Raw genomic sequence first — 72,089 nt, forward strand, 5'->3', positions numbered from 1 at the left:
CTGATGTTAAAAAAAAAATGTTTCTGAAACTGTATGCAGCTTAATAAATTGTTACTCTCCTTAACATTGTGTTCAGGAGACCATCTAGTATAGGGGTAGGCAACCTATGGCACGGGTGCCAAAGGTGGCATGCAAGCTGGTTTTCAGTGGCATTCACACTGCCTGGGTCCTGGCCACCAGTCCGGGGGGCTCTGCATTTTAATTTAATTTTAAATGAAGCTTCTTAAACATTTTAAAAGCCTTATTTACTTTACATACAACAATAGTTTAGTTATATATCATAAACATATAGAAAGAGACCGAAAAATGGTAAAATGTATTACTGGCACGTGAAACCTTAAATTAGAGTGAATAAATGAAGATTTGGCACAGCGCTTCTGAAAGGTTGCCGACCCCTGATCTAGTATCTTTAGGGCTCTAAAGGTACGTATATTGCATAGGAATCATAAATATGTTGCTCAGAATTGGAGGTTTCATTTTGTGACATTGGGAAAAGGGTGTATTTTAAAGGGTCATGTCCAAAAATACAGAAGATCTGATGCAGATGAGGCTCTGAAGTTCTGGAGTCTTTTGTTAACTTGTAGACTTCACTACTTCTTCAGTTTTGTCTGAGCTGTTTGTTGCTTTACAAGTCTTCACATCAAAATTCCTGTTATGGTACTACATACAAAAAGTGAAAATGTACTTTCATTCAGCATCACCTTTATTTCAGATCAAGAGACAAACTAATCAAGAAAGAACAAAAGTAAAGCCTCCGTACAAGAGTACATAGCTTGTGGGTGTATGTTGTTATGTTCTTCACTGAACTATGAGAACAAAAATGGCTGCCAAACTCTGCACACAAGATTGTGTGCTATGAAATATAAGGGTATAATCTACAAAAAATAAATAATGATTACACTTCCATAACTATAGTACATTCGTTATGATTCTGATCTAACGCCAGTGTAAGATATGGCCACAGAGTACTAGCAGTAGTCCAAAGGGTAGCTACCATTATTCAACATGGCCACAACTCCCCACTCCTAGCACATGGATGGAGTGTGACTCCGCATTGGAAACAGTGGCTAAGCATGCACACCGCTCCTTGGGGGACAGAGAAGGACAGGTAACCATGAGATGGAGAATTCCCATCCTCTTCCACCAGGCAATTGAATTAGGAGGGGAAATTAGGTGAAGGAAACATGCTGAATGAACAGCACGTTGAGGATCTGATCCTGATTCCTCTCCCCTGCAGCAAGTCCACAGGAGTTTCAACAACAAACTCTTCAATACTAATCCCCTGCCACTCAGTGTTACCACATCATCCACGCAGCAGTCATGCTACTGCTCTGCATCTTTCCCAACCTGACGGGGTTTGGCTCAATCAGTGTGCAGCCACATAGATGCTCCTAACCCTTGCATAATCGTGAGCCAGAATTTGTCTTAAGGCATGAGAAAGTTTTACAAAATAAATACTATCCCTCTCCCAGTTCTAACGTTCACCCCACGTGTTGATGAAAATGTAGTAAATGAATGCTTCCAGAACAGGTGCTCCTCCCTAAATCAAGCAGTGTCCTTTTGCACAGATTTCCACTGTTGCAGCATGAAGATAAGGTTAATTCACAGCAGCAGCAGCAGCCATTTCCTCAACAGTGAACAGCAGTGAACTTCTCGTATGGGTGGATTCTTTTCTGCCTGTCTGCAGTGTTAGCAAGGAGCGTGCTGCATCTCTGCTCTTTTTTCCTCTTTATTTTTAACAACAAAATATCTTATGCTGTTGTCAGGAAAGCTGAAATAAAGAATCACTTGCATTCTATGCAGATAATAGTGACCATTACTGCCAGAAATGGTTTCAGTATATACGTAAACTCCACTCCTCCCTCCCCCATCCCTAACAACAATAAGCCTGGATCTTGATTTATGCACTTTCTTCTGAGTTTAAAGTCATTTTGTGCATAGCAGTAATAAAAGTGATGTTCAACATGGAAGTCATGCTGCGTCTGAATGAAGCTTATCCATTGCAAGATTTTCAAAGGAGAAAATCAGTCTTCCTTTATGTGTGCACAGAAAATCTTTCCATAATTGAAGTAAAAGAATAGTGGGCAACAAACCTCTGCATAATTTCCTGCGCACCCATATGTAACTCTTCCATTCACAGCTGACGAAGATTCTTTGTATTATACATTAAGGTTATTAGTTTTATTTGATATACTGCCAATGTAGCAAATGCCTCACTATGTTCAACAAACATCAGAAAGGAACCAATCTGATTCAAAATTATCATGTCTTTTGCATTATAAATCCATTCTGATTTACAGGGTAAATGCTTATATATAGATCCAGATACAGATAGTAACTTGGATTTTACATATTTTGGTTCATTTCTTCCTCTGATCATCAGTATGAATTTAAATGTATAAATTCAATTTTCTCTCTTAAACCTTAAAAAAAGCAGATGTATTTTATCTGTTTTGTCTTCAACAGCAATATGCAAATGTAGTCTTCCCAGCAAAATCAGAAGTGGACACCTAATCTACAGTATAATGGTATTTTAATTTAGAATGGACCTTTTGGCTTAACTCACATATACCTTATGCATTTAAAAGGAAAATCATTTACAGAGGAGGACAATAGTCCCTGGAGACACAACATCTCATTTTCAATTCAGTTGGCAAGAATACTAATTACATTATCACATATTAAGTTATTTATTTATTCATCCTTAAGACCCAGGATGCCTACCAGGTCAGTTCCAATAAGCACTACTTTGAAAATCTCAGCCAATGGTATACAAAGATAATTAGATATAGAGCTGTGTGAAAAATCTCACACACAAAAGCTAAACCTCAGAGATTTGCCTCTTTGCTAGGTTCATGACTGAGTGAAAAAAATATATGTTGCCATAAGCAAAACAGTTTCCATGAGAATAAGAAAGAAAGAAATACTTTTTGGTCTATATATGTTAAAGTTTACGATCATAAAGGAAATGAGGCACTTGTAAGTCACCACTTCAAAAGAAAAGGCTGCATCCCACAATCTCATTCTGAATCATGTACGTGATCAACTTTACTTATTCCACCTCAGCTGTCTCTGAGGCAGAACAAAGAAATAACAGAGTAATCCTATTTACAGTTCTTAAAGGATTTTTATTTCTCAGGATGTTTGACTATAGATTAGAGCTATGAGATATTGGGAAATACGGGGAAAGAAAGAAGGTAAAAATAAAGGTCTGGACTGGCATTTTATAGTCTGGCCTGGGAGGCAGTGGATAGTTTCAGTGCCCTGGGAGTGGGGCTGGGACAAACCTAGGGATCTGAGATTCAGGGTTTATCTTCACTATGGTGTTAGCTCAAATTGTCTACACTTGAGTTAACTCTGCTCAAGTTAGCCTGGTTTGAGTGAGAACAGTCACACTGCAAAACAACACTAGAGTAGCACGGAGAGTTTATATTAGCAGCATGGAGTAGCAAAGTTCCCACTGCTTTAGTAGCTCCAGCATTAACAACACTTGAGCTTCAATGCATACCCTGTAATGGGCCAGCTAGCTTGTGTTCAAAGCACCACTCAATTTGAGCTGGAGATTTTTGCATGTCCTGGGATTAGGGTTATGGGCCAAACTCGAGTTATGCCTCAATCTAACCCGGCAGTGAAGACAAGCATCAATCAGAGTTTGTACCCTGTTTCCTTCTTGCTCCATAGAGGAAATAACCTTCTCCTGGTGCATTTTATTTCCTAGTGCATTGTGGGAGGGGGGATGAAACAAAGGCCACATGCACTCTGTGCCAGTGCCTGTCTACTCTGTATCCACCAGCACAGGACAGGTAGTAGCAGCAGGTGATGGCTGCTCTTCTTTCCATGCACTATCTGGCAATACAAGTAGTTTAGACAGGTGACTCTACATGTTTCATCACCTCCCCACCTTCAGAGTAGGCATTCAGGTAGGCTCACAGCAGAACCCTAAGGTAGCAAGGGGGTGGGAGGCAAACAACAGAAAGTAATCCAGGAGAAGAGATTAAAATAGATCTCTAGCGAGAAGAAAAAAAACCCACAATTTTAATTGTGCAATAGATCTTCTCTCTAATGGACCTTCTTCAAAGAAACTCTGAGTAAAATGACTGTGACCTGTTCTGCAGATGCATTGGAAGCGTGGGGTTTCCAATATGTCTTTATTGTGCTATTGATAACAACCACATATAATCCGGCCATCCAAATTTGGCCAGGTTACAAGCCTTTGAAAAATCATGACTTGTACATGCTTTAGTGGAGACTTAGATTTTTGCAGTGAAATGCCATGAAAAACAGTATGAGATCATGTAATTAGAGACTATATCATCATGTCTATACATGAGGGGGGTGAATTAAGGTTACACAAGCAATCATAACTTTGACATTTCCTTACTTTTGAATATTTTATCTCTGCAATCTTAATGGTGTTCTTTTAATGTAATTTTGTTCTGGGCACTATAAAAAGAACTTGCCATCTAGTGACATTAGTTCTTCTTTACGAACTTAACCTTGCTTTGTACTCCCAATTTTAATCTGTCTTTAAATCATACACAGATTCCAGGGGGCAGATCCTTAGCGGGTATAGGCCCACTGGGGCTCACAAGGCTAAATAAGTCTTCTTGCATGAAGTGGGAGGATCTCACATAGGCACCGAGTTTCTAATCTGATGAGGAATGCTCCCCCCCAGCTCTGCCCAGACCCTGCCCCCACTCCACTCCTTCCACCAAGGCCCCAACCCCAGCCTGCCTCTTCCCGTCTCCGCCCCCCACCTTCCCCACCTCTTCTCATCTTTTTCTGCCCCTTCCCTCCTCAATTCCACCCCACTCCCAAGCACACTGTGCCCTCACTCCTACCCTCTTCCCCCCAGCACCTCCTGATGCCGTGGAACAGCTGATAGAAGCAGGTGGTAGGCAAAGGGAGAGAGGGAGAGGTTCTTGTAGGGGGGCTGCCAGTGGACGCTCAGCACCCACCATTTTTTTCTCTTGGGTGCTCCAGCCCCAGAGCACCCATGGAGGCAGTGCCTATGCATTCTCATATTTGGATCTCATTTCTCCTGTTCTCTTACGAAGCTCCTTTAATCTCCATTAGTCTGCCAGCTCCCCAGTACCCATTTCCTGCTCATTCTGTGCTCTTCTGCCAATCCATTCTTCTCCCAACCCACTTCTGAAGAAGATGACCATAGTGAAGAGATTAGGACTAATCAGAAGAATGTTCTGATAACAGGTAGGTATTCCCCTGATTGGCACTGAGCTGCCCTCCTCTGACCTTGTGTTTAGGGTAGAGCAGGGAAGGTTTGTGCCTGGAATTAAAGATTATTCGTGCCCCAGTGAACTCAAAGTAAGTTTAACCATTAACTTCAAAGAATGCACAGGGTGAGGGCTTTACATTCATAGATATTAAGATCTTAAGGGTCCCTTATAATCATCTAGTCTGACTTCCTACATAACACAGGTGATAGAACTTCAACCAATAATTTCTGCATTAAACCCATAACTTCTGTTTGAACTAGAGAATATCTTTAAGAAAGACATCCAGTCTTGATTTAAACACTGCTAATACTGGAGAATCCAACTGGCCCTAGGTAAATTGTTCCATTGATTAATTACCCTCACTATTTGTTCATTATTTCTGGTCTGAATTTGTCTAGCTTCAGCTTCTAGCTATTGGATATTGTTATGCTGTTCGTTGCTGGACCTGTCTACTATCAGTAATCTCTTCCCCATGTAGGTACTTACCATGATCAAGTCACATCATAACCTTCTCTTCAATAAACTAAATAGATTGATCCCTTGCAGTCTGTCACTATAAAGCATGTTTTCCAGACCTTGAATTACTCTTGTAGCTCTTTTCTGAATCTTTTCCATTCTTCAATATCCTTTTTGAAGTGTGGACACCAGAACTGGATAGTATTCAAGTAATTGTCTCACTCACTATATATACAGGTAATACTGCCTCCTCCTAATATTTCTAATATTATGCATTCGAGGATCATGTTAGCCCTTTCAGCTACAGCATCAAAATGGAAGCTTGAGGTCTATTGGTTATCTACGAGGACCCTTAAATCCTTTTCAGTGTCATTGCATTCCAGGATACTGTCTCCCATCTTTTACATTTGACCTTCATTATTTGTTTCTAGATATATTACCTTGCATTTGGCTGTACACAAATTCATGTTGTTCAAATGAGCCCACCTTGCCAAGAGATCCTGATTAGTCTATATAATAGACCTGTCCCCATCATTATTTACCATTCTATCAATTTTTGTATCATCCAGAAATGGCTTCAGATTCTCTTCCAAATCACTGATAAGAATATTAAATAGTATTGAGTCAAGAACATTACCTCATAGGACCCAACAAGTAACACCCCTTTTGGATGACAACTTATCATTTAACCCACTTTAATTCATTTAATATGGGCTTCATTGACTTTGTATAATATGTGGCAAATTGCCGGTACTGTTCTGCTGGGTCTCGCGCTTTCTCTTCTCTGGGGTAGGTTCAGGGCGCTATTGCTTGCCTCTGAACCAGTTCTTAATCATTCCCCTAGTGTCCTTGGAGGAGGGGAGTGGAGAGGGAGGGACCTGGGCCCGCCCTCTACTCCAGGTCCCAACCCAGGGGCCCTGGGGTTGTGGTGAACCACTTGACTAGCGGTTTCTTCCCCTGGGTTACTTCCCTCTCATACCCGTCAGCTTGTGAAGGGCTTCTCGCCTCTCTTCTATACAAGCCTGGTGCCCCTTACCTAGGGTTTCTGTTGGGCTTCCCAATCCACCGCAGCACTCCTCCAAACCTTCTATTTCTCTCTGGACAAACTCTTCTCTTCTGCAATCTGCACTCTGCTCCAATCCAACCTTTCTCCTTCAACTACCACACCCTGTCTGACTGAAGCAGGGGTTTATATCCCATGACTGGAGTCAGGTGCTCTAACTGGAGTCAGGTGCTCTAATTGGCCACAGCTGTTCTAGTTAATCTAAAGCAAACCTTCCTCCCTTGGCAGGGAATAAGGCCCCCTGCTAACACTCTTATGCTGCCTTCTGGCCATGCTGTATCACATATACTAATATTTTTCTATCAGAATGTCATGCAGGACTAAGTCAAATTCCTTACACATCAACACATATTATGTCAGCCTAGTTACCTTTATGAAATACATTTGTTATCTCCTAAAAAATTATATTATATTTGTTTGACCAGATCTAGTTTCTATAAAACCATGTTGATCGGCATTAATTATGCTACCAGATTTTTTTTACTGACTGCATCCCATACTGACTTTTGCATAATTTTGCTCAGGATTTTTGTTAGGTTAATCAGACTATAGCAACTTAGATCACCACATTTAATCTTTTGTAAATATTGAGGGAAAAGAGCTGTCTGAAGAGTTTATCAATGAATTGAACATGGGGGTACTAGAAAGAAAGTGGTACATGGCAAGTTGGTTTATAAGTTCAAATGAAATAATATATAACCTAAAGTTTCACCCCAAAGATCAACTGAACTTAAATATTTGAGTTCAATTTGCAATTTCTTTTTGGTTATCATTTTATATGTTCACATATCGTGGCAATTCCTGGCTTTTGGGTACAATAGGTAATGGAAATTCTGCAGTGGATGCAATCCTAGTAGCATTTCTGACCTGGCCCTAAGTATTATTGTTATTTCTATAGCACCAGAAACACCCCTGAAATGTGGAAGTGGTGATGTCCGGAATCTGAACCTGGAGATCAATTCAATCCAGTTTTTCCCTGCAGTATCTCTACAACAGGCCAGACCAAAACCTTGGATATGAATACCAATGGACTTTGCGATGTTTGAGGATTGGCTACAAATCTGTTGCCCTAGCTTCCCTATATTCTGAATATGACCATAACACAGTGATCGCTTTAAATATTGCCTTATTGTCTCAACAGTTCTTTCATCTCCCAGACTTAGTTCAGTCTGAATTGTCTAAAAAAAATGGTAGGATCTTTTATCTATGCAATTTTTAAAAGCATAAATTAAATATTATCATTAGTGGCCTTCATGGCAATACAGTCTAAGCTAAAGCTGTTAAACAGAAAAGGACTCATTTTCTAAACAGGCCCCCATGGGGATTCTGTGTCTTTATAACTGATGACTGATTAAATTAAATGAACCAGAGCTTAATACAAGTACTGTGTTTTAGCCTTGTTGTACAGTACTGATAAGAATATGCTTTAGCAGAATGGAGCAAATAGTTCACTGCGTTTCAGCTACTGTTAGCTTCTGCTCAGTGAGAGTAATGGTGGCAGAATCAGACCCACAGCAATTTATTTGAAGATTTTTTTTCCCTGTTTTTCTTTCCTCAAACTAATTTTTTTGGAATTACTCAGAATGTTTTTGGCCATTTTTTTTGTCTCAATATTGTTCACGATCATTACACTGTAAGTATTCTGGGTTTATAATTCCAGCTGTGTGAGTTAGTTTTCATTGTACTCATAGTTCATGTGACAGGTTTCTGCTTCCTGATTGGCTTGAGTAACTCTTCAAATGTTACATTTGCAAAATTAAAATTCACTTTCTCTGGCTATTTCTCAGCATTTCCTTATTCACTGTTTCCCTGAATATTCCTGCCAGCAAATTAACTGTATAGAAGAACACTTATAGAAATCAAACCCAGAAGTGATTGGAACACGTTCTAAACAGGTACTTACAGTAAATCTCGTTGTTTTCTCTTGTAACTGAGCCTGTTTCCATAGTATATGATCGTGATTTACTGTGAGGATAAGAACATTCACTGGCTTCCAGCTGTTCATGCCTGTAGTGAAGTGAACTAGTTTCTTGATTGTCATTCTAGACAGTGGGTTTGTTTGTCAAATCCAACAGCTTAAACTTCCCTTAGGAATCAATTGCTAGCCAGTGAAGGTGGTAAAGCAGTGATTTAATGTGTTTTTTGAGGAAAGCAATGCTAAATAAGTGGGAAGATTAATTCTACATTTGCTACAATTTCCCAATGCTTTTAAGTATAGGCCCATGCAGAGTGTACTACAGTAATCTAAACTCAAAGTGACAAAAACATGAAGAGCAAAAGTTGTCTTGGTAACAGTTGCAGCCTGGGTAGTCAGGAGTAGCTGGGGATCCAACAAGGCAACAGAGATTACAAAACCTTCAAAGAAGTGGTTGGCAAACCTCTCAGATATGCAACCTCCAACAGTTGTCCTGGTTGCTTCCTCCATCACATAAGTATTATCTTCATTTTATATGGGTTGAATCTCAGCCAAAATAGCTTTCATCCCGGCCCCAGTTTCTGACAGGCACCTAATCAGTTGTTCCACTGTTACTGAGATTGAAATATAGAGCATGTTGACATCAGCATACTGAAGACCTCACAGTGAATGTTTCTTCATTAACACTGCTAACAGCACTAGAAGCATGGTAAGTAGGAGTGCGAAAAGATGCAGCCCTGTCAAGCTCTGTTTTACAGGAGCCTCTGTTTTGATGAGCAATGAGCCAGTACTAACAGCTGCGTTTCCCTGAAACAAAATAATCGAGCCAATTCAGAATGCCTCTCCAACCATACTCCACCAGCCTGTCACCCACACCTCATGGTCGAGTGTATTGAGCTGTAAGAGAATCAGCATGGACTTCTGACCATATTCCATCGCCAAGAAGAGAATATTGACGAACATCCTTAGTACATTTTCCATATTATACTCAGGCCTAAAACAAAAATCAACAGTGGTCAAAGAGACTTGTGATTGTGTAATGTCTCCATCCAAGGAAGTGTTACAGTTTTGATGTGCTCTCCCCTTCTGATTACATCCTGCCATATACCGCATGCATAGGACTCATTTGCCAAACATAATGACTCTCAAATAGCATCTTGGAGATGGGACATTAGCTGGTAGGTGGGTGCAAGCCTAAGACCAACTGTACAATTTATTCAGATAATTCTTATCTAGATTAGAGACATCAGCTAGGCTTATCAGTTTCATACAAAACTATAAATCAGGCATCCAGACGTTACTATCACAATATATTTTTCCTAGCAGGATGTGTATTAAAATATTTCATCCATCTAGTTGCATATTGCTACTCTACAGCTGAATCTCCTGAATTTGTGGAAGTGCAGAGAGCTGTCATGTTGTTATCCCACTTCCCCTTCTTACAAGAGTGAGGTAAGGAGTGTTATCATCATCAGCATTGCCAAATGGTACTCCTCAGTGTAGCTCAAAGTATAATAGTACTATGATGCAGTGTGGAGGAGGCAGCAGAAACTTAGTCTCTATACACATGGTTAGCAGCAGTTGAAGCACCTCTGTAAATAGTTGTCTTAATAAAGAGCCAGTTCAGTTTTACAAGCATGGAATCATTTCATGTTATTTATTATCCAGCACATGGTACATGGAACATACAGGAAATCATAAGAGAGAGCTTGATTATGCAATATTTCCAGGCAAATTTCTAAACTAAGAACCTTACGGTCTGAATGCTTTCCCACAACAAACTGAACCTCAGAACCTTTGGAGCAGGTCAGAAAATTTAAACAAAAACAAACTTTTGAAGGAAAACAGCATTTACAAAATATTCACAAATTGTTTCCTTTTGTTTTCTTACTAGTTGTTCTTTTGAGGTTCCCCCTTATTAGTGACATAGTATGCTCTGCCATTTAAGACAAAACAGATAACTAAGCAGGGTAATAAAAAGTGCTGAAGTTGATAATTGTGAATGGATCTTAAGAAGGGCCATACATTTAGTAGAGGTAGATTTGAACCAAAACTTCCCTGAACTTTGACAGTGTTCGATCCAGATGTGAAACCAAACATTGGAGCATAGACCTTTCTCTGATGTTTGCTTGGAGCAGGAAACCTGTAAGTAACATAACTGAACTTATATGTTCGATATGTTTGAGTAACTAAAAGCCTTCAGCTTCTTTGGCATTCTGGTTGTCTTCTCTTGTGCTCTCTGCAGTTTGACAGTATATTCTTTGATTAAAGAAAAAGCAGCCAGGACTGAAGTATTCTTAAAACATCCATCTGCCTCTTCTTTTTGTACCACGTTGGAATAATGCCCTTTAAATTATATTTTCTCTCTTTATAGTGGCAGAGCTCATGAATTTCATACATCAAAAGTTCTTAGCAGCTTCCCTTGAGACTTTGTTATAGACTGTGGCATTCGAGGCCCATATTTCCATGGGAAATAATGGCCCTAACTATGGTAAAATATTTTATCAGTGTAGCATTATCTCGAGTTAATGGTACTATTAATGCTTATCACCACTGTATGTTTCCCATAATTTGGCTTGTTGTTTTTTTTTACTGCTGTTCAGCAGAGTACTGAAAGCTTAAGAGTTTTATCACGCACACACAGCCCCAGATCTGGTTCCAAGATTTTTAATGCATGAAGCATCCAGGTTGTCAGTACCTCACAGTCATACTTATTTTTGTTACTTTTTTCTAATCTCCTTACCAAAGACATACCTCTACATAAAACTGCATAATATCTCTTTGTCTAGCCATTTTTCTGGTTTATTCAAGTAATTGGAACTGTACTGAATTAAAATCAATTATATTCTATAGTTATCTGTTCTCTCTAACTAAACTTTTTCGGTAGTACGTATACTTTAGCCTGACCTTCCATTATGGCTCCTTTGTGCTGCTCAGTTGGGGCAAAGATACCATAATGCAGGCCAGCTGAGAATTGCCTTGGCATGAGGGGAATATTGTAACAATAGCCAGTGGAAGAGAACGTGGTCAGGTTATCTTTGTGCACCCTTCCCCATCTGCCACTCCAGCCTTGTAGGGGTTGTTACCAGCTGGTGTGACTGAAAGCAGCCTTAGGGTTGCTCTGAATTGCAGTAGCAGCCTCTAGCTGACCCAAGGATCAGGGAAGCTCACAGATGGTATAACACTCTCCTGCCCCAGATCTTGCATTGAAAACAGCTCATATGGAAACTAGAACTGGGGCCAATGTCTATTATAATTACCTTTTATTTTGCATTATGTTTTTTTAAACAGCATAATACCATGGGCCAGTTCCTCAGCTGCTGTGTATTGGTTTTGCACCAACAGAAGATCAGGCCTATGCGTATTTTACATTTATGAAAATGTTTTGCATTTATCTCTGATATTTTCATCACAACATAAAGAAGTGTAACTAAAAGAAATTATGCAGCCGCATGGAGGTGTTAGACTCTTATGGTGAAAAAAAAAAGGATGTTAAAGGAAACTAAAAGGGAAAAGTTCAGATGAAGAACACAGGCCAAGAGTTAATGAAAATCAGATTGTAGAGTCTGGTTTCAATCAACTATAGACAAAATTGGCAAGATATTGTAGTAAGTGGTGATGTAATTGCTATGAGTAAAAAATATCATCTATGTAATTAGTGTTATCCCTGTGCCGTACTCTGCCATTTCATATATTTCAGCCTCCTCCTCTTCCTCAAGAGCAAAATAAATAGTTTTCCTGTTGCTAACTGATATGAAGTCCTAACTCCTTTCTTTTAGATCATCCCACTCACTAAAATACAGACATGAATTGCAGCCATCTCTGGGGTGAAATCTCGCAAATGATTAAGTGTGTATGGCAACTCTTCTCAGAAATTTGAGACAGGAAGTGAGGAACATTCCAACTAAACTAAATAGGACATATTAGGGAGAAATAACTAAAAGAAGGTCTCCCTGAAAAGAAGATGGCAACCTTGGGCAGGTTTCCTATTGTGCATAGACCTAAAAATATGATCATGTAAGGGGAGCCTTTAAAAGTCACTGTAACCCTGGTCTTCCCTTCCCCATTCATCCTTTTGCTTATTACACTTGCTGTTTAAAATAGAGTGTAAGAGCTTCAGAGTAGGGACAAAGACTTCACACATGACTGAACACAATGGGGCCCTGATGGGGCCCTGATCCTGGTCACTGCTGCAATCACAAATCATTTATTACAGTAATAAAGGCTCTGAGTCCCAACATAGAAATCATGCTCAGCTGGCTTATTTCTGTGAGAATGCCTACGGCATGATGTACAGGACCTGGGACAGAGATTTCTCAGGGAAGGGTCCAGCTTACATTAGACTGTAGGCTTCATCTGAGTCTTACCATATTATGAAAATGTTGCAAGACTCACCTTCTCATGAAGGTGTTTTCCTAATCAATAATCTATTTTTAATTATGGTTCACGAACCAACGTATAAATGTAACCTTGATTCACAGTAGAATGCTCATTGCTGTCACATTAGGAGGTTCGCCCAAAGATCAAGGGAAGTGACTAAGAAACTAATCATTTAATTAATTTTTATTACTTATTCAGTGCGCTTAGACTGCACTCAGTATCACTCAGTGAGAAATATGCTGACTGTTAGACCACTGCTATTTCTGCTCTGCCCTTTGTTTCTTCTCCTCCTCATCCTCCTTTCCCTGTTTCCTTTGCCTTTCACAGTCCTTGTGAGTTTCCTCTGCTTCTCCCTCTGCATTTCCTTCTCTGCAGCTCCCCTACTCCTCAGTGGGGCTTCTCCCACCCCATTCCACAGTCCAGCTGTTAAAATGTTCAACAAGCGCATAGAAAATATTGACAATGAAGTGTCTATCACATTTCAGTGAGATTCATAGGGATCACTGTTTGAGGCTACCTACAAATGCAGGCCAACATCTTTACATTTGGTTCACATTGGAAGATTTTCTTCACAACCATTATTATTCTTTTTAAACAAAATGGCCCATCCGAATATATCCAATGGGCTGGCTGGAACTAGGCTGTGAGTCATACATGTGAAATCTATGTCCCAATGAATGTGAGACTTCCCCAACTCTGCTTAGATTCTGGACATTCTACTCTGTAGTTCTGTAGGATGAGAAGTGTGGGGGAGCTACTTTCCCATTGGAAGCAGTCCTTGTTCTAGAAAAAAGGGGTTCTGCAATGAAGGGTGCTTTAGGAATGTGAGCAATAAATAATACTAATAGTTAACTGATTTCATAAGGAAGTAATTGGAAACTTGTATTGCAATCTCAGTGGGTTATTTTTCTGGGGACCAGTAAGGAAATGTGAATATAGATTTAGTAATGGAAATGTTACTCAGTTAGATGTAACTCATTCTGGCTGAATAACACCATGAACTTGTCATGTGATCAGGTTGAGGGACATATATGCTCAATTGCTTTTTAAAAAAATTCTTCTATAATGAGTTCTGAGTTTTAGATAGTTGAACCTCCTGCATGTAGTCTTAGCTCAGGAGGGATGTATTTCTATATTCTAATTTTGTAAATCTCAAAGCATGCATTCCTCACTTTTTCCAAGTAAAGCAGGAAAAAGTCCAGTGGGAACAGACAGATAAATTTTGATTTGTTTGTTTTCCATTTCACCAGTTGCCATTAGACACAAGGACCAAGAAATTTAGCACCACTGTAGCAGTCAAATGCCTTTCCAGTTAGGCCTTCATAAAGTTGTTCCAGATGCACTTTTTTGGGAGGGGAAAGACATGGAGTGAATTAAACACTTTAAATTCTTCATCAGTCTTTTTCTAAAATAAATTATACTGGTAAAACAGAAGAGAAGAGGGTAAAATAACCAAAATCCAGGGAACATAATATTTCAAATATGCAAACCATTTTAAGTCTGTAGAAAAGCTAGTTATCAGAGAGAAAAAGTAATATGTTGGAATAAATAAGCATGTATATTACAAGAGCTTTTTGACTTGCATTCCTTCATGTACCTTGCAGGCATGTTAAGAAAACAACTATAAATCATAAATAAGATATTAAATGAACTTGGGGGCAATCTCCTAATTCTCTGTTACTGTGTTCCAGGCTGGTAATCATTTCTTTTTCTTTCAAGTACATTTCCACAGACAATCTAAAATAAAAAGTCACAGCGTGCATGAAATGTATTTAAGGTACATGAAAGTAGTTGCACAGGATTAAATACAGAAAAGGGAAAATTAATTCCCATCTCCCTCTACCAAGGCAGGTGTGTCTCTAAATAATCGTTTAGTCCCACTATGATACCCAGTCAAAGAGATTTTCAAATTGAGTAAAAGATTCCTGTGCTATATAGTCTAGAGTAAATGATGTCTTATACCTTAACTTTAGATCTTCTTTAGACTCCTTTCTATTTGATGTCTTAGTTTTACTTATCCTTAGATAAAGGTCTCTGTAGAAAGGCAGTTTCTTCATAACTTTGCCTTAGATCTTATGAAGAGGTACAACTTTATAACACATGCCTCTAAATCGTACATTAGCATATTTTCATCAATGATAAGAGTAATGATACTTTTAAACATTTATTTTACTGTCTCTATCATGATGAGCCTTATCATCTGCGATCAAGAGGATACTGCATTACGAAAATGCTACATTAATGTCCTAGAATAGTCTTCCTTTGTAAAAAACATAAATAGTTCTCCAAACTGCAGACTAATATTTGCATGGAATCCCCCTTGAAAATTATTTTTGTGAGGCAGTATGTGGGGAAGTCAGAGAACTAAAAAGCATTTGTTTCTGATGCAAGCACCGAAGATGGTACATTTTTGTCTTAGTCTGATCAGCTACCTTGTTGGGTAAGTTTTCCCTTGTATACATTTTATGCTATGCACTAGTCAGAGGATGACAGTGGAAGCTATGTACGTGGTCACTGGATGGGATTATTCCAATTATTCACTCTTGTGTAGTATGTCAAATGAAAATATAGTCTATGGTGGCTGAAAGGATCAATACCACAAGTCCTAAACCCTGTAGTGTCAATCTACCTTTGTCCTCCTCTGCTGCTCACCAACTAATTCCCACTTATCTTAATGGTGTTTCTTACTTTGCTCACCATTTCGTCCTTTGAAACTCACACTATCAGTACATTTGGACAAATGGAGCAGGTTTGTTGTTTCCAAGTCAAGAAACCAGTCCTGTCCTCAAGGATTTTTTTATTATATTTTCTGTAAGTTTCATCTCCATTTCCTCCACATTAAACATGGGAGCTTATATAGAACAAAACTCTGCAAACCAGGCAGCAAACAATGTAGATTTATAGGACCACACCATAACTCCCATGTTTTCCAGTTTTGCTTTTCGTCTCTGCTCAGCTGACAGACACTGTACTTTAAATCATTTCACACTATCCTTCCCAATGAATCCTGTGCCCAAGCTCAGAACTCCACTGTAATCTTACAACATCTCATGGTGAAGGTGGAGGTGATGGTATTCACCAGGTTAGCTTGTGTCTCTATGTCTCCCACTTTAGTGAAAAGTTGATAAATCTATTACCTTCTCCAAGGGTTAGATCAGCTGACTACTGGATTTCCCATACTGTACCAACACAGTGTGATCTCAATCACAGTTCCATTCACCACTGGCCTGGCCTACACTACGTGTTTAAACCGATTTTAGCAGCATTAAACCGATTTAACGCTGTACCTGTCCACACTACAAGGCCCTTTATATCGATATAAAGGGCTCTTTAAATCGGTTTCTGAACTCCTCCCCGATGAGAGGAGTAGTGCTAAAATCGGTTTTACCATTCAGTCGGGTTTAGTGTGGCCGGCAATTGCCGGTGGTTTGGCCTCTTGGGCGAATCCCCGTGCCCACTGTGACTGGCATCTGGACAGCATCTGAATTGGATGCAGTGGACCAGGCGTAAACAGGAAAAAGCCCTGCGAATATTTGTTTTTCATTTCCTGTTTGCTCAGCGTGGCAGTTCATGATCAGCACGGGTGCAATGCAGTCCAAATCCAAAGAGCTCCAGCATGGACCGTATGGAGATACCGATCTGATCGCTGTATGGGGAAACAATCTGTTCTATCACAGCTCCGTGTACAGAAGACGAAATGCCAAAGTGTTTAAAAAAAAATCTCCAGGCTACACATTGCTGCGTGACCGCGTAACGGGAGCCAGAGACTCAAATGTGCTCATGGAGGAGGGGGTACTGAGGATTCAGCTATCCTACAGTCCCAGCAGTCTCCGAAAAGTATTGCATTCTTGGCTGGCTCCCAATGCCTGTAGGTTCAACACGTTGTCCGGTGTGGTTCAGGAATAGTCGCCTCAATTTCCCCACCGTGAAAGAAAAGGTGAAAGAATGTTTCTGACTTCTTTCATGCTTCCTGTCTACTGGATGCTGCTGGCTAGAGACGAGGCTGCCGCCGTGACGCAGATTTGCTCCTCTCCCTCCCTGGGTGCGCCGATTATTGGTCTGGCATCGCGGGGCATGGTCCCGTCCTTGCTTCTCAACACGTGGAGTGGTACCTAGGCTGGCTTCGGTTGGATTTTCTTCGTACAGTCATAGAGATGGTGGCATTGTTGTTTGACTGTGCGCTGTTTCTGTGTGCAAGTTGATCCGGCTGACGGGGTGCTGGGTCCAACATGAGTGGATGACTCCCGGTATTCCCCCGGGAGTCGTGTCCAGACGGCTGGTCTCCTGTCATTCATTTCATAGCCACTGTAGGTGGGACTTGAACGTTCCTCCCCCTCGCCACCGGCTCTTCCTTTTCCTGTATGTAAGAAGTTCTTTTGTCGATTGCCATGACTGGGTCTAGCAGCGGCATGCTGCGTGGGCTTCTCTCCCCCGGGTACCGCTTACATGTCCTGCCCTCGGTCACTGTCACTTAGCCGGTAAGGCTGCCTCCCCCTACATGGTTTCTCACTAAAACTCGAGTGTTTCTGATTCCGTATCTTTATTACTTTCATTGCACAAACATTGGGGGCGCACTGCCACGGAGGCATAGCTTCCCCCAGGGAGTTTCGGGGATGGAGAGAGCATGGGTGGCAGGGCTGTGTTCAGGGGCCCCCCCGTGAATGGCCGTCGCTCATCCTCTTTCTGGGGGGAATTGACACAGATGAACTCCTATGCTCTCTGATACATGGTTCTCTAGTACCCTTGCCCCATTTCTGGTCTGGCTAGGCTGCTCTATTTTAGAACCCATAAGGAAGGATTTGACTCGCGGGTAGTCTTATTCCCGTTTTTGCTTTGCGTGGCCTCCGGTCTCACTATAGACGATCTTCGCCAGCTTGGAGCTACCATGAAAGCAGCAGATCGTACAGAGGGACTGATATACTCATTGCTCGATTTCCCAGCTAGCAGGACTCGGTACAGGAGGACTGTAACCATCTTGCTTATCCTGCATAGCAAGTTGGATGCCTGCTGTAGTAGCACTGGTGTAGTATCGTCTCTGTCTGTTGGCATCTCACACTCATTTGGTGTACATGTAACAAAGCTCTGGGATTGGGCCTCCTATGATTAGCGTGCTATGGCGTCTGACCAGGCGGCAACCTCCAGGAAAAGGCGCTCAATGATGATCGCTGCGCTCCAAGTTTCTTTCCCAGAGAAGACTGACTGACGGAGGCAATGTGTACCCAGAACCAGCAACAATTGATTTTCTGCGCCCAGTTCAGCCTCACGTGGGGCTCTCAACAGATTCTAGAGGCGGGGGATGAAGGGACTATGGGATAGCTCTATGGAATAGCTACCCACAGTGCAACGCTCTGGAAATCGATGCTAGCCTCGGACCATGGACGCACACCGCCGAATTAATGTGCTTAGTGTGACCGCGTGCACTCGACTTTATACAATCTGTTTTAAAAAACCGACTTATGTAAAATCGGAATAATCCCGTAGTGTAGACGTACCCACTGTCAGATGGGCCATGCACAACAAGTCCTAGTACTTCTTGTACACCTTGAAGGCAGGGAAATTTACTATACTTACCTTTTGTTTACCCATTTTTTTCTATTTAGACCTAGCTAATGCTCCTATGCTGATAATAATAAGAATTTAATGCCTGTTCAAGGAATTCACCTTTTCCTTTGCCTAATCTTCAGATGAGAGATGAAAGGCATTTCTTTGAAACTACAAGAAAGAGAACATCATATTCAATGTGTAAAGATTAGAGAAGTAAGCTACTACAATTTTGGGGGAAAAAAGGTAATTTGACTGCTCTAGTTTGTATTTGTGTCTACACAATTATCCAAACAATCGGTAACTTTATAAATAGAACATCTTTTCACAATACTTTAATTTAGCAAAATCATTATTTTCATAGGAGAACTGCATTTTGTGGTTTAAAATAAGTAAAGGTTTTAATACAGACCTCTGCTTTGAAACTGGATTGCTATGTAGCTGGGTTGAACAAAAATGTAATAGATCTATGTAATTTGCTCTGCCCTTGGAAAACTCACCCTCTGCTGGAGGCAGAAACTATTAAGTCTTTAATCTCATACAGTCCTCACCATTTTTCATCAATAGCCAGCATATGTGCAGCACAATACAGGAGGCTAGTGCCATGAACTATCATTGTGAATTGCTAACTTTGCTACTGAGTCCATCAATATTATTATGCATCAAAAACACGATGACTTTGAAAACATTTTGGTCTCACTACAATGGAACAAAGATTCATATTTCATCTTTTGAAAAATATGTGCAGTTTCCATAAAGATTTTTTTAGGTGTTATCTATTCTGAAAGATGTTTTTTTCTAAAAGAGGTGAATGATACAGTTCTTTCTATCAATTTTCCATGTTATCTTTCAAGATTAAGCAGTCTCCTTTTAAATCAACAAATATCAGTTCAAAAAGCCAGTTAAAATTGCGTATATATCTAATACTGATAGTGTAGCAGCAGTACCCAAGTAAAGATTGCTGACTTCCTTGTAGTCTTTGTATTCATGAAATAAATATTAGAACAACATCATGTAGATAAAGTGTGGGAAGGGGAAACTTCCTGTAATGTATAAACCTGTAGCAGTCAGCATGGTGCAATGGGAGTTAAACAAAAAAAAATTGCAAAACTAGTGTGTCAAGATCCGTAGTAGCCCAAGTTAGATGCAGTATAGTACAAGCCATATGTAAAGGGGTAGCAGCAAAGCAGTTCTGTATATCACTCATGAGGCAAAGGCAGTATAGGCTTTTCCTTTACAGTCATAGTGCCTCTGATGCAGGTACAGTCAGCTTCTAGTGAATACCCTGGGTAGCCAATCCATACATTCAGGGGACAATTTGGCTGCTAGTGATTCATTTACAGAGATGGAGATGCAATTGGCATCCTCAAGAAGCAACTTTCAGTGCTGTTTTCAGACTTCTTTGTTATGATCCATAAAACAGACACAGAGATGTTTATCGGGATTCCTTTGGTATCACACCAAATTATTGTGATTAGAGCAGGCATTCTGAAAATGTATTGTTTAAACAACCTCGATTTCCCATAGTCTCTCTGGATGTCTGATTTTTAAAAGTAACGCTAAGAAAAGACACTGCTTTTTAAATGTTTCATTAAAGACACCAGCATATACAAAACATACATCAATGTCCAAAATAGAGAACAGTAAAATCCATAAGGTTCATTTTCTGTCATTCAATGCAAACTGTAGCTGATAATTTGTCACAGAGTTAACATCAGCAAGACAACTATATAAACGCTGATGTCACATCCTTTGAGGTACACTCAGAGGCATCTAATATTTTATAGCTTAGTTTTGCTTATTTAAAAAATGAATATATATTATCTTTAATTTTACACTGGGAAGACTGATAAATACTATTAAAGGAAACATAATCTGCATTCCATTGTGTTTTCACTACTACCAAGAGGAGATTTGGGTTTTTTTCCGTTTATTAAATCAAACAGACAAAAACCCAGAAACAAATGTCATGAATGCCTTGTGAACAATGTGTTTTATGGCAGAGTATATCAATTTCCTTGGTAAGTAAAACAGATCCCAAAAGGTAGTCTTTGACAAAGGCCACCCAGAGATTGCCTGCTTAGTGATTTCTCTGAATTTTACATTCACCTAACAGGGCTCAACACTATAAATAACAACCAGTGGAAAATAGCTGAAACATACCCTGCAGCATCAGGCTTGATTAATGAAGTTCCTGACATGCCTCTGCACCTTCAAAACAACTGGCATGATCCAAGCATGGGGGCTTGCAGTGATTCCTTTGAGGTCAATGGTGGATTAGGTTGTCAGTGGAGGTAACACATTGTCTCATGCCACAGGGAACGTGAGGGATGAGACAACTGAGTTGGGATCTTATATATGCCATCCATCTTGGTTTGGGTCATATGCTCCCAGTCCCCTTTACAGACCTCTAACTGAATCATTGTTCACTTTGACCTTTTTGTACTCTTTAACCATACTAGTTTGCAGAACTAATTGAGAAAAAGAAATGAACGTTGCAGGGTATAACAGTCCAACTGGAATTGTACCTATTTATTCCAGGACTGAATTTAGTCCCATGACTTTTACCATTCAAAAATGCTTCCTGGATTTTAAGAATTTTAATTACTGTAATTTATAATATTTAGATTGGAAAAACAATAAAGTGGTTCAAACTCATTCCATGTGTATCTGCATACAAGTTAGAAGAGTGCCACAAGGTGAGGATTTGGACCAGTTTCTTTGGACTTACGCTGCAGACATTCAAAACTAGGGAAGCCCCTAAAGTTGATTTTCTCCCTGGGCTTCTAGCTGAGGACTAAGAAGCTGGAAATATTTTTATATTGATTCTTAACCTAAGTCAGGAAACAGATTTATAAAATCCTTCTACAAAATGACAACTTCTGCAGCAGATTACAAATCATGCCAGTACATCAGGAATGAAATGTTTTGATTTATGAATCATTACTTTGCCTTAGAATATATAGTAAGGGAGAATTAAAAATAGACAGACTTTTACAGAACTCCACTGTTTAGAATGATCATTTTAAAATAGATTCTACTTTGCATTTATGGCTGGGCTTTTCAAAGTGCCTAAGGTAGTTTGGTGCCCAGCTCTGACTGAATTTCTGAGGAATCAGACACCTAACTCCTCTATGTCCCTTTCAAAATTGCCATTTATGTAACACCTTGCACCCACAGATCTCAAAGCACCCTAGAAGTTTTAGTTAATTGCACACTTGTGAGACAGACAAGTATTGTGGCACCCATGTTATGGATAAACTTAGGTATTGTAAGATTATGGACCAAGTATTTAAAATACTTTGGAATCAAATAGCTGTTTGGGCACCCATTTAGGCACTCAGGTAAGAGATGGCTAGGTGTTTCCAAAGCTGGGATATCGGTGCACCCAAATTGTGAACCCTATGGAAACAACCACGGTTGGCAGGTTTGGGAAAATCTCTCAGGGAACAGAATGCCCAAACAACATTTTCACAAGGACCCATAGGTACACAAGGTCTCCTCTGAGGGCTCAGAAGCTAGCTGGGACAGAGGCATAACTAAGCTAAGAATGCAGTTGTGCAGAGGCAGAAGCCCCTCATTAGATCACATGCAACCCATGCAGCCCTAAACAATGTTCAAAACAGGCACAAAGAGACCCAGGATCACAATTCCAAAGGGAAGCCGTTCAATCCACGTAGGGAAAGGCCATGTACCACCAATTCTGCTCTTTAATTGGAAGAAAATTGCCCATAAGTGAAAAAGGTCAAAAATGTATGGTTATGGTGCAAAGATTTAGGCAGCTTGTAAATAGAACATTTACAGGGAATGTCAGGACATTCATGTTTGCTAATTTGCATGCCACCAGTGAGTGGGCACAGGATAAGCTCTGTCCAGCATCCTCTTGTCACATGGGTATACTTTGCATTCTCCCTTTCCCCCTCAGCCCGCTATCTTGGCTCTGGAGACAGATGTTCATCTCCAGGGTAACGTCAGAGCAAAAGCAAAAAAAACTATTGAGTTGTGCCTGTACTTGCTGGATTAAAGAGGAGGCTAGAGTTTATCTTCTTAGGGTACTGGCATGGTCCAGACAAGGAGATAGAGGTATATCTTTAGAGGTGGGACCTTGGTTGGCTTTCTGCCAGCCCTCATTCCTCATAGCAGCCCAGAGCCAATTTGGTCCTCTATGAAAGGTATAGAAGCCCAGAACTACTTGCGTTGGCTGGAATAACTCCCCCACTCACCCAGTAATGACCCACCAGCCTAGGCTCATCAGAAGCCACATACTCTGTCCCATCCCTGACATGCCACTAGATCAGAAGGGCCAGGAGCAGCTGGCGTGGAGCTGGCTATACTGACTCTATACAACTTGGGTATTCCTCTATACAGGGGGAATTCTCCATTAGCTCTTTCATCCTTTTTTGTGCCACCAGAATGCAAAGGGGAGAAAGAGGTTCAGAATCTAAGCTAATAAGTGCAGGGTGAGTGCATGAGCGACTTTGTTTAGGCAGCTGTTCATTTAAGATTTTAACTGAAAATTCACTTTAAAATGTTAGTCAGTCTCTTCCTTGTGGATCACTAATACGAATCCCTATTTTATTTATTTAATCCCATTTCTATTAATATAATATATATCCCTCTAGATACAACATTCATACTCACACATTTTGATAGAAATTATGGTTGTTTGCAAAATTAGCCAAAGGGAACACAATATATAAACAAAATATCAGGGGGGGGGTGTGTGTGTGTGTGTGTGTGTGTGTGTGTGTGTGTGTGTGTCGTGTGGTGTGTGTTGTGTGTGTGTGTGTGTGTGTACCAAAATATACATGCAGATATATCTGTGTGTTTTTTTTCTCCTCATTAGGATAATAAAATTATCTGTCTGTAGCCCTCTCTACTGCCCACTCCTCTCTGTCAGCTTGCAGCACAATATGAGCACTACTAGAACAATTTTAACTAACTCACAAGCATATCCCAAGGCTCTTAGTTGATTTTCCTTGCTTCCATTCTGTCTTTAGGCTGTATTATTTAGGAGTCTAATCATGTAGTCACTGATCTTCGTAATAATTGAAGGGAATAAAATTACTGTATTGTGTGATTCTGTACTGTGAGACCTAAAGTTTGACTAGTGATACTTTGTTTTTTTTCTGAAATATGGCTGCAGTGAAAACTGTGTATCAACTGACCAATGATGACTATAATGTGGCCCTTGAACCAAATGAAAAGCACACTGTTATATAATGTGGCCTTTTAGCCAGCCCATATTTAATATTGTGGTATATCTGCTAGATGAAGACAGGGCATTGGATACTGGGATATTAATTAATAATAATTATTATATGTAGTTTTTTAGGGCTGTACCTCCACATTAAAAATGAGCACATTGACAGGTTGCTCCATTTAATGAAAACTAAGTGCAACCATCACTTCTGGAAATTTGAAAAAAAAATCGTGAGCTGTAATAATAGATATTGGACGAGATACATAATTTTCCAGCTGGTTTGGTATGATGCATTGTACAGATATACCTACCTGCTTTGGAATTAGGTTTTGGTTTAGGATCTGTTAATCAGATAGGTTAGAAGATTAACAAATGGCTACAGAGCACATTTCTCCAGTCATTTAGAATAAATGAGAGAAATTCAGCCATCCCTTGGAACTGGTTCTTTTTTCTCTGTTGCATCTGGGCAATGGCTTCTCTAAGAGATGGTTGTTGCTATTCTCTACACCTTTTTTGAAGGACACTTATTCTGATTTATTAGGCAAATTAAGTTGCCATATGCAAGTGCAGAAGTTAATTCTTGTTTTTTAAGATAATCATTTCTGCAGACCAGAGCAGCAGCAACTTGTTCTCTTAATGAAGGTGAAGAAGCTAGGGCCAATCAGCCAGTTCAGTGTTTGGGACTTGAAACCTAGAATAATCAATGCACATCTATAATCACTTGGCTCTCTACATGTCAATTTGTTAGGTTTTCATTTGTCATTCTTTCCACTTGTGAATCGACAAGCTGGTTGAACTAGAGTGCAAGTGTACATCGAAGCTAGGTTTTAGATAAGCAATCTGCATAATTTAGCAAATGCCATCATTTTGGCAGGAAGTCTTTTCCCGCAACCATAAAGCCAAAGCACTGACAACAGCCTCTTGCACCTATTGGCACAAGAGATTGTTAAATAACAGCGATACACACAAACAAAAAACACAGATCTGACACCCTCAAACAGATGAGTGTGTGAGTGGGAATGAGGGAGCTGGGTCAGAATCTGAACCAAAGGCCTGGATGCAAACACTGTCTCAGCTTTGGGAAATAGAAAATCAGGATCCGAACACTGTGGGCTGGGTTCCTCTCTACTGAACAAGCCATTTAGTCCAACTTTCCAGTGAGCTTTCTCCATAGGAAAGTAAAGGCATAATAGCAAAGGAAAAAGGAGGGAAATAGCTAGAGTTTTATAACATCTAACCTTTTTCTTCAGGAATCCTGTGTTGTTGTAGGTGCATATGACATTTTTTTGGAAACAGCAGGGTGTGAGATGAGTTTCCAGACTCCAGCAGAGCTGCTTTTGAGGAGCACAATTCCAACAAGGAGCCTTTCAGTATTAACTGGCTAGAAGGATCATTCAAGACCTCTGCACAGTTTGCATCTGTGGGTGACCAGCTGAGAGATTAATAAAGTAATCTGAAATAGAAAATTAAAAACCATGGGGATAGCATTGTGTGGGTCTCATAGGTAACTTTCCAACATAAAGAAAGACCTTGGCATGATCTTCTTGAAGATGCTGATTTCTAGGCAGCAGCTCACGTTTTCCTTTAGATGCCAAACTCTGTCCCCCTATGAGTCTTCCATTTCTCCCTCTTTGTAAAACTGATACAGGTAGTGCTATTGCTATGAGAAGGATGTAAGTTGATTCTATGTTCCAAATTGCTCTAGTTACAAGTGATGAGCACTTATGAGTACGATAATAACAACATTTTTTTCTGATTTTCAGAGGTGGAAAAATCTGATCCCCTCTCTCATTTGGGGGTTAGCCATTCTTACCTCCACTGTCCAATATCGACATGGCTTCTTTCTCTTCCCCTACACCAATATTGCTAGCCCAGTCTCGTCATGCACATATTGTTTGTATCAGTTACTGCTACACAACTGCTTCTTGTGCATACTGAAAAAATACCATAGTATCTCTCAGATGAAAAAAATTCTTGATTTGTGGATTTCTTATTATGTAACAAAGGGAGTTACTGTTCGAGCAGCTCTTTGTATTTACAATATAAAGTGATAAATATGTGCTCAATATTATTTATTCTTTTTACTGTCCTTCAGATAGAAAAGAATCAGAGTTCACATTTAACAACCAGAAATGCCCTTTCAGGGAAGCAAGGTCATGAGGCGTTCCCATAATCCTCTGCACAGGCTTACTGCATCAACAGAACCTGCCCAGTGAGGCAGGAGAGCAGCTGATGTTGGGCTGATACTTCCCTTCCTCCACAGGAGGATGTGGAGTGAAAAAGCAGCAATGGGGAAAAGGCGCAGAACCTTGGTTCTGCCCAATTTCCCCCAATGCCACCACAACTGAGTTTTATGCAGAGCTGTGCTTGGGGGAGTGATGGCACAGTTTATTTCCCACTTGGATTAAGATGGGAGCATGAGTGAGTTATGACCCTCAGACTCATAATTTGGTCCTTGTCTTGCTCCCGGAGCAGCACCACTGATCTCTACCCCTTACTTGAGCTCGGTTGCAAAGTGTCAATCCAACCCAGATTGCAATAACATTTCAGAGATTTTTCTCTTAAAAATAAATAATTTCATAAGCAATGGTATGTGAAATCATCTGAGAGAGAGTTTATATTGTATTGTCAGGTCTTTGAGCATGGACTGGTCGAGCCTTCTAGCCACTACAACAATATGAACAAGCATAGAGTATTTTGCGCTTTAGCCTGACACAATGGGATCCAAATAAATAGATTTACTAACTATATACAACATGCAAAGCCTATCTATGTATGTACACACTGATGCTCTGGCAGGGTTCTGATGACTTCTGAAATACAGATGACAATGAGGGCCACAAGCTGGCTCACATACTATTGATATGGATCCTACCTAATTCCTAATCACTTCAGTAATAAATAATTTTAGTAATGGTATATTACCCAAGATATCAATGTAAGCATGTTTTTGTTTGTTTCAGATAATAAAAACAAGTTTATCAAGACATTCTAAAATATGACACCACTGAAACATTTTGGAAAGATTTTAAAAGAGATTATAGCACTGAATATTTCCTATCCTTATTAACTAAAATACCAAAGTAGCACAGGTAACAGCAATATGTCTGTTGAATAAGTTTCTTATCATATTACTTAAAGCAAAGCCCAGATCAAGACTTTGGACGTCAAAACCCCAAACTTTGAAGTGCTTGGCATTCGGACTCTAATTTTGCAACCTGGGTCTTGCTCTCATATTAAATAATCACATTTTTGAAGCAGATCACGTCATTCCAGGGCACCTTTACAGAACCAGTTGCTTTAAAATGAAAGCATCTCTTGGCCAGTAGTGTTTATAAAGCTTGTTGTTTTCCAGCAAAATTTAAAATGACTACATTTATGTGAAATATGAGTGAAAGGAATTATTGTAGCTGGCAACTTAGAGACTCAGAGAAACAAAAGATTATAATTGTATATAATGATATGCAGACTCTTAGCTTAATACTCAACTCCTTCACTGTGTGAATGGGGCAGCATACTTTGCCACCTTTGGGACAGATAGACTTTCAGCTTGAATGGGCCCTTTGAGAAACAATGGTAGATAAATCCTAGACCATTTATTTTGACATTGTGAGTATCACAACCTTTTCTTCTCACCAGAATGAAGTGTTGTAGCACAATCTCCTTGAAAACATGACATTACAGAAAGGATAATTTGTCTAGTCCCAAAGGTGACTTTTCAAACGCTATTAAAAAAATCTGCTGTAGGGATAAGGAGGCATAATGAGGCAGGAAGGCAAATGAAGCTCAGCCCACACACTACAGCATGTTTGATTTAGAAAGTGAAATTTCACCTTCCCTGTCAGGAGATCTGCTCTCATGAAAATGATGTGTTGTATTTCAGAATCTGCTATTTCCCCTGCTAGAATGCAAGGGGATGCAGTTTCTTCACAATAAAACAACAACTTCCTTTGAGGGTCAGGAATTATAGTGGTTATGTATCATTTACTGGAGTCAAAAGACTCCAGTCAGGATCAGGCCCATTGAGCTGGATGTTGTACAAACACAGAGGAAGACTCTTCCCAAAGATCTTAATATCAAACCTGATCATTTTGTGAAGCTAAAAGAATAGGTGCAATTACCGGTGTAATTAATGTGGACCACATGCTGTTCTACATGGTTTCTTTTCTGTGTAGGGGCTAGATCTCACACACATCTATGAAGATATTGAGACACGCATAAGAAGCAAGAGCATCCATGTGGCTGCTGGAGCTAATACTTGCATGGCTCCCTCATCTAGTCACTCCTCATTGTCAGATATACTAAATAAATCTTGAGCTATATTGGCCACACAAACAATGACTGCTGGTTGAGCCAGCAGTAGCAGCAGGCAGGTTTATACTCACAAGTGTGCCCAGCTCCTGTGCATTCCACACACAATAACTGCTTCATAGTTCTTCATGCCTGGGTCCACTTCCAAAAGCAGACTGCTTAGACTGAGGAGAGGGCCAGGTCGCAGTAGGGGGACATACAGTTGAGCCACTGTTCTCACTTTTTGCAGATATGGGTGTTATGGCAAAGCCAAATCTATGTTCAGTGGATGCACAGATCAAACAAAACAAAACCACTCCTCAGGGCTTTCAATGTATTTACAGCTGCGTTCCCTTCCCCCACCCCCAATCAAATGCATGAAAATCAGTAAAGTCTCTGGACACATTTCTTTCATGTAGCTGAAATGTTTGCAAACTCCAAGCAAGCAATATAAAACAATTTCTCCTAGTTGGAATATAGCTCAACATTATTTGACTCTGCTGCTCTGAGGGGCATCAGTGAGGCAAGCGGTGGCAGGGGTCCCGGGACCCTCTGCAGGCAAAACCGAACAATACAATCGGCTCCTCATAGCCACTGTGGTACACAACTTGTAATCATCTACATCACTTGGTGGAAGCTAGCTTGTAAAGTGCTTTGAGATCGTAATGACATTTGCTATAGAAGAAGCAGTAGTCACAACACTTCAACTGTGGCTGCAGCATGATAGGATCTAAAAAAAGTTCTGGAGAGATAACATTATAGACGGAGCAGAGCAGCCTTCTCCTAAAAATTATGTAGGCAAAGAATGTTTGTTTTTTCTTGCTCTTCAACTCCCACTGCAGCAGGGCTCACTTATTCTGGCACTATCAAGTCACAGTAACTATTGACCTCCGTCTAATGAGTAGAAACAGGTAATCAAAGAGTGAATTGTTTTATTTTTTGACCTCCACCAGCAGCCATACATCCTCCTTTCCTAGACTTTCAGCTTTTCCATAAAATGTTTGGGCTGGCTGGGTTTCTTTTGTTCTCTTCATGACCAGCCTCAAGGCCAGTTGCAGGAATTATAGAGAAGTTAAAGCCTTATCTTTTTGAAGATGGGGACTAAAGAAAAGCAGAATGATTCTTGTTATTTCACACAATTAACAAAGGCAGCTGCTGAAAACAACACACAGGCTAACATTAAATCAGATTTTTACTGCACAATGCTGGTGTGTGAGTGTACCTGAGCTGACTGGAGCCCCACATTCTGCATAGATAGGCTCAAACTGTTACTGTTTCTTCCTCCCCAGGAGAACAGGATGAGGGGTAGTACCTGATTGTTTGGGTCTCTGATGCTGCCTACTAGTTGGGCAACTCATGGCAGAGCACTGATTAGCACTTCCACCTCCTGTTTGCTGCTGTCAGCAGTGGTAAGAGAAGAAGACTGAGAAATAGCCAGTTAATTATTCAGATAGCACAACTATGCCCTGAAAATAATTGCCTTAGAAACCATGGCTGATATTTACATTATTTGGTAAATTTATTATTGAGTTCTTTAATCCCTAGCTGACAGCATATCAGATTCACTGCTAGAGTCAAATTTTGAAACTGGAATTAGCAGTGCTAGATAATATTATGGTGAATAACAACATTTGTATTAAGTATTTGAACCTACTGAAATAACGTTAAAACAATTCAGAGCATAAATGAATTACCATTAGAACGCCTATGTACAGCAGTTTCCCCCCCATGTACAATTCACTATTTTCCAGGGACCTGATTCAGGTCTCACTGAAATCTATTCCATTCACTTCAGTGGGATTTGAATCTGGTGCTAGGTGCATTAGATTGATAATGGTTCTGTGGTGGTAGCGGTGCCTTCCTTGGGTACCTCAGATATTGATCACTGCCAGAGACTAGATACCTGACCAGAAGGACCAATGCTCACTTTATCTAATGTATCTATTGAAGCATTCACACTATCTTGCTGTTTGGGGTACGGACCATGAGGTTCTGGGTGTTGATAGTGTGTCTAGTTCAGTAAGGCCATTATCCCAATTGGGATCTTTGTATATTATTGCAATACAAACAAACAGTAATGATTTCTGGACCCCAACACTGTGAGATGATGAATGCATTATGAGCACCCTCAATATTCACCACAGACAACAGGAATGGAGGTCATTCTGCACTTTTCAGATGACACTCAGTACTTAACAGGATCATCCCCTAGGATTCTGCATAGGCTGACTGCCATCAGCACATCTCTTGTGCCAATGCCTGGGGTAAGTTCTACCCAAGAGAACAGCAAAGGACAACACCATTGTAGCTTGAGATATATTTTAGGATATTCCTGTAGATTCCCTACAAAACTTTCCAGAAAGCTCACAATTCAGGTGCTTTTTATTTTAGCTGAAAATCCAGCCTTCTAAAGGGTGGGAGGGGATAAGGATAATTGAAAAAAGGATCAGCAAGCCATAAAGTTAAATAAAATGTTGCTGCAAAGAACATAAGGCAGAAAGTTTCTAAATTTCAACCTATCATTCCCATTACTGAGGTGAAGAAGAAATGTTTTATCCAGCAGAGGCTGAAAGAAACATTTCTCGAATTGGCAGTTTGTCATACTGCTAAATAAAGTAAGCTCAACTAGTATTTTACCTGTTCTGGAGAGGTTTTTTGGTTTTTGTTTTAAGGAAAATGTTTTCAGTAGTTTCTAAGAGCTTTTATTTCCTAACCTATTTCTTTTCTATTTACCTATGTGACCTCCCAAGCATTCATTGCCAAATCTGCAAGTGGTATTTCTCATTTTTCTCTTCCTAAAATGAAGACAGCTATCCGAGAAACCTGATCTTCCAACTGTTAAAGAGCAAAGAACTCTCCATCTGCGTAGATGGCTCTGTGGAGCTGGTGCAACCTCCATTTAGTATGTCCTCCCAAAGTCAGGAGTGTGATTATTCCATAATTCTCTTACCTGATTAATTCTTAACTATGAACATAATTACACTCTCCAGAAGGTAAATCACTCTTATAAATCAGTTGCTGCTGACAGTTCACTCTTCTGCACTCTAGCACACTGCAGCAAAGTCAGGCTGGGATTATAGAAAAGGGAGATGTTTATTAAAGCATACAGCACTTACAGAAGGGCTATTCATTAATGAATTATAGGGTAACACAATATTTCAAGCAAAACAAAAGAACAAAGGCAGAGGAAGGAACTTATAAATTCATCACTTACAACAGAATTTTTTCCTATGATTAGAGGAATAATCATTAATAAAGAGGGTGAAAAAGTTGCAAACTAGTCTCAGTAAATCTGCAGTGAACTCCATGCCCTATTAGCTAGCTGTGAAGAACAAACCACTCATCACTTCTGAGTAATAGTCTGCTGTAATCTTGCTAGGCTCTTTTTTCCAGGTGATCTGGTTCGTGTCTGTTGGGGTGGCTTTGAAGAAAAAGCCTATCAAAAATAGTCTAATGTGAGAAATCTCTCTCTTTCTCTCTCTCACACTCACACACACACGTGTGAGTAAATGTAAAGATCTATGTGCAAAGGATCTTATGGACCATCTGAAATAAAGCATCATACAAGCTGTGATGGGGCAAGGCCAGATGGCTACAGTAAAGTACTGAGAAACAGGTATGTTAGCCCCAGGCTAAACAAATCCCTAGGACCCTGGTAACCAAATGGCAGTTGCTCCAGGTTAATCAAGGCACCTGGAGCCAATGAAGATCTTTCTAGAAGGCAGTAGAGATAGCTACTTTAATTAGACCACCTGAGCATCAGGCAGTGCTATCAGCGGCACCTGGTTTAAAAGGAGCCCATCCAGTAGGGAGAGAGGGCCACAGGAGAAGGACGATGTGTGAGGAGCTGGTGCAGGAGTTGAGGAGTGATGGAGGTGTACTGTGGAGGATTGAGGAGGGACAAGCTTTATCATACACAGAGGAAGGTCGTGGTGAGGATAAAGAAGGTGTTTGGAGGAGGCCATGGGGAAGTAGCCCAGGGAGTTGTAGCTGTCATGCAGCTGTTACAGGAGGCACTATAGACAGCTGTGATCCACAGGGCCCTGGGCTGGAACCCAGAGTAGAGAGTGGGCCTGTGTTCCCCCTAAACCTCCCAACTCCTGATCAGACACAGGAGGAGCTGGCCCAGACTGTGGGTTCCACAAGAGGGGAAGATCACTGAGGTGAACTAATCTGCTAATAAGTGCAGGACCCACCAAGGTAGAGGAGGAACTTTGTCACAAAGCTCAAGATCAGGCTAGGCATCCTATCATAATGAAGGAGATCAGGGAGGAATTTAGCTCTGAACTGTGATGAAAGAGAACATTTTAAATATAAGGCATCAGACAAGATGAGAAGCTGTCACTGCCTCATTTCACATTCTAGGGTCATGAATTAAGAGTTTTTTTGTCCCTTAATTCACCCATCTCAAAAGAGCAATTGCCATGGCAGAACAGATTAATGGTACATATAGCCAATGTCCTGTCTATGGCAGAGATCGATACCAGATGCTTCAGAGGAAGATAAACAAAACCCCAAATGTAGCTGCATAATTGTACAATACTATTTTGGGGGTATGAGATGGTTTCTTTCTGACTCTAGCTGTAAATTAATGTATGTCCTGAAGCAGGAGGATTTATAACCCTAGTAACTGAGATCCTTAACTGTAGACAATAACTGCAAGTGCTGTTCCTTTTCACATACAGTAAGGATATATTTTTGATTTTTTTGTTTGTTTTTTGTAGGTTTTTTTGCAAAATGTTCTTCCCTTTTTTCAAACACCTCTAGTTCAGAGTTGAGGTTTTGGTTTAAGAAACCTTATCAGACCTCCTGGAAAATCCTGGGGAAAGAAATTGGAGTTTCAAAAATAATAGGCTAATATGTTGAACCCTCTGACACTGTGACATCTCATTCCATGTGTCTAAGGCTCCGGATCTGAGTGTATGATTGGCAGGCTCTGGCCACTCTCTGCAGCAACTTCTCCTTGAAAGCCTACCATCATTATCTTACACACTTGTCCCATTACACATTCAACAGCTCCTTGCCCTAGGGTTTAATTTGGGATGGTGAGAAGTCCAAGGTAGCACAACTTCTGAGGGAGACAACCTGCCATAAGAGATTTAAGTTTCTGGAGCATTTAATGGAGGACACTACGCAGATGTTCCAGTCTTTCTCCAATGACCTGAAATCCCAATGATTTCCAGGTTTGGAGGACAATGACCTGTGTCCAATCAATAGAGGGACACTCCCTGATAGAGTGATTGTACAGACATGGCACAAACTGAAACTCATAGAGATTTCTAGTCCTTCACTGGATTTTTTCCACAGGAGACATGCACTGATCCCAGTGTCCAGTCCTTCCTGACTATGGTTAAATATTTTTTCCACAATGTCCTGCATCAGTGAGTTCCAAAGGTTGGTTATAGATTGTGTAGAATGTATTCAGCACCAGCTATTTAAAATATTCTCTATTTTACTTTCTCTGAGTGACCACATTTTACTTTTATTATAGAGATGGAAAAAAAGTGTCTGATAAGCCCTTCTGTACCATTCATTATTTTATATACTGTATCTATTATTATATCTCCATTTCCACTTATCCTTAGGAAACTAAATAGGCTTTCACATCCCTCCTGATATGGAAGAGCATAGCTATCACCAATGCCTCTAATTATTTTTGTTGCCTTCCCTGTACTTCTACAGTATCCTTAGTGAAATGAAAAATTACCATGAGATAATGGAACCTCTGACAAGTATATTTCTAAATAACTGGGCGAAATTCATCCCTGAACTCAAAGTACTCACACTAAGGATGAATATAAGGCACAAATAATCAATGTGATGGCCAACTACCACAATCTCGGAATGAAGATGATGTGTATAAGTCTTTGAAAAGTAAATGTAGTATAAAAGGTGAGATTAAGTTGAATTCAGTGAACTATAACATATGTAGGAAGGTGACAAACTTTAAATGAGGCTCAATATTTCAGTACAGTTCAATAATTAAAGGAGAGAAATTTCAAAGGATTAAATTTCCTTTAAGATTCCATATTCAGAGATTTAATTTTTCAGGTCCTATTCTCTACTCTTACACCAGTTTTACACTTCTATAATTCTAGTCAAGTCATTGACAGTACACAGGACTTGAACTGGTCAAACAGAGGTGCAGAAACAGCCACTCCATAAGTATGTGTATAGTTTTCCCTATGGAAACTGACATCTCCTTGCTGCCAAATGCTTCTATAAGATTATTTTTATGCTGTGTGCTTTAGTCATTTATATTTATTTATATGCTTGGAGACTTCATGTATATTTTTAAGATCACCTTCTATTAAGCACAGATGCTCTCTGTTCTTTAGAATGACTCAAGTTAGATACTGTTAACATGTAATCCTAAAAAATCTCTATGGCAATGCTTCTCAGCCTTACTTCTGTCCGACATCACTAGGCAGGCACTCATGGTGGTGACCATTATTTTGGACTCCAAACTGCTGAAGTCCTGATCCAAACCCACTGAAGTCTATGGAGAGATAGCTGCTACTGCAATGGGTTTTGACTTAGGCCCTCACAGAGTACATGGCGCTGTTAAAAATTTGACTGCATAACTATGTGTGGGGGGCATTTGGATCATTATGGAGACTGGACTCAGAGTACAGAGAACCATCCAACAGTGATATTCAGAGTGGAGCTGGTCAGAAATTTCCAACTTTTTTTTTTAAGAAGGTGGGTGGGGGGGAATGGATGAAATTTTTGCTAAATGTTTTTCCCTTTTTTTTCAAATAGTTCTAATTCAGAGTATTTTGTGTCATGGGAACCAATAGGTTTGCTTTGCAATTAATCAATATAATATTTTAAAACTACCCTTTTTCCTCTTGCCTAAATTATTTTATAACTGAATAATGCAAAATCTTTGTGTATGCGAGAGATCCTTATCCAGAATCAAAGCTATGGGCTGCTGCTCCCCTCCACACTTGAACCCCTCCTTGGAATTCCCCTGCATTTCTCACTGTTTTTTCTTTGGCTACCAGATGTATTCTTTCCACAGCATTAGTGAGGTTGGTCAATAAGATGTCCATATAAACCAACTTCTGTCAACACAGCAATCTTTTGAAAGTGAGACACACACATTTTGTTTCTTCTTGGGGATTGGTTCTGCTTTGAGCAGGGGGTTGGACTAGATGACCTTCTGAGGTCCCTTCCAACCCTAATCTTCTATGATTCTATGTCCCATATTTACGAACTTTCTAAGCCTCAAACTCTTTGCATGTCTAAGGGCAGTGATAGCCAACTGTTTAGAGGGTCTTGTGGTCCCATGTACATGATGATGATCGTGATGATGGTCATGATTTAGAGCTTGTCAAAAATTTTCATTCCAAACTTTTTTGAGAAATGGCCTTTCTCAAATAAATTTTTAACAGAAAATTGTCATTATTTTGAATTTTTCCAATTTTTCAATGAAAAAACTGAAAACCCCAAATTTTTTCAGTTGTCCCCCTTTCTCTCATTTGTTTCTTTTCTCCTCCTCCTCCCTCTTTTTCCCTTTTGCCGCTGACAAGGGGTTGGAGGATGGGGAGGTAGTACAGTAGCACAAAGAGGTGCCAGTGATGGAAAATCATGTACCAAATATATTTCTGACACAGCTGGTAACTTAGGATTCCAAATGCAAACTCTTGAAATGAACAAATGCCTGAAACTTGCCTAACTTTGTCCACTCGTATGGGACTCTTCCATCTGCTCTCCTCTTAGGAAGGACATGTATCTAGTCAGACTTAGGAGTCAGAAGCACATCTGTGGGAAACTCAGCAATTCTAATGTGCAAGGTTTTATATCCATAGATATTTGGTTTAGATTAACATGGACCCAGAATGAAGTATTATCTAAATGTCCCTCTCACTTAATTCCACATGGAAATAATTCAAAATAATAATAATAAAGGAGCCAAACCTTTCCAAAGTTTGAAGTTGTTTGGATCCAGGGTTTTGTTTCTTCACCTTATACGTAGAGGGACACACTCATGAAATTCAGGTCTGGATCCAAACTTTCTCAAAATATTGGGGTGTCCAAGTCCAGGGTTTGATTCAGACCCATCTCTAATTAGAACATACATGGAGGTGAGCAAATCCCTCAGGCTGCTTATAATATTGCAGAGTACAGCAACTTCAATCATATTTTATAAACTATACCTGACTTATTTTAAGGTCCCGTGGTACCATATGTGCTCCACTTTCTTGACAGATGGATATTGATATTTGTTCTCATCTGCATGAACGTTAGCTGAAGCATATGCAAAACTCTTAATAACATTAAAGCTTTGCCAATTAAAAGCATGTTCAAGCATCTGATATACTTGATAGCATGTTTCACAAGTTTCATTTTGAATTTTACATAATAGTTTTTACTATACTGTTTGTTGAACTGGTGTAACTAAAACTGAACTATTACAAGGGACATTGTATAAAAATCCTTTATTATTTTATCACCTTGAAAAGTTAATGACTAAAAAAAAATCAATAAAGTCACTGAGAAGTGAAGGGAAAATGAAAGGAAAAATTAGACATTAAATTGAAGTATATATGTATATTTTCAAGAGGAAAGATAAAGCTGCATATTTGCATTTTACCACTTCTCTCCTCAAGCTAAATGACTTGCTGCCAAGTTTTATTCTCAGACTTCACAAAGAAATAATGCCTCTCAGAGAACATATGGGAATGTGTATAACATTATATCTCAGATATGAATCGGGGGATGATGCTGTGTAATTTCAGGAAAGACTCTGAGGGGAAGATTCAAACTAACATGCTCAGGTGCATCTTCAGAAGCTGGAATGAAGCATTAATTTACACAATAAATTATAGGTGAAGCCTATTAATATAGCAGGCCATTAACAGCGCTGAGAACAGAACCCAGGTCTCTGGAGTCCCAGTCAGCGGCAGCTCCAGGCACCATAGCTCCAAGCACATGCCTAGGGTGGAAAGCCGCAGGGGTTTGCCCTGCCGGTCCCTGCGAGGGCGGGAGTCAGGCAGCCTTTGGTGGCATGCCTGCGGGAGGTCCGCCGGTCCCGCGGATTTGGTGGCAGGTATGCTGAAGCCGGGGGGCCAGCAGATCTCCCACAGGCATACTGCCTGCTGTGCTAGGGGTGGCAAAAAAGCTAGAGCCACCCCTGGTCCCAGTCCAGTGCACTAGCCACTATACAACACTGCCTGAGTGACCTTGGGGAAAGTTACTTCCCCTTTCTGTGCCTCAGTTTACCCCTCTGTAAAATGGAATGATACTGTCCTCCTTTGAAAGGCATTTTGAGATCTACTGCTGAAAAGCACTATATAAGAACTAGATGATATTATTTCAAATAAATGGCCTTGGGGGGGGGGGGGGCAGCTAATGGCTGTTATTAGATCAGATATTGAGAGAGAGGGTATGTCTATACTAGAATCACAGGGTAAGATTGCAACTCAGGTAGACAAACCCAAGCTAGATGCTAGAGGCTGAGGAGATAAGGCTATGATGTAGGAGGGGCAGCAGGTCATCCCCAGCAGAGGAAGGATTGGGATTTTCAGCATCACCAGGGCATTGCTGACTGAGAGGTTGAATAGAAGGCTCCTCAGGGTAAAGGGAATGGGATATCTTTTGGGAAACAGGTGCATAGGGCCTGTGAAGTGTAGGGAACCTCTAGGAGGGAGTTTGAATTGCTGGAACTCCCTCATCTCCCTTTCAAAGGGAGGTAGGAGTTGGGGAGGAAGAGAGTTGTTACTTTGGTACTTCATCACAGCAGGTTTCCATCCAATACCCAAATGGAAGCCTAACTCTCTATTCTGAACATTTTAGAATCTAAATAAAATTTTGTTCCATTCAGATCAAGTTGTGGCCAAATATTGAAATGGGAGAAATTGTGATCTTTGTAACTGACAATCTGTGAATTTCTGTTAGTAGAGTTTAAGTCATGTATACATAATATGTATTTCTTTTAACAATCAGTGGCCTACCAGATTCCCAGTCTGTCTCTGAGACTCCTGTACATATATCGATATCAGGATTCAGTGTTTCTCTGAGCATACTCACAGTTTAATATGTTTTAAGTGGACAATTCTGAGAGGAATGCCAAACTTCCTGCCCTGCCTTAGTTCGGGGTGAAAGTCAAAAAAGCCATGTGGAGAAAAGTTAGTCTTCTAAATCTGATTTAGGTTCTCTGGTAGCTGGAGTTCCATGCAGCTGTATCACATTATTTGGCAACGTACAAGACACAGGGCCAATCTCACTCCATACACAAGTGGTGGCAGCTCTTAGACCCATTATCATTAGCATATTGGCCAGACAGAACTTTAAATTGTGGTTACACTGCACCAACAAAATTTGATTCCTTTAGTGAAAACATAATTGCGATTACAGAACAGAAATGACGTTTAGAAGATCAGTATGGAGGACTGGATAAAACTTTAAATCATAAACTTTAAAACTATTATTTTTACATTTCAAGTCTGATCAGAGAATATTTAATAAAAACCAGAAGCACGAGTACCTGGTTACTCCATGTATTTAAAGGGCAGCAGTTGTGAATCTGAACTGTTTCCAAAACTAAATTCCTAATTATTATTATTGATTTTCACAACCACTATTTTTAATTTAAATTCAAATCTGTTCAACTTTAGACTTGTGTATTTAGAGCCACATCTCTTTATAGCTGTCAGAAAACTGTTTGCCCAGAGAAAATGAATCAATACCAATTTACCCTGTAGTATTGTGTTGGCACACACCCTTAATACATGGAGTATGTCCTTTGACTCACACCTTGCTACACTAAAAAGGTTTGGATAAAAAGAATGGATAAAAATCAGACTGGATAATGTTGGGACCAGGCCACAATAATTTGTGTCTGTTATAATCAAAAACTAACAATAAAGCAAAACCTCTGCCAAAGAATATAATTTTTTTTTCAAAAATCAGAAATCCACTGACAAGCATGAGCAGAAATTTGGAGCTTATCTTTTTCATATTTGTAATAATTAATTTAAATTAAAGAGTTAGCCAGTTTTATTCAATTAAATTATAAGAATGAGTAAGCATGAGTTGTGCTTATTCAGACTGGCTAACTTTAAGATTTATTTGCAAATTCAATTCTGAAAGCTGCATCCATTCAGCAATATGTTTTCAATATCCCCTTTAGCAAGGCACCTGAAATTGACGTTTGTTTTCCTTTCTGATCCCATCAACTGCCTACCCACATCACTGTGATTACCCAGCTTGCATCATGTGGACTAATGTTCTGGAATTTGTCATATTATGGAAAAGAACCCAAAAGATTTGTGCACAAGGTAGAACAAAAAGTGAAATGTTAGAAGTCACCACAACATAGAATAATTATTAGATCAATACATTTAAATCATCTTACAGATTAGAGACAATTATTATATAGGAAATACAAATCTTAAAAGACAATTCACCTTCTGATGAATTTGAGTGGTGTGGTAACTGTCCTTAACACTCGACCCAGAAATATTTGCACAGCCAAAACTCCCACTTGAATTTATGGGTGAGTTAATTGCATAAAGAAGAATGATGTACTGGGCCCTTAATTATGTTGAGTTGCCTGCACAGATTAAATTTGGTCACTGATTTGTGATTTTAAACTCTGGTTTACTTGTGGATTTTTTTATACCATCTCAATATTACACCTTCAAGAATGAAACTGAAGATATCAGCACATTCCTTCTGTGTTCTGATCTGGAATATGTTATTTCTATCATAATGTTTACTGGAATTCCAATGTTTTGATGAATGGCTCAGTAGGAAATATAATAACAATTTTCTTGCTTTACTGGAGCTTTTGTTGAAAAATAACACCATATTGCCCTATATCTGGAACATGTTTGCCATGGCAAACACATTATTCAAGCACACAATTAAAACTGTGTTTTTCATTTGTTAGCTTAACACCCTTATTGTGTTTTGGAGCGAAAAGAAGCCAAATATGTCTGCCATATGCTGAACTTAGTATACTTGATGTTCTCAATAAGCTACCTATGATCATTCTGTCCTATATGAAATCCCACCGACGAGTTTTTGATTTGTGAGCAATTTCACAAAAATGACAGAAACCACTGATGAACGCATTTTTGAACTGTCCACATCTAAACTAAAGCATTGTGGACTGAACAATACCAAATCCAGTTATCGCTGTTGTGATAATAAGCATGACTACAAAAGGGAAAGATAACAGTGACTAAAAAAGAATGGAATGAATGAATCATTATACCATAAACCTTTGTTACTACAGTGATAACCTGATGTCTCTAGTTTAACCGAAACCTGATCCAGCTCCCACTGAGATCGTGGGATTCAGTGGAAACTGGATCAGGACCCAAATGAAGAAAGATTTGGGGGGCGGGGGAGGGTCTTGCTTTACTGGGACTAATTTCTTATCTCACTTCCACTAGTTTTACTCCAGTATAATTCTGATGACTGGTATAGATTTTCTTTGAAAAATCATGTACGTTATTGTTTGGTATCATCAGGTAAATAAACAATTATAGCCATATATCCTTCTGAGAATCTTGGATGGTACATACTTGCACAATTTTCTCCATACATACTTCCACGCAGTGAATTCAAATATTTACTCAAAATTTGAAAATCTGGTTCTTTTTGCATCTTTTTTTATTCTATGGGCTTGAGTCTTTAGTCTACCATGTTCACTTTGCCAGCTGCCCCATCCCCCGCCCTATAGCCCCACTGTACTTAATTCTCCACAAGCATAAGTTCTGTTCCAGCAGTGGAAGTTAGAGCAGGTCCACTGCTACTTAAACTTCTACCAGGCCTGGGCAGCCAAGAATCAAAAGGATGGAATTAGCTTTCTATGGCTGTCACTTTCGGTATTGTTTGGAGATAAGGGAGAATCAGGTCCAAAAGCTCTGTCCAAAGCTGAAAGAAATGACTGTTTGAACATAGGAATAATTTGTTTCCCCTGGATTTTGTTCTGACTACAGGCCAACCACTTTGTCATAAGAAATGATGGGCCTAAACCTGTGCCCACACTAAGGAAAAATTCCCACTTAAATAGCTTTTTCCTCAGTAATTCATCTTTTTGCAAAGGAGATTTCAAGCACTTCTGCAGTTTCATTTGCTTCTGCAAATGTAACTTGAGCAAACTGAAACATATTTAGATTTTCCTGTACTCATCTGTGACAGACACTAGACTTTTTGATCTAAATGTGTTATTGGTTGAGGCAGAGGTGTCAAGATTATCCAAGTGTGGTGAAGTATGTGATTCAATCTTTCAAAGAGACCAGAAGACTATAGCAGAAATGAACTGACCAAGAAATATATTCTGTAGAGGTTAGTATTGCCAAAGCTGAGAACATAGGCATTACCATGCTGGAACAGATCAATGCTCCATCAGTTCTGTATCTTATCTCTGGCCACTACCAGTGGCAAGTGCCATAAGAAAACCCTAGAGGGGAATTATGGAATAACCCACCCATATGGAAAATGTCTTTTTAATACTCTTCAGTTAGTGATTTTCACCTAATTCTCATGATAAAATGAGAATTATAGAGTCATAGAAATGTAGGGATGGAAGGGACCTCAAGAAATCACCAAGTCCCTGAATTTAGACAGGACTAGTACAAACCTTCCTAGACTATCCCTCACTGGAGTTTGTCCAACCTGTTCTTAAAACCCTCCCATGATGGAGATTCCACAACCTCCCTTGGAAACCTGTTCCAGTGCTTAACTGTCTTTATAGTAAGAAAGCTTTTTCTAATATCTGACTTAGATTTTCCTTGCTGCAGGTTAAGCCCATTACTTCATAGAATATCAGGGTTAGAAGGGACCTCAGGAGGTCATCTAATCTAATCTAATCCAACCCTTCTGCTCAAACCAAGACTAATCCCCAAACAGAGTTTTGCCCCAGGTCCCTAAATGGCCCCCCTCAAGGATTGAGCTCACAACCCTGGGTTTAGCAGACCAATACTCAAACCACTGAGTTATCCCTCCCCCCACTTGTTTTATTGCCAGTGGACATAGAGAACAATTCATCAAAACCCTCTTTACAACTGTTTTTAATATATTTAACTGTTCTGAGGTCCCCATCAGTCTTCTTTTCTCAAGACTAAACATGACCAGTTTTTTTTACCCTTTCCTCACAGATCAGGTTTTCTAAACCTTTCATCATTTTTGTTGCTTTCCTCTGGACACTCTCCAATTTGTCCACATCTTTCCTAACATGTGGCACCCTAAATTTCACACAGTACTCCAGGTAAGGCCTCACCACTGTCAAATAGAACAGCTTAATTACCTCCCAGGCCTTACATATAACACTTCTGTTAATACACCCCCAGAAGGATAGTAGACTTTTTTGTAACTGCATCGCATTGTTGACTTATATTCAGTTTGTGATCTGCTATAAACTCCTTTATCCTTTTCAGTAAAATTAGCACCTCTCTAGTTACTGCTCATGTTGTAGTTGTGCATTTGATTTGTTCTTCCCAAGTAAGTACTTTCCAGTTGTCTTTATTGAATTTCATCTTGTTGATTTCAGACCAATTCTCCAATTTGTCATGAAAATTTTGAATTCTAATCCTGTCTTCCAAAGTACTTGCAACCCCTCCCAGCTTTATATCATTTGCAGAGTTCGTAAACAGATTACCTACTCCATTATCCAAGTCATTAATGATAAAACTGAGTAGTACTGGACACAAGACTGATTCCTGTGGGATCCCACTAGAAATGCTCTTCCAGTTTGGCAATGAACCATTGATAACTATTCTGAGTCTGACATGTCAACCAGTTATATATCCACTTATAATATTTTCATCTAGACCACATTTCTCTAGTTTGCTTATGAGAATGTCAGTTGGAGCTACTAAAATCAAGGTATATCATGTCTACTGCTTCCCCCCATCTACTAGTCCAGTAACTCAACAAAGAAGGAAATTAGGTTGGTTTGGCATAATTTATTCTTGGCAAATCCTTGTTGGTTATTCCTTATAACCCTATTATTCTGTCTTACAGTTTGTTTAATATATTTGTTCCAGTATCTTTACAGGTATCAGAATTTGGTTGACTGGTCTATAATTCCCTGGGTTCATTTTGCTCCCCGTTTTAAAGAAAGGTACTATGTTTGCCCTTCACCCATCCTCCAGTCCTTGAAGATAATTGCCAACAGTTCTGAGATTGCTTCAGCTAGTTCCTCACATACACTATGATGAATTTCATGATACCTTCCTAACTTGAATACATCTAACTTATTTAAATATGCTTTAACCTAGTCTTTCCTTATTTTGGCTTCCACTTATTATCACTTGTTGTTAATATTAATTGTGTGGAGTACCTGGTCACCATTAACCTTTTACGTGAAGAGTAAAGCAAAATAGACATTGAACACTTCCGCCTTCTTGATATCATCAGTTATCAGCTCTCCTTTCCTACCAAGTACAGCACCTACACTTTTCATCATCTTTCTCTTGCTCTTAATGTATTTAAAGAGCCTCTTCATATTATCTCTTATGTTCCTTGCAAGGTGTAACTCATTTTATGTCTTAGCCTTTCTGATGTTCTTCTTACATGCTTGTGCTATTCTTATGTACTCCTCCTTAGCAATTTTTTCATATCTCCACTTTCTGGAGGATTCCTTTTTGATTTTCAGGTCATTAAAAAGCTCCTGATGGAGCCATATTGGCCTCCTCTTAGTCTTCCTATCTTTTGTTTACATCAGGATAGTTTGCAATTATGCCTTTAATCTTGTCTTCTTGAGAAACTGCCATCTCTCCTGAATCCCTTTTTCCATGTGTAACCCTTCTGCCCCTCTGAGCTGGCAGCAACAAGGGCCGGGTTCAGTATCCAGGGGTTCCGTTTCAATAACACAATGCATAAGAACATAAGAACGGCCATACCAGGTCAGACCAAAGTTCCACTTAGCCCAGTATCTGTCTACCGACAGTGGCCAATGCCAGGTGCCCCAGAGGGAGTGAAGCTAACAGGCAATGATCAAGTGATCTCTCTCCTGCCATCCATCTACATCCTCTGAATAACAGAGGCTAGGGACACCATTCTTTACCCTTCTGGCTAATAGCCATTTATGGACTTAGCCAATATGAATTTATCCAGTTCCCTTTTAAACATTGTTATATTCCAGCCTTCAAACCTCCTCAAGTAAGAAGTTCCACAAGTTGACTGTGCACTGTGTGAAAGAACTTCCTTTTATTTGTTTTAAACCTGCTACCTATTAATTTCATTTGGTGACCCCTAGTTCTTGTATCATGAATAAGTAAATAACTTTTCCTATCCACCCTTTCTCTACATCACTCAAGATTTATATACCTCTATCATATCCCCCTTAGGCTCCTCTTAACGCTCTGAGCCCCCACCCAGTACCTGGGACACTTACATACCACCCCCTGGGTCCTCTAGAAGGCAATACTTCCCTTCGCAAGCACCAGAGTCGAGTACAGCAAAATCCTTTAAAGGAAACAATGCAGCATCACATTGGAGAAACACCACAAACAGGATTATAACACAACCATAAAGCAAAAAACCACCTCCATGTACATTGGCAATGTCCTTCCCCTTAGGGTGTAAGTCCAATCACCCCAAAATTCCAAACAACCCAAAAGTCTCATCCAGTGCCACTCCCAGGAGTCTAAAATTTACTGCAGAGTTTTACCCCCTCAGCCTGGGTGGAAATGGGGCGGGGCCCACACAGGGTGTGGTGGGCCCACACAGAGGGGTAAGGGGCACCTTACGTGGGCCAAGGCCAACTGCTCTGCCTCTCCATGGAGTTCTGCTGCAGCCTTCACCACGACCAGCCCCTCTACATCAGCTGTGCTGCTCCTCCAGCCGTCCCCGCAAATGGCTGCACTCCGCTTACTGTTCCATGGGCTGCTCCAACATGCTGCAAACTGCTCCGCTCTGCTAGCCGCTTAGTGATAGGTCTTCAGGCTCCCCCACTAGTTAGCACAGCACTCAGTGCTCTCAGCTCAGTAATTCCAGCTCTTTAGCTCATAGTAGGGGAGCCCCAGTGCTGGTGCACCATTGGCCCAACATGAAGTCAGCTCAGCAGCCTTTAGATGGACTCCTAATGGAATCAAAATTAGCTCTATTCTTTAACAGTGGAGAGAAGAGGATGTGCAATTGGTGTTCCAGGCCCTCAAATGGCACCCATACCATCAGGTACACACACCAATCTCCAACCTCTCTCAATTCACTGGGTTTTGGAACCCATGTCCCTTGTCTAGCAGGGACATAAAGCAGTCTCATAGTTCCTCATTCACATAGCCAGGGTAACTCCACTTTATTCTTCCTGCCCCAATAACAAAGAAATTGGGGATCCCAGAGCTGTCAAAATAACCATCCCAGGCTGCCATGGGCTATGCTAGGTGAGGTGGTTGTGCCAATGCAAATACCTGAAATTCCTTTCCACATTCTCTGAAATTCTTTCCACAAACCTCATAATTCACCACCAGATGTCAGGGTAGAGCTCATCCTGACTCTGCTTACACATGAGATTTTCTTCCCATGAGACCTTACCTACCAGTTCCCAGAGTTTGTTAAAGTCCTCTTTGTCTTTATTCTGTTCCTCACGTTCCTTCCTTTCCTTAGAAAATGCAGGTTTAAAAGTAGTAAATTTCCCCAGAACACATAGTAGCCCAGATAGATTCTGTTCTGAGAAACTTTACAGTCTTGACTGAAAAAAATAAGGATGGATATTGTGATCGTAATACAATAAAATACATAAAACATTTTACAGTTGCACTACTAGAAAGGAAGGAAGTGGGGAAAGGGCTCTTAGAAAGATATAAAACAAAAGGTAATGATATGGAAAGCAGAGAAGAGGTCCCAGAAGCCATTTGAGGTGTAGATGGCAGAAAGGCTTTACATCTTGAATCAAGAGATACATAGTGAAAAATCTATCTATTGCAGAGGTAGAATAGGGATATAACCCTTTGTTTTAAGGCTAGACCTGAAACATAGGGCTATAAAGTATCAACATCCAGCCTTAAATCTGAAGTAGCAACAGTGAGAACTCAGCAGAGATATAATATAACTACCTTTTATTTACCACACAGAAGAGACCTTAGACACTGCTCAATTGGATCAGGGGATAGGAAATAAAATTGGAAAGATAAAAAGATCAGGAAGCTAGAGAATGGAATAGAACAAAAAACATAACAAAATGGAGGAACTAATAAAACAAAAAGTTCATCTGTTTTTTCCTGCATTAAAAACCTTACAGTTGCTGGGACAAGATTTCTAGTTTTCATTTATAGAAGGTAACATTTTACATCTCTGGAAAATAAACCAAATTTTTTTTAATAGAATGTCCAGTGTGAGAAGGGTGGTCACAAAAGACCTATGCCAGAGTAGACAGAAATATAAGTTATGTTCTTGTCCCTGCAGCAATAATCTTATGGGAACAGGAGGACATTAACAATGTGAAATAGCATGTTATAGTTTTGGGGAAAAAATCAGTGAAAGGGAAGGAGAACTTGATAAAAGCCAGTAGAGGCAGAGTAGCTGCCGATTTACCTCAATATGCCTTTGTTGGTCAGGGCACACTGCATGCTGTTTTGGATATTTCTTTCAATTTACTACATTTATCAGTTAAAGACAGCGCCTTATGAACTCAGTTAGAAACTGTCCCTAAACTTGTAAATACATTCAGTAAAAAAAAGAGTTTGGAAATACAGAAGGAGTAATATCCATTGGGTTGTATCCACGGGGTACAGTCTCTTTCTAAGAATCTCATAGTCTCTGCAAGTCTCTGCACACATTTCTAAATAACATTTCCATCTTGAAGGACCAGAACTATCTTGTATTCAACACTGGGAAAACAGAAGTCCTGTTACTGCATGCACAGTTATCGGTAGGAGAGGATTCTTTCCCCTTTAAATGATCCCACTTATTAAGGGGATTCAGTCCTCTTTCATCTTTCTAATCTCTTCTAAAAACTCACTTTTGTTGTGTTGCTTGCAAAATGCAAACTAATTGATAATCACTACAAATATCCAAACGCCTCATTTAAAGAAGCTACCAAGATGAAAACATGCTTTACTGAATAACAGCATGATCTTATTATCCTAATATTATTGTTTCTCCCTTTGACACTTGTGTCATGGCTGAATTGAGATTTTAAGCACTTTGGGCAGGGATTGTGTCTTCAGTCTTTTTCTGTGAAGCACTTTGGACACACTTTGGCACTTAACCACCCACGTGACCTTGGGCAAGTCACGTCACCTCTCTTGTGCTCTCTTTCCCCTCCCACCTTTCATCTGTGTTGTCTATTTCCACTGTACATTCTTCATTATGTGTTTGTCTCTCACTAGGTATTTGTACAGTGCATAGCACAATGGGGCCCAATCTTCCATGGGACCGCTAAGCTCTACCATAACACAAATAAATAATGATAATGGGTAGGGAAATGTCAGTTGTGCAATGTGAAAGAGTGTCAAGCCCCTATAAACACCGGAGGCCTGGAGCTGGCCAGTCCCCATCCGATTAGCCCTGCCTGCCAAGCCTGGGGTGGAGACTGCAGTTAATAGCAGAACTAGTTGGGTATGGAGAACTTCCTGTAAAGCTGCAGAGAAGGAGGAATGCTGAGGAAGCTGTAGACAGACTGCAGATAGTGAGAAAAGTTCCTACAGGGAAGACTCTGGGATGAAGGGAGTTAAAGGCTCCTGCAGGGAAGGGCAGGGCATAGTTTGTTAAGGCAGGAAGGACTCAAACCCCACGTGAATGTGGGGCTGTGCCCAGCTTATGGCTGGGAGGAAGAGTTTTGTGTTTATTTTTGAACTTCAAGTCAATAAACCAGACCCTAAGGAGATCTGTTGTCATTGGACCCATGAAAACTCCTATGGAATTTATTTAGGAACCCCTTTGCAAGGGGAAAACTGAGGCAAGCCACCTGAAGAATAGCCATGAGGGGGCACTCAGGAGATGGCCAGCCCAGTGACAATCAGTTTCCCCAGGTTTCTCTCTCAAAAGCAGCATGCAGCTTTGTGGCCCACAGAGCTTGATTATTATAGCTCGCTCTTAGCAGGATTCCCAGCAGTGTCTCTCTGTCATCTTCATCTAGTTCTGAATGCAGCAGCATGTTTGCTCTTGCATCTCAGCAGCCATGACAACATTACTTGGCCATGTGCTTTTCACACTGATTGTATATAAAGCCATGATCTGAATTTAAAGTTAACAGTATTGTTTTCAAAGCTCTAAATGACATACTCCTTAGCTACATTAATATCTCCTGCTTGAACCTTGTCTTGATATGAATCTACATTTGTAAACCACCTGAATTTTGCAGACCCCACCTTAGAGTGGCAGGCAATCCTAAAATTGTGTGTGTGGGCCATCTAGCTGAAGCATGCTTCTGTTTAACACAATGTTGGTCCGTCTCTCCTAGCTTTGGAAACACGTCTTAAAACTGCCCCCTTTCGTCCCTAAAGGTGTTTTAAGTATGAGCACTGATTTCCCCTTGTTTGTTCTTTTTCATCTCCTCTCCTTTTTCCCAGTCTGACCATGTAATGTTCCGAAATAAAGAACTGAGAGGATGTTTTCAGTACTATGTTTTAATTGAATAGTAGAATGTTGTTATTTTGCACATTTTCAAAATCACCGTAAGTACAAACCTGTTGGGCTAAATAAGTCCAAGTATAAAATATAACACTTAAATAACACAAACAAAAATGATCACTCTTCTGGTAGCAGTTTTTAGAAGAAATGCCAATGTTAATCATGGAAATGAGCACACTATACATGCCCATAATACGCTAAAACATGGTGTGCCCAGAGCTTTTCCTTTCACCTGTGTACATAAGCTTTCTAAAGAATGGACTGTAATTATATATAATCTCTCTGTTTGGCTTTTTGAAACACAATACAACTGGTGTCTTGTAAAAAGTGTCATTTCTTTACAAATTCTGTGTGATCTCTCTACAGTTAAAGGGAATGCAGATTACATGACCTTGCTGCATAATCTGACTCACTGCTCTTTGGGCATATTTTACTTTCCATAGTCTCCAGTGAATTACATCTTCCTTTTTTATTGTATCTTGAATAAGTAGTTTCAAGATTTACATCAGGATGTACCTCTGAAGCCTTAGCCAACCTCCTCGACATCCAAACACAAAACTAGAACTGTGTGAACACTGGATTGTTTTGGGTCACTGGAAATTCCAAAAAATGAAAACATAAATTTGTTTTGGGGTGAACTAAAAAAGAAATGTTTTGAAATTTTTGACATACTGAAAAGTCAAAAAGAATTCAGTTAAGATCAAATGAAATGTTTTCTTTGCCTCAAAATAAAATGTTTCATAAAGTTATAGCGCATTTTTTATGTTTACATTTTTTTACAAATAAATTTGAAGAAAGTTTCCAAATGAAAGTTCGTTTTGAATGAAAAAGATCATTTAAAATTTTTGAAATGAGACATTTTGACTTTTTCTAATGGGGGGGAGATTCAACATGAACAATTTGGTAAAATCAAAACAAATTCACTAAACAATTAGTGTCAAGGTTTTTTCCCCACTTTGAACTTTAGCATCCAAAAATTGGGGACCTGCATGATCACTTTTAAGCTTAATTACTAGCTTAAATCTGGTACGCTGCTACCAGCCAGAAGTCTGTGTCTGGCACACCTTCTGTTCCCCTAAAATCTTCCCTGGGGAACCCAAGACCCAAACCCCTTGAGTCTTAAAACAAGGAGAAATAAACCATCCCCCCTCCTCTCGTCCCCTCAGACTTTCCCCTCCCTGGGTTGCCTTGGGAAGCTTCACACCGATCCAAACTCCTTGGATCTTAAACGAACGAGGAATTAACCCTCCCCCCTTCCTTTTCCCCCCACCAATCCCTGGTGAGTTTAGACTCAATCCCTTGGATTCTAAAACAAGGAAAAATCAATCAGGTTCTTAAAAAGAAAGTTTTTAATTAAAGAAAGAAAAGGTAAAATTTCTCTCTGTAAAATCAGGATGGAAAATGCTTTACAGGGTATTCAGATTCATATAGACTAGAGGGACCTCCCCACCCCCAGCCTTAGATTCAAAGTTACAGCAAACAGAGGTAAAAATCCTTCCAGGAAAAGGAAAAGCATTCACAAGTTGAAAGAAAACAAACATAAGACTAATCCGCCTTGCCTGGCTATTACTTACAATTTTGAAACATGAAAGACTGATTCAGAAAGATTTGGAGAGTCTGGTTGTACGTCTGGTCCCTCTTTGTCCCAAGAGCGAACAACGAACAAAACAAACAACACAAACAAAGACTTCCCTCCACCAAGATTTGAAAGTATCTTGTCCCCCTATTGGTCCTTTGGTCAGGTGTCAGCCAGGTTCACTGAGCTTCTTAACCCTTTACAGGTAAAAGAGATATTAACCCTTAACCATCTGTTTATGACAATTAGATATCACCAAATCTGCTTTTTTTGCCCAGTTCTACTGTGATCCTAAGTGTCCATCAAATGGCTCACTGTTCAGTAAATACAACTATTGCCCGGCCTGACAAACTCACTACACCTAACACACTGTTGTCATAATATTTATCCAAAAAGTGTCCTGCAAAGTATCAAATCAAAATTGGTGACTCTTAGTTTATTAATATTACTGTATGATGTATGTACTACCAGTGTGTAAACAGTTATGTATTTGTGCTGGAAATGTGTTTTTAAACTATGTTCAGACCAAGCAATCTGAGTAGAGTGGATAAACAGATTTGTCAGTCTGCCTTGGTAAAGCTTAGTAAACCAGAGACAATGAAAGTACATTTGCATCTAAGGTAAACAAAGTAATCAAGTCAATAGAAAGAGCTAATTAACAAGAGGCTGAAAAAGGCATGCCCCACCCACCGCACCCACAACTCAGCAGCACGGGAGAAGAATGTTGCCTGCAGTTAGTTTTAAAAAAAAAAAAACTTTTCAAAGGTTTTCTGACCTATAGGAAGAGGGGGAAAGACATTCGATTATCCATCACTTAGGAGGCAAAGAGGCCAGCTCTCTTGGAATCTGTGAAAGGTGGATCCCCCAGCCATGCGGACTGAGGACACTGAGAACTGATTGAAAAGTCAGTGAGAAATGGCCTGAGACCAGGATTGTAATCTGTTAAATTTTAGACACTGGAAAGTGTGTTTTATTTTTATTTTATTTGTAACAATTTCTTGTTTCTATTATCACTTAAATTTCTGTTCTTTATTAGTAAACTTATAGTTTGGTTTCACCATAAAATCTCAGTTCTGTGTATTAAAGTATAGGCCCTCAGCCAAGCTAACAAGCAGGTGTGCACACTGTCTCTTCTATGAGTGTCCATTGATAGAGGCTGGATACTGCAGAGGAATGCTCTTCCAGCGGATTGGGAACTGTTACCTTCAAGATAAGGTTATGATAGGCAGAGGCTCTTGGAGTTTGTGGCTGAGGTGGACAGATTGGTATGGCAGGCAACTGACATACATTTAAAGTCCAGAAAAGCTCTCTTCTGCTGAGGCAGAGGGGTAACTCAGTGGCTTATGATGCTAAATACCCCGAATATACGTCACATCTATACAAAACCATTATAGCTGTACCAACTTATATCACAAAAAAAAATGTAAATGTTTGTCAGTATTTCCATTATCTTGCAGACCTTTATTGTAAACTCTACTAAGGGCCCAATTCTGCAAGATGCTGAGCATCTTGTACTCCCATTATAGCCAAAGGAACTGAGAACACAACATCCTGGCATCATGATGTCAGCAGCCCTGAGCAGAACATGGCCCCATACAGAACCTTATTCCGTGACAATGGCCAGCTTGCTCTAATGTAGATGAAGGATTTTACAAGATCTGCTCCAAGTTTTTCATGCAAAGAGGAGATAAGCACAACAAGCTTGCAAAGGTTTTCATGTATGTTTAGTGGAAATAATGAAGTTGGAATTTAAAGGTTAAACACTTTAATGTATTTGGACACAAAATGGTTTCTGCGTGCAACTTTGCAAGTTAATAGTTGCATGGATTAGGTATTTGTTCTAAAGTTATTCTATCACAGAAAAATGATATATGCTGAATACCATATAGTTAATAACTAACGAAGATGAAGATGGCTAGTACATATATCAGAAAAAATGTAACTGCTAGGTTAAGTATATGCTAGATGTTCTCAATGGAATGCAAATGAATCTTCACATGCTGAGGGCTCGGTTCACAAAAATAAACCCTTCTTCATTCAAGGCAGGAGGCTATTTCTAATGGACAGTTCCAAGACTATAGACAGGCATGAGAAGGAACTGCAAATTGACACACAAAAAGATTGATACATAAATGGCTACCAAAGTAGTTTTGAGACAACTAACTTTTTGCCAGGGCAGGAGGAGGGATAGCTCAGTGGTTTGAGTATTGGCCTGCTAAATCCAGGGTTGTGATTTACAGGGTTGTGATTTACAGGGTTGTGTAAATCCTTGAGTGGGCCATTTGGGGATTAGCCCTGCAAGTGGGTTGGAATAGATGATTTCTTAAGGTCCCTTCCATCTCTAATGATCTATGATTGTGGGTTTTTTTTCTATCTATGAAACCAAAAGCACTGCAGGAGCATTCATGTGAGGCACAGACACTTTTTGAGAGAAATGTCATTTTTCCATAAAAAGCAGTACTGGGCCAGATGCATGAAGAAAATCACCACTGCTGCAGTCTTCTGATGCCCAGGCAAAAGGCCTGGTAAACACTGTGCAGCACAACTGTGAATGTGGAGCATCAGTCAAGCTGCCACTTTTAGAGTGCTCAGAAAGAAATGCTACACCAGCAGGAGCCTTTACTGAATAGAAGAGGATGGGAAACATACTTAAATCTTTTAAACATTTTTTATGTGGGGAGGGGGCAAGAGAGAACGAGAGAGAAGGTGAAATAAACCAAAACAGGCAAAGGTCTGGGGGCAGACTGTATCTGTGCTTGGGGGAAGTTGCAGTAGGATACATGGACATAATGACCCCTCACATGTATCCGAACAGTGGATGGGAATAATTGCACTCTGTTGCAGTCTCTGAGTACTGCTCTAACACAGTGCCCTGGGATGTCCAAACCAGTCTAAAGGGAGCAGGCAGGATTTGAGGCTGTTGCCATAACCTCTTCACACCTAAAGGTGGTATAGCATGCACGAGTTCAGAGAGAGAGACTGTTCCAGCATGAAATAAAATTCGTCCCAGAATTTTGAAAAGAGAAATGCACTGTTTTACTGCTTTCTATGCAGGGCTGTCGGTCAGGTGCATGTGTGCCCTTTGGAGGAAGAACAATTAATTTTCAAAACTGGTCAGTGATTTGAGGGGCTTGATACACTTTGTGATTGATTTTAAGAAGTTCTGAGCCCTCGGGATTCTAGCTCTAGGTGTTCAGAACCTCTGAGAAAAAAAAAACCCACATCCAAAGCACCCAAGAGATGAAGCAATCAAAATCAGTGGTAGGTTTTGAAAATGTGCATCCATCTGATGTACATAAAGTGAAGCACAAACATTAACTGAATTAGTCTCACGTCACACCACAGAAAATGGGCAAGTCTTATTCTTCCCATTTCACAGATAATAACCTGAGGCAAAAAGAGGTTCAATGATTTGCCAAAGGTCACAGAAGAGGTCAATAGCATAGATGAAATAATAAACCATATCTCCTCACTCTCAGTCCTCTAATCTACCCATTTGACTAGATTACTAGTCTCAGAGGAAACAGAAGAAATCATCATGAAGGAATAAAGAGCAGGAACAAGAAACATATATTGGTCCAACTTCTGCAAACACTGAAGCATAAAACTAATTTTATTCACATGAGCAGTCCCATTTAAATCAACCAGATCCCCTAAATGAATACAGTTACTTATAAATATAAATGTTTATGGGATCACACCCTTAAGGATAAAAAAAAATAAGAAAATAAATATTTAATAAAAAAAACCTCAACACAAAAGAAAGAACAGATCAGAGGATAACATTAAAGTAAAAAGAAAGTAGAGAATATTTAAAGAACATTAAGTTATTCTAGGAAAGAATATGTGGGGCTCAACCAGGGTTGCTTTTGGGAGTTAACCCAGTGTATTTTTTGTTTGTTTGTTTAAACAAATCATGCTATTTCCATCCACTGACTGACTATGAGTTTGTGAATTTTTTTGCATAGAAATGATTTATTCCCCTACCCTGTAAAAAGTATTTAAAAATATGTAAGATGGCAACATTGTTAGATATGGGACACTAAAATGGGTGGGCCCGTGCACCAACCATTCTTTCTCTCAGGCGTTTGGCTGCCTGGTTCTTGCTCACATGCTCAGGGTCTAACTGAATTTTCCGAGGTCAGATTGGCAGTGGCCTTAGGATTTGTTTTGTTTGCCTCTGCAGTGTGGAGTGTGGGTCACTTGCTGAGACCATTTGGGTATATCTCACTAAATCAATTCCCTCTTACTGCAGGGCCTTGGGCATCGGTGCACTTTGGACTATCCTACTCTCTGTACGTAATAGTTTGGTCTCCTGAGGTGTGTAATATTTTGGTCTAATTCTGATGCCGGGCTTGCTGGGAGTGTGGCTGGGTGGTGTTTAATGGCTTATGATATACAGAAGGTCAGATTGGATGATATTATTAGTTATTTGTGATATCATAGTGCCTTCTCCATGGACTAGGACCCCATTGTGCTAGGCACTGTACACAGAACAAAAAGACAGTCCCCGCTCTAACAAGACAAGATGGAGAAGGAGTGGGGCAGCATATAACACACAAACAAGGTGAACAGTGTGATGATGGCATATGTCATGTCACCTCCACGATTATTTTTCATGAAGTGGGCTTACTCAGGAGGGGATAAGATAAAAGGGTGGGGGGAAAGGGTAAGGGGCCTTTGAAGGGAAGGCTGGTGAGAGGGACAGGGCAGGAGAGAAGAAGGTAATAGAGACAGGTGCAGAGTGAAGCTCAGGGGACGTGTTGTAGCAAATAACCAGTCAGCACAGCAAAGAAAGCCCAATAAAAACCACGGAAAGCTCTCCAAAGGTTCTCCAAACCATGGAAAGTTCTCCAGCTCCAGCTGGAGTTTGTGGTTGACTCCTTTCTGCAGTGGTCTCCCAAGCTCATTTCATTTCAGAGGGAAGGGAGGCCACGTGTGGGTGCTAGGGCCCCCCAGTGTGTGTTTGTGTGAGGGTGTCTCCTATACACAATTTGAGGCCCAAGGAGCTACTAGGGGGAGGGATGGCCCTAGCTGGGCCCAATTTTGCCCAGTACAGCAATCCCTGCTTTGGCTGCTTCTGGCATGATCTGCTGGACCCTTCTGAATCTGTGATGGGCATATAGCCTACTTCACACTGTTGATGAATATGACATCAAGAAGTTGCCATGTAACTTCCAAAGGCTGAAGACTAAATACATAACACTACAGAAGAAAGAAAGGGGAGTGAAGTGAGAAAAAGAGTAAAGAGAAGAAAAGATAACAGGAGAGAAGAGATGGGGTATGTTAAGGGTTTGTGGGGGAGGGAGGTGGTTTTAGTGATGGTTGTGGTGTTTGTTATTTTGTATAAAGTGTGTTGTTATAGTGCTTTGTAAGACACTGAAGAGTGCCAATGGAGGAAAACAATCTTGCTTTGCAGCAAGAAAGGGAGAAATTGATGGATTTCTCTTTCTCCCAAGCAATGCTGCCTTACTCAGTTCACATTCACTCTTCAGTGCACTGTTTGCAGAAAGCTCTAAACTAGTGTTGAGGCACAACAATATCTGAGATTACAAATCAATCCCTGTTACTGCTGCTGGAGTCTGGAGATGGCCTCAGATGGTACTGGCAGCAATTGTTTTAGTGTGAAATTCATGTCACCTGCCTGGAGCTCAAGTAATTGGTCTCTCTACAGGAGAAGTGCAGGTGGGCTGGAAAGTGAAATAAAAACCCTAATCTGGGGCCAGCACACAGAGCTGTAGCACAGGCATCCCCACAGCTGCTACTCCAGTTTTTAGGTTGGGTGTAGTGAAACTTGCCACTTTGCCAGCTAATTTGGATTGGGTCCTAAATATAGAACCCCCAGCCCTTCCGATGCCCTATCCTTGCTGTCCTCTACCACCGCTGTCTGAACTGCCTTGTATAGGTCTGTTTGGGAGACCACCTCTGCCACATGGAGGATGTGTGCCAGCCACTCCAAACCAGCTCCTCATACAGCTCCTATGAACAGCTTAAGTGATACCGAGGACCTTGAGTGGAACCTCTGCACTATGGCTGAGTTTCAGCCTCAGTCTGAGTCAGATGCAGCTGTTGCAGAACCAAATATTATCCCCTCCCACACAAACCTTCTCTTAGCTATCAAAGGTGGGGAGGAAAAGGTGTGCACACAGGCACTACTTTACCAGCTGAATTTCTCTTTGTGGTGGGGAATAATTCTGTCATTGAAACAAGCACATATTCTGTAGTGTATGATACTCTTTATTCTTTTAAGTCTGCACAACAGCTCAATTTTCATGAACACACAAGCCTTCTGCTCCTGTGTTCTGCAAAATAAACAAAATATTATTCAAGAAAGCCAATGCAAGTGTAAAGTCCTTTAATAGCAACCATAAAATGTATTAAGATATAGATAAAAAAGGGTCCCTTGAACACCTCAATCATAGATTGTGAACAATATACTGCTGGAGGTAGCTGACTGCAGTTTGTATTTATAGGCAACCACAATTATGAAGAAAAGAATGGAAATAATAGACATGTGAATATTAAAATCAGATTGAGTAGAGATGGTTCAAAACCAAAACTCCAGATCCAATTACTTCTGAAACCCCACAAAGCGCATCCAGATCCCAGCTTTACAGCCTCTCCCTATCTCTGTAATGTACCAAATCAAAACCTAGGTAGGAGCCTTCCAAAAACCTTTGGGAAACTTCATATCAGGATCAGGGTTGGATTTGAACATTGCATCTTGGGCCCTTCTCTGATTACCAGCATGTTCCGACTAGCTGCTTTATGGATATGTATTGTGTCATAGTTACAGCTAAATGACATCTCTTACAATTAGGCCTGAACAATGCTTCAGGATCTTCCCCATTTAGCCCACAAAGATCAACAGTCAGAAAAGACCAACCCACTCACTGTGCTCCTGCTCCTGTTTAACTTCCCTAGACTATTTACTTTGGGTGGAAGAGGCACAGGAGGTGACTTTGGTGCCATTGTAGTTTGTGATGAATAAAAGAAATTAAAACAGTGACCCATGAGCTCATGATGAACTATCAAGGTACAACCAAAATTATTATTACAGCTCTCTTTCTGTACTGGCACATTAGGATAAATACACTGCAACTTCACAAAGATCTGTATGTAGGTCACTATTTTAACATGTACATGTAATAAAGTATTCATGTTTTTCGTTAGCTTAAGTTAGAACTTCGGCTTTTGTCAAGACTGCCAGACAAATACATGCTTTGGAGAATGTGTGTGTGTGTCTAAATATATATTTAAGTTTATATAGAGAGATATTGAAGGGAATATGTACATATATATTTATATGTTTCTCTTACTGCATTTGAGATATAATTTAAGGATAGCACTGCTCCAGAGGCAGAAAACGTTGCACTGGTTTGTAGTATTTTTAGCTCTTAATATATTTCACAAGGTAACACACTCATACAGCCTTATTTTCTGGTCTGGCCAAGCTCTACTCACATCAGAGTACTGGTGATGATGGTACTTTAAACTACCTTTATGCATTAAGCCTCTCATTGCTGGCCAGGGTCTAAGGTAATGCCAGGCATAAATTGGAGCAGCATGACTCAGTTTTCCAACATCCTGAGAGATCTTTAGAAAGCTGGTGATCAGCGTGATGCCAGGACACTCCAGTCACAACCCGCCCTCTCCTTCCCAGCTTCAGACTATGAGCCAAACACTAAATGCTTGGGACTAGGAGGAAGCAACCTCTGTGGGCAATATGCTTTAACAACTTCCTCTGAATTACCTGGTGCTAGCCGCTGTAGGATAAAAGATGCTGAATTTTAGATGCAGTCACCCCAAAATTCCAGTGGGACCCCCCCAGTCTTCTGTGGGAGTAGAGTCAGGCCCAGAGAAGTGAACCAAACATCTACATATTCAGAGACATGTATGCATTCCTCTATAATGCTTAGTCCATTCACAGTCCTTAATTTCAGCCTTATCTGTTTACCAGTGTATAACATTTTTCCAGGACCTTTATTTGTACTTGATCTTTTTTTTTAATTAAAAACAGGGAGTGACTGAATTAAGCCCTGGGTATGTAGATAGTGAAAAGCTCGATGAAGAAACAAAGATATCGCAACTCTTTATTTCCCCTCAAAAGCACATGGTGTGTTGAAGTTATCAGACCACATCAGGCTTAGGGGACATTAAATGTCAAGAGAGCTGACATACTATAGAAAACTGATTGGGGGCTCCTGGAACCTTTAGTATCAAATGTTTTTCCTCTATAATAATGGGCGGCAACATCAATCTCAGGAATGCTGCCACAAATGTCAAAGAAAACCTGACACTGTGTACAGATTAGAGTTGCAGATAAAAGCACGGGTTGAAATCAAACCCTCAGTGTTCTTTTACTGAAACTTCACTGCCAAAAGTGCAATTTCTTAGTTATCAAAAAATAGAATCTGTAACACAGCTCTCATAAAGTTTCTCATTTTTGGTGTTATCAAGGAGGTTTATATTGAGAAAAAACAATTTTCCCCCAGGGTTTCTGCAGCAGCATCTCACTTTTTTTTTCTTATTTAACAAACAATGTTTACTTCAGAGCAGTTGGCTTCAAGACAAAGAGTGACTTGCTCTGCAAATACAGCGATATAGTAACACTTCAATGCTTGTTTGCCGCTCTCAGAGGGGAGGCTCACATTTAAAGAAAAATAAAATAACACACTTTTGTTGTATCTCCGTGCAGCCTCCCCGAGTGCCTCATGGATAAAAATGCCTTTGTGGAACCAACTCAGAAATTGTAAACAATGCTATGGCACAAAAGCAAGTTCCGAGAAGGAATCAGCACAAAAATAAATAAATAAAACATAGACCCAGGCTTTGTAAGAGAAAGGCTGCTGGGGTTTTTAAAAGACTCCAACTCCCACTGATTCTTACTTAGACTCCTAAGAAAAACTCACTCAAAAGGTTTAAGGTGATTGTCAAAAGTGCCTGAGTGATTTAGGAGATTAAACCCTATTTTCAAAAGTGACTTAGGCCCTTAGACCCAGCTCCTCAAATACATTTAGGTGCCTAGCTCCCACTGGTTTCAGTGGGAGTTAGGGGCCTAGATGCCTCTGAGGATCTGGGTTCATAGATTTCAAGGCCCAAAGGGACCTTTATGATCATCTCATAGACTCAAAGACTTAAAGGTCAGAAGGGACCATTATGATCTTCTAGTCTGACCTGCACAACGCAGGCCACAGAATCTCACCCGCCCACTCCTGTAACAAACGCCTGACCTATGTCTGAGCTATTGAAGTCCTCAACTTGTGGTTTAAAGGCTTCAGGGTGCAGAGTATCCTCCAGCAAGTGCCCCATGCCCCACACTGCAGAGGAAAACGAAAAACTCCCATGGCCTCTGCCAATCTGCCCTGGAGGAAAATTCCTTCCTGACCCTAAATATGGCGATCAGCTAAACCCTGAGCATGTGGACAAGAATCACCAGCCAGACACCCAGAAAAGAATTCTCTGTAGTAACTCAAATCCCACCCTATCTAGTGTCCCATCACAGGCCATTGGACATATTTACTGCTAATAGTTAAAGATTAATTAATTGCCAGAATTAAGCTATCCCATCATACCATCCCTTCCATAAACTTAGACATGTCTAGTCTGACTTATATTGCATTGGCCATACAACTTCCCCAAAATAATTCCTAGAGCATAAAAAAGCATCCAATCTTTATTTTAAAATTGTCCATGACAGAGAATCCACCACAACCGATCTGAATAAGTGTCAACATCCAGCCATTTGATCATGTTGAACCTTTCTCTGCTAGATTGAAGAGTTCATTATTAAGCATTTGTTTCCCATGTAAGTATTTATAAACTGTAATCAAGTCACCCCTTAACCTTCTCTTTGTTAAGGTAACCTGAGTCTATCCCTATAAGGCTAATCATTTTCTAATCATTGTTGCAGCTCTTCTCTCAACCTTCTCCAATTTGTTAACATCTTTCAAGAACTGTGGACATCATAACTGAACACAGTATTCCAGATTACTTTTGGTGCCAAATACGGAGGTAAAATAGCCTCTCTACTCCTGTTCAAGGTTCACCTGTTCATGCAGCCAAAGATTGCATTAGCCCTTTTGGCCACAGCATCGTACTGGGAGCTCATGTTCAGCTGATTATCCACTTCGACTCTCAAATCTCTTTCAGAGTCATTGCTTCCCAGGATAGAGTTCCCCATCTTTTTAAATCTAGCCTACTTGCTTTGTTCCTAGATGTATACATTTCCATGAAGCCACTTTAAAATGCAAGTTGTTTACTTGTGCCCACTTTACCAAGAGATCCTAATCATTTTGTATTAGTGACCTGTCCTCTTCATTATTTAATACTTTAATTTTTGTGTCATTTGCAAACTTTAAAAGTGATAATTGTGCATTTTCTCCCTGGTCACTGATAAAAATGTTGAACAGTGGCAGGTAAATAACCAATCTTTCCAGTACCTCACTAGAAACACACCTGCTGGATGGTGAATCCCCATTTATGATTACATTTTGAGAATTATCAGGTAGATAGTTTTTAATTCATTTAATGAGTCTCAATAATTTATAACTTTCTAGCTGTTTTAATCAAAATGTCTTCACTACCAAGTCAAATGCCTTACAGAAGTCTAAGTATTTTACAACAACACTATTGCCATTATCAACCAAACTCGTAATTTCATCAAAAAAGGTATCAAGTTAGTTTGATAGCATCTATTTTCCATTAGCCCATATTGATTGGCATTAATTATATTACCCTCCTTTAATCAATTATTAACCAAGTCCTGTATCAGCCACTCCATTAGCTTGCATGGGATCGACATCAGACTGACAGGCTTCTAACTACCCACGTTATCCTGTTTACTCTTTTTAAATATTGACACAACATTAACTTTCATCCAGTCTTCTAAAACTTTTGCAGCGTTCCAAGGCTTATTGAAAATCAACGTTAATGGTCCAGTGAGCTCTTCAGCCAGCTCTTTTAAAACTCTTGGATGCAAGTTATCAGGATTTGCAGCTTTAAAAATGTCTGATTTTAATAGCTGCTTCTTAACATCCTTCCAAGATACTAGTGGAATGGACAGTGTTATCATCTAATATGACTACATCATCTGATTTTTTTCCTAAATACAGAACAGCAATATTTATTAAACGCTTTTACATTTTCTGCATTATTATTGATAATTCAACCATTTCCATCTAGTAATTGACCAATATCATTGTTAGGATTCTTTTTGTTTCTAAAATATTTACAAATTTCCTCGTTGTTGTCCTTAATTCTGTTGGACATACATTTCTCCTTGCAGTCCTGGGCTTCCCTTACCAATTTTCTACAGTTCCTAACTTCTTATTTTTATATGGTAAGATCCAGATTTTCAAAGGTATATTGAAGCCAATGAGAGTTAGGTACCTAACCTATTCTGCTGCTTTTGAAAAATATATTAGGTGCTTGTCTGTATATTTAGGCACATAACAACTTTGAAAATCTAGCCCTTATGAAGTTAAGTCCCATTAACTGTCAATGAAACTTAGGCTTCTAAGTTTCTCACTTGAAAATTAGACTTAGGGTCTTAAATCATTTAGACATGTTAGATAAATTGACGCATAGTGTTGGAACTACCATTCATAATTAATGTATTAAGATCTTCACAGATAAGGGAAGGGAAATGTTCCCCCCCCCCTTTGGCTTTTTTTCAAATGGGAAGGAAAGGGCATTGATACACACCACATCTCTGGACATCTGTCACCACAGCAGCTTACTGTGGTTAATACCACCAATCAGTGCTACTGAAGAGACCAGAACAAAACAGACAGAGCAAAAGGTACAAAAAACAAGCAAGGGGATGACATTTTCAAGAGTGACTGAAAAAACCTGAAAAAAAATATAAGAAAGATTTTGTTAACATTTTTATCTTGTTCTTGTTCCATTCAAAGAACTGGGGCCAACCCTTCAAAAAGTATTAGTCCCACATACTCAAAGAGCAGACAACTTTTTATTTGAAGGTGCTAGAGTTTAAAAAAAATAATAATTGTTGAATATCACTTTACACTAATTATTGTAGAAGATCAAATCCCTGATAATTCAGTTAGAGTTCTCTTCAATACAGTACTCTGATGGTTTCAGCTGCTTGAAGTCCCTCTCCCCTGGGGTATCAGTTGGCTCTTGCTAGCTAGGCTCAAGTTGAACGTCTATCCTGCAGCAGACCCGGATTCCTTTCTTCCCTGTCTGGGAAATGACTCAGCAAGCTATGTTTCCTTGTTCTAGTCAAAGGAATTCTGTGTGCCTGGGTGAAGCTCAACTGTCTAAGCTGTACTCTTTCTGCAGACAAGTTGTCTGTTTCCCCTCCTCTTCTCATGAAAGACTGAGTGAAGTACAAAAAGAAAGTACATATTTTCAAGATGCTACAATGAAATCATTTAAAACATGGCTTATTGAAAAAGAGGAAACTAGACTTCCATGAACAGGTGGAACAGCCTCTTCTGGTTGTAGTACTGAGAGGTCTCTAATATCGCCTGCACCAGAAACCAAGTGTCAGTCGCCTGACATTGTTAGCATTTCTGAGACACCTCATCAGTCAAAGCTTAATTCTTTCTTTGTGCATAACTTTGGAAATCAAGGCCATTTGTTCTGCTAATCCTGGTTTGAAGATTTTCAATTTGTTCTTAGTTAGTGACAGTGTATTTGATTTGTACAATTGTACAGCATGTAGGTATGTACTGCATTTGACTAAGTACACACATGATGCTTCCACATAAGACTCTGCAGTTGGAAAAAGGCACGAGAAAATTTGAGAGGAACTAAGCTTCTTCATGTCATCATAACGTAGTTGATATTCTCCAAAAGACCATAAAGAATGTTGGTGACTGTCATAAACAGACACTTAAGGGTTAATTCCTCTTTTACCTGTAAAGGGTTAAATAGTTCACAATACCTAGCTGACACCTAACCAGAGGAACCAATAAGGGAACAAAATATTTTCAAAGTTGGGAGAGGGGAAAACAGTCCTTTGTCTGTGCTGTGTGGGCTTTTGCCAGACAGGGAGAAGGAACCATCCCATCCTAACAGGGTAGTGAGTAATTAGAGAAGGAATGTATTAAATTACTTTTATTTCTATTTGTAATTTCTTTTGCAAAATAGAGAGAAAATCAAACTGGGTTTCTGTGTAACTTTAAAGTGGGATGGTTCCTTTAACCCTTTACAGGTAAAAGAGGAATTAACTGTCTGTTTATGACAGTAACATGCTAATTTTTCAGTGCTATTAGAAAAAAGAAGAAAACAGGGAAAGCCTAATGAAAATACTAAATATTATATATTACCTTTCAAACAAGGACTTGCACAGTGAGATCATTACACTGAACAAGCTGAAAATACAACTTTAAGAGTCTGAATGCAACTTCATTCCACTACTTTGTCTGTAGGTAGAATATGATCCTGATTATTCAAAGTAGCTGAAATAGAGTCATGACAAATTCACAAGTCCAGTTATTCAAAATAAGATAATCAAAGTCATGCTTCTTAAAATCATGAGGGATACTTCTGAAAAAATTCCTTGAAAGCTGTATGCAGTTATGGTAGATGAAACAATAGAGTTCTCCAACAAAGAGCAAGTAGCTTTATGCCCGTGATATGTAGATGACAAAAATGTTCATGAAAAAGATCATTGGACTGAACAAAGTAATCTGTACATCAGAAGAGGTAATCATATGAGTAATTTCAGATATTATTGGTTCTCAGTCTCAGGATCAACAGTTGTAATGGAAAATGATAGGATGGTGTCCCTAATATGCACGAATTAGTATCAGGTGCAGCAAACAGAGTGCAAGAGGAGGAACCATGAGCTCCCTGTATGTATTGGTACAGATATGCTTTGAATTTGGCAGTCCAGGATGCTATCAAAAATACTGTCAAAAGAAAGATTCTTGAACCACAAAATTAATTTAAAAACAAAATCAAATGAGAAGCAATATTTAAGGACATAAAATATGAAGTGTTAAGGGGTACATCAGGAAGTGCCCTCTGTGTCCTCTGTCAGACAAGGTGGCTCTGCCATGCAGAAACATTGGCCTACATTTCTGAGAACTACCAGAGGAGGTTTTGTAACAAATTGGTAAATTAAACAGCAATAAGTCACCAGGACCAGATGGTATTCACCCAAGAATTCTGAAGGAACTCAAATGTGAAATTGCAGGACTACTAACTGTAGTCTGTAACCTATAATTTAAATCAGCTTCTGTACCAGATGACTGGAGGATAGCTAATGTGACACCAATTTTTAAAAAAGGCTCCAGAGGAAGGACGATCCCAGCATTACAGGCTGGAAGCCTGCACTTCAGTACCGGGAAAACGATTGACTCATAATAAAAAACATATTGGGTCCAGAACACTATAGATGAATAGTAATTGTTTGAGAAGAGTCAACGATGATTTTAGTGAAGCGGACAACATGTCTCCACCACATCTACTAGATCTTGGGATGGGGTTCAACAAGCAATGTGGAACCCAGGGGATCCCAGGGATATAATGTTACTTAGATTTCAGAAACATTTGACAAGGTCCCTCTCCAAAGGTCTTTGTGCAGAAATAATCTGCCACGGGAAAAAGGGAAGGTGCTCTCAGGATTTGAATCAACTAGTAAAAGATGAGGAAAAAGGGTAGGTATAAGGTCAGTTTCAAAATATGGAGAGAGGTAATAGTGGCTCCCCCTAGGGATCTGGTTCTGAACTAGTCTCTAATCCAACAACTTCATAAATGATCTGCGAAAAGGGGATAAATGATTGATGGCAAAATTTGCAGAAGGATACAAATACTAAAGATAGTTAAAACACAGGCAAGACTGCAGAGCTACAACAAAAGGATCCTCTCAAAACTGGGTGACTGCAAAAAAAAAATGGCAGATGAAAATTTTAAATATTTGATAAATGCATAAGTAATGCACTATGAAAAGCATACTTCCCAACATATACATATAATGATGAGGTCCTAAATTTAACTGTACCGACTCAAAAAAGAGTTCTTCGAGTCAGTGGTGAATAGTTCCTCTGAAACATCAGCAGTCTAAAAGTGACAGAATGCTGGAATAAGTAAGAAAGGGATAGATAATCAGACAGAAATAACACCATGCCTCTATATGAAAATCCATGGCACACCCAACATCTAGAATACTGTGTGCCAGATGTGGTAACCCATTTAAAAAGATATATTGAAATTGGAAAAGGGTTCAAGAAAACAAGGGCAACAAAAAATCACAGAATTTAGAGGGTATGGAACGGACTTCTGTATGAGGAAGAGCAGTAATAAGACTGACTTTTTCAGTTGGAAAAGAGACGGCTAAGGGGAAATATGATTGAGTCTATATAAATCATGACTGGTGTAGAGAAAGTAGATAAGGAAGTGTTTGTTGTTACTACTTCTCAAAACACAAGAACTAGGGTGTCACCAAATAGAAATTAATAGGCAGCAGGTTTAAAACAAATGAAAGGAAGTATTCTTCACACAAACGCACAGTCAGCCTGTGGAACTCGCTTGGCCAGAGGATGTTGTGAAAGGCCAAGACCATAACAGGGTTCAAAAAAATGAACTAGATAAATTCATTCGAGAGGATAGCGTTCATCAATGGCTATTAGCCAGATGGGGGCAGGGAATGGTAGTCCGTATCCTCTGTTTACCAGAGCTCGAGATGATGATGACAAGGGAATGATCACTTGATGATTTCCCTGTTCTGTTCAATTCCTTATCCTGGGGTACCTGGCATGGCACGTGTCAGAAGACAGGATACTGGCTAGATGGACCTTTGGGTCTGACCCAGAGGGCCATTCCTTATGTTCTTCTGTTGTCAAGAGGTGTTGTCAGTTGTCTACCCCGTTTGGTGCTCTGGCTCTCTCCTGTGGTATCACTCGGCTGTGTGCGTGTGTCCCTCTGGTGCCTGCCCAGCTCTGCAGATAACTGACACCAGCAGACCTAAAGAGAACCAAAACCACAGAACGTCCTAGTAAGGTAACGAAGGCAGCGCCAGGTTAATTGCGTATTGATTACACAAGTAGTAGTTTCCCCTGTAAGGTTTCTTCAAGCCTAAACTCAGGGCATACTACAAATATTACCCAACCGTCAATGGCACAACTCAGGCTCAAGTCAGTGGGGGACTTTCCACTCCCCCTAGGCTGGGCAAAGACACCATCATGGGATACAATTCTTATACAACAGGTAAAACAAGTTACAAGCATCCAAACTCTTTGGACGTAATTGAGGTGCAACCCTTCCCACATAGCAAGGTAACAACCCCCTCTACGTAAGTAGTGCCGCTCCAACCTTGTACATGTTTGAGTTGAACAAACAACTCTATCCAGCATATAACCTAACTTTCTCTTTGCCCCTGTCATTGGGAGTCATATCTGTTCTTGTTATCTGTGTGGAATATGCAAGTATGTGAAGGTTCGATCTCTAGTGTCTTTCATACTTTTAGGTACTATCTTCTTGCAGCAATCAGCCCTCCTTGTGCCAGCTTCTGTGAGCAGAGCCTGCCTCTGGCTCACAGCTTAACTTTGCTTTATGTTAGCAAAGTCTTAACCATTACTTTAGTTCAGGCCTCAGGCCTCATACTGGGCCTTTATCAGGGCCTTCACTTACTACACTTACTTTGCACTGTGTACAACTTGCAAGGCTGAGCGAATTATGGATATTTTGGTTCCAGGACCCAAACTGAAAAATCTGAAACAAAAACAATTGGTTCTGTTTAAAGCCAAAACAATTTTTTTAAATTATTTTCATCTAATCAAAAATTGATTTTATTTATTTGTTTTGAATCAATTAAAACATTTCAAGTCAATTCGGAATGGATTTTTTTCCATTTTTCAATTTCTTTCAAATTGAATGAAATATTTCAGTTGACTCTAAATGAATTGTTAATTTTTTATTCCTGTTAGGCCATTTGCGGTGTTTTTCACCTGTGTGTGTGTGTGTGTGTGTGTGTGCATTTATTTTATTTTTTTAATTGGCCAAATTTGAAATTGAAATACCATTTCAAATTAAAAAAATCAAAGAGAGACATTCAAAATGGTGAAAACAATTTTTTTTTTTGCAATCAAAACGAATTTAACAACTTCAATTCAAATTTGGGGCCTGAAAAATGCTTTTTAGAAACAAAAATTAGTTGAAAAAATTTTACCCAGCGCTACTTGGGAAGGATGCAACAAAAGATTCAGAAATGAGATTTCAAATTTGTAATATAACATTTCATATAGAAATGTTTAAGTTCCTCTTTGACATTGAACTAAGTTAAAAAGTTGTAAACATGGTAGACAATCTGTCCAAAACTCTGCAAGGGTCAGACATTTCAGCAGCAGAAACCCACTCTCTTATGAAAATGACACCTAATTCACTTCAGTGCATCTGATCAGATGAAAGCTGCGAACTTACTCTGGGAGCAAATCCACAAAGGTATTTTATAAGTACATCTACTTCAAAGTAATTGATTTTACGATATCCAATATTCAATCAAAATTTGAACACAAAAATTATTCAAAATCTTGAAACTCTCATAGCAAGTACAAACCTGCTAGAAACACAGGTTCAAGACATGCTTTATGTGTATGGTTCCAATTTCAGCAATGATCAGCCGATTACTCAGACTCATCTGTTGCAAGCCGTCAGTTTACATAAAGATTGTTGACATCAGTTCAGCAATATCTCAGCTCGCTCAGCCAAACTGAACATCAGTTGTTTTCTGAAGTGGTGAAGTTGATAAAAATGACTTTGATGGTACCAGAAACTAATGTTGTAAGACAATGTGATTTCAGTGCTCTATGTCACATTAAAACTTGGTTTGATCCACAATGAGAAAATCACTGCTCAACTGCTCTATGATTTTACATGTATACCTAATAACTTAAAGCTTACAGATGGTGCAGAAGAAATCATTTCAAGAAACCCGGATGAAGATCACTGTTTGAATGTTTGAACGTTTTCAGATTTATGAGTCTTCCTTTTTACTCATGTTCGAAACTGTAATGCTTTAGTGAGTAACTCTGTACCACGACTAAGTTTTACTAGGGTGCCTCTATACCTAACTCAGTGTTTGCTTTATTTATTAATGCAATCTCTAAATTTAGGGGGGGCTAAAGCCCCTGCAAACCTCCAGTGTTCTATCTTTATGCATAGTCATGTTCTGTGTTTCTCCAAACCTCAATTGTGCAATGTCTAATTTGCATGCCTAAACTGACTCACACTGTGACAATTTGGCCTTGAGTCTCTACTGGTCTGAATTTAGGAAACATATCTCATAAAGTCTCTCCGATAATGGGAACTATATCCCATAGCAGATAGCAGAGTAGATCAGAAGATTCTAAATTAATTACTTAATTATTGTATGTACTACAGTAGTGCCCAGAAGCCTCTCAGGATTGGGCCCATATAGTGCTGGGCATTGTACATCTACAGATTTTCACTTTAAAGAGATCACAAGCTACTTCTTAAGTTCTATTCCTAGCTGTACCACCATCTGCCTTAGGTCTAAGCTTTACTCAAGTGTCCACTAATTTTGGGTGGCTCAGTTTTGAATGCCCAACTTGTGACACTTGAGGCCTGATTTGCACAAGCACTGAGAACTCACAGAACCCCAGGTGAAATCAACAGGAGATGCAGATGCTTGGCACATCTGAAAAACACTGTATCTCAAGTCGCTAAATCAAAATTAGTAGATACTTTTAGAAATTCTAGGCCTTAAACTTTTTTGTACCACCATCTATCCATCTGAAATGATGAAAATTAATGGTTATAAAGCACATTGAAATCCTGGCACACAAAGCACTAAGCAAGTTTAAAATACCGATGAAATCAGGCCCTTTGACTCACATTGACTTCCATAGGCTCAGAGTTTTACCATATATGACTCAAACAAGCAGAAAGACTGAAAGACACAAAAATGTTTTTTGAAAAACATATCACACTTGTTTTTTGTGTTAAAAAAATGAAAAAAATATTCACTGAGCTCTAAAAATTAATCACATATTACATGGCAGTGTTTTCCATTGGAATATGTCATTTCAACCTAACCTAGTTTTTTCCATGAAAATGTATAGATTTTGATAACATTTTGTTTGGAAAATGTTGACTGTGTTTGAATGAAAACTTTTGATTTTTTTCATTTGAAACATTTTGTATTTAAATTTTTTATAACCAAGCAAAAAGGGAGAAAATCAAAAAGACATATTCTGATTTTTTTTAAATCTTTCAGTTTACATAAAATAAACTTTTTTGGTATTTGGTTTAATGAAACATTTCAAAATTTTGTCTTTTCATCCCAATTTAAAATTATTTATTTTAATCTTAAAATTTTCCACAGAGCAGAAAATCTATTTTCAGACTAGCTCTAATTAGGGGAATAAACACCCTTGAAGTGTGGGGGTGAGACTGTTTGCATCTACTGCTTTGTTTATGGAACACATCTAATTAAGACTCAACAAAAGTAGAACAATTTATCATGAATCTTGGTTGCCTGTTAATGCTATTTAGTTCACTATGGGGAAGCAAGATGCTAAATAAGTTCCCCTTAAAAAGTTTAGTTCAGGGAGGTCAATATATTATTATGTACTTTAGAAGAGTGATGATCAGATAAAATCTCTGCAGCCTTGAAATATGTTATACTATATAACATACATATAAATTACTATTAAAATAGTTGCTGAATTACTTACTAATTTGTCAAGAGCAGTTTACAGTTATACTTCCCAAAAGAGAAATTATGAAAGAAATGTCTCGGTCTTACATATCAAACTTGGGTAAATATCAATGTTTTATCTACTCCTGAATAATCAAAGGGAGATAAACTTCCTGTAGCAGCAAAACTTTCTTTTATTCTCTCCTTGCTACCCCCATGTGAATCTGACAAATCAAATACAATATTTTAGTCTACATCAATGCACTTCTATAAATCAGCTTTATGCATTCCATAGTCTTAAAAACAATAGGGTAGATTTATCTAAAAATCCATTATTTGAATACAAACTCCCATAACAAATTAAATCAAGTAAGAAAGAAAATCAGCATCCAGGTTTGAGTGATAAAACATGTGAAAAGCTGAAAAACAACTCAAAATGACAATAGTAATGGAAAGCTAAAGGGGAGAAAAAGGAGACAGTTGAAAAAGAAAGATAAAATGAGAAAAGAAAAAATGATATAAAAAGTGTGTATAGTTGTACAATAGAAAGGACTGATGTGCTTTTAGATAATTCTGGAGATGCATTCAAGAGCCATGGTATAGTACAAGTCAAAATTCCTTCTGTATATAGGGCTTCAGTGCTTACAAGTTCTCAAGAAATACTGTTTGGTATAAAATTATTTTAAAGGTTTCTTTGTAAACATAAGCATTTGTCAGAAACACTAAAAACATGATGTTACTTTATAAAAAGGTACAGGAAGTTACTGTTTTCCAGCTACAGATAATTAGGTGTCATTATTAATTATTATTATTATTACTATTACTATTGTTAGACTCAATCTGACAGTCTGAACAGAAGTGGCTAAGTAATCAAATTCTATAAAGCCCTTGTCATCACAGCCCGATGGCTCATTCCTCAAGGGCAACAGACTTTCAGTGAATACGCCAGAGGGCACAGAATACACCATTGGTGTACAGGAGCAAGGAAGGCACATGCCCTCCAGCTATTTCATCAGGGGAAAAAAGATTTGTTTTTCAGGAAGGCCAAAGAACAGGCAAAATCTAACAACAAGACTATTCTCAGTATTATAAGGATTATGTGATTAGGTACAGAATATTACACACACACACACACACACACACACACGATGTTTTGAATATCCCACTTTGCTGAGAATTGCTGTTTTCCTCTTCTGTATCTTGTCTGATTAATTTCAGCAGGAGGGAGGAGATCTGTATGGTTTCAGTTGGAGAGTTGTCTCTCATATTGGTTTGTTAGCTTCTCATTTCATTTCCTTGTCCAATATTACCAGGAATATTGATATGCATTAAATGAAAGGTTTTCCCCATGTCATCAGACTAATGTCAACCATCAGGTGATGTGCATCAAATCTCATTAGTGTGTTGATTTCATTCAACATCCTTTTGAAAGAATGTTTCATTACCATGCAAACAGAAATAGCACTTCTTTCCACACTGGCTAATTGCTACAAAATATCACATACCAACACCTACGAGTCAGATTCTTCCCTAACTTAAACTTTATGCAACCCCATCCAAGTCTATGAGGTTATGCAGCAGAATTTGACTCTATATTACACCCACTGAGCTTTATCTAGTAGGGACCATTCACATCAAATGGGGAAGCCACCACATCAAATCAGCTGTCATACCACATGGGGAAGCCACCATCCATTATACTGACTCGGTATTTTCTGCAATAATTAGTAACTAAGGAACTGTACTAAATGCTACAATCTCCCCTATGTGTTTTCTGATCTTTATTATTGTTAGCAATGACTGTAATTCAGCCAGAAGGATTTGGCAAAAGTTCATATCTTTGGTCCATCTACTGCATCATCATGTGCCCAACAATGACTAACATAAAGACATAATCCACACAGACATGCTATAGATTGGGAGTGGGTGGGCAGAAATGGAATTGGAAATCCTATCTTTATCTTTAATATGCAGAAGCTGAAGCAAAAAATAATTAAATGGAACCATTAGGTTGCATATATAGATTTCAAGATCATCTGAACTGCAATGTGTATAACTAAAGGCATAGTCTATATTTGATTTTACTATCAACATCACTGGGAGGCCTTCAATAATAATCTTTCCATCTAGCAAAACTTGTTTTTCTTCAGCTAAAATCAACCAGCCCAGCTGTCATCCATAATCTTTCTGATAAAGTATGTTGTTGTAATATCCCAGAACTCAGTTATTTTGAACAAAGTTTGTTGAAATATGGCCAACA

The sequence above is a fragment of the Chelonoidis abingdonii genome, chromosome 4, assembly GCF_003597395.2.
Source record: "Chelonoidis abingdonii isolate Lonesome George chromosome 4, CheloAbing_2.0, whole genome shotgun sequence".
NCBI lineage: Eukaryota > Metazoa > Chordata > Testudines > Testudinidae > Chelonoidis > Chelonoidis abingdonii.